This window comes from Corylus avellana, chromosome ca4, assembly GCF_901000735.1.
Source record: "Corylus avellana chromosome ca4, CavTom2PMs-1.0".
NCBI lineage: Eukaryota > Viridiplantae > Streptophyta > Magnoliopsida > Fagales > Betulaceae > Corylus > Corylus avellana.
In genome coordinates, this window is record NC_081544.1 from 17078442 (window position 1) to 17150217 (window position 71776).

Here is a 71776-nt window from a genome sequence, read left to right on the forward strand (position 1 = left end):
ATAAAATTAATAAATTTATTGAGTAGCTCGTGAACAAGCTCAAGCTCGTTCAAAAAGTAAATGAATAAAGCTTGAACTTATTATCTAGTTTGGTAATAAGCTCGAGCTTTGCTCGAGTGCAAAAAAATAATTAAATGAATCGAGATTGAAAATTCAATACTCGGCTTGACTCAGCTTGATTATAGCCCTACCAGCATGGCAACTTTAACTGCTAGAAATACCAGAGTACAAGTAGGATTAGATCGAGATGGACTTTGTTTTGTTCTTGCCAAGAGCACCAAGCGAAAAAGATCCTACATAGGTGATAGTCGACAAACTTACTAAAACTTCTCATTTTGTTCATTAAAGATTACAAAATCAATTGAAAAATGGGCAAAGTTATATGTTCAAGAGATAGTCGGGTTACATGAAGTACATGTCTCTATAGTTTTTGACCAAGATGCTCGGTGTACGTCAAAGTTTTGGAAGAGGCAACATGAAGCAATGGGGACCAAGCTAAATATTATCACAGCATCCGCAAATTGATGGCCAATCCGAAAAGACCATCAAAATCCTTAAGGATATGATAAGGTTATGCTTACTCGGATTTAAAGGCAATTAGATTCGATTATTACCTTTAGTTGAGTTTGCTTATAACAATAATAGTTTTTAGTCAACTATCTCTATATGGATACAAGTGTAGATCGTCGTTGTATTGGGATGAATTCTGCAAGAGACAGCTGTTAGGACTAAAATGGTGCATGACGTAGAAGAGAAAGTTGCACTTATTCAAAAGAGGAGCCCAATTGCTCAGAGTTGACCAAAGAGATATGCAAATAAGCTTCACCGCAAGCAAGAGTTTGAGATTGGCAAACAGGTATTTCTAAAAGCATCGCTGATGAAAAGTGTGATACGATTTGACAAGAAGGGGAATTATATATCATAATTATCTAACCATCCATCATCATTTGTTTGTTAAAAAATAAATGCACTCTTATTAGTATACATTAGTTTTGCTAAAAAAGTCTCATGTTAAATTAAATATTATCTCGAAAAAATTTGATCTACCCAAAAGTCACTTGACTATTGAAAGGTTATACTTCTAAAAATTAGAACTATTAAACAATTTTTTTTTTTTTAATAAGATCACTTTTAAGAATAAGTCTATTCGGAAGTGTTAAACATTTTGCTCTAACTAAAAGTTGCTTCACTCATATATAAATGTAAGCTTTTAAACCTGAAGTGTTATTTTCAATTAAAATTCACAATAAGAAAGTTTCTAAAGTGTGAGAAAAAGGATGGATACGAAACGTGTTACAAAACTTACGTTGGTGATGATGGAATTGCTTATCCTTATTCTTCATGATGTGCAAGCCAATGCCCTTGCCCCTGCCTCATTTTGTTCGTCTTCACCTCCAATCCCAATTCTTTATTCCTCTAAAGTTGATGAAGTGGGAAAAACAACGCATACTTGTCTTACAAGTATAGTTGAAAGTTGTAAAAATATCAGAACAACCATCTCTCGACCATAAATATGAAGTGTGTATTATTGAAGGTTTTTCTGACTGCTTTACTAAATTCCTTTTTGTTCATGAGCTATTTATGGCTCCTTTCTGGAAATGCCTCGAAATCAAGTGCTTCGCAAAAGTGCGTGAACAAAACTATTACGTGCAATGTATTTTGGATTGTCACGAAAGGCATGTTCTAAAGCACTCTCCTACAGAGACACCTTGAGTTCCAGATTTTTATCAGGTAAAGAGTTATTGATTACTCTCTTTCTCTTTGTATCTCTCTTAATTGAAGCAATGCACATTAAACATTATTTAGAATTATCATGTTATTCTACCAAACATATTTTCTCAAATGTCAACAATTATTTTCAAATTAAATGATTGAAATTTATCATATTGGTATTTTATTCTTTTAAAATATAATAAATACATAAACAATAAATGCTAATATGACAAATCTCAAACCCTTTAATTTGAACATAATTGTTGAAATTTGAAGAAAAGTTTATTTTATATTTTTTTGACATGTCCCCACAAGGAAAGGGAAAGGGGGAGAGGAAGGGGGATTCGAACTAGTGACCTCCTCTTCATGAGGCTTGGTCTCCAACCGATTGAGCTATTCCTGCAAGACTTTGAAGAAAGTTACATGATAGATTATCATAGGAATTATAGAAAGCAATAGAAGGTTCATTATGAATTATACAGTCTCATTCACACAAAACATTAAATATTGATTATTTTACTTTTGTAACATCCCCAATTCTAGTCCAGGTTATTTTCTTACATCACTATCTGTAAAAGTGGTGAAAATTCAAGGGGGTTAAGTAAAGTTTCCCAAAAAATTTAAAAACACATCGTTCAGAATATATCATCTATATATGGTCTCATAATTTTATATACTTCCAAACATTTCATGTGAGATATATTTTTCAAAATTGAAATTCGTCATACCATATAGGAGCATGTATAATTCAGCCATGTACAAATATGCATGAAAAATGCTAGGTGTTCTCCTTGTGTTTTCCTGATGTTCTTATATTCCTAGGTGTATATTATTTTTAAAAAACCAAGTAAGAAAAATAAGGGACAGTTTGTTTTTTCCTATTTTAAGAAAATAAAATCCACCTAGAACCAGGAGAACATTAGAAGAACAAAAGGAAAATACTTAGCATTCCCCAGTATGCATAGAAAATTATTTTTCTTATCATAAGAGAAAAAAGACGCATGCATAAAATCAAGAGAAAAAAGGATGCAATGATTTAAACACCAAAAAATGGGTGGGCTCCCCAATAACAAACCTAAAATGAAAATAATTGTGCAAAACATACAACTAACTAGCAAAAGATCCTCTCTGAAAGGGCCGTATAAATTAGTAACTGAAACATAAGGGGTACAGAAAAGGGCATGAACCTCAAAAGGACCACAAAGTAGGTCTATTTTCACAAACCCTACATTCTAGCTACTACATGCTACCTACATTGTCTATAAGCTCATAATTTTCATTCTTTCAAAAAATTTCTACATTGGCCACATTCTATAGAAACCCTAATATCTCATTTTATCAAGAGAACACCAAAAAACCTAGTCTTCAAGCCCTTAGTCGTACTCTTTCTCTTTCTCTCTCCATTTTTTTTTCATCAAATTTCACAAACACACCAACCTAAAAGTTGTAGAAAATCCGGCCACCCCTATACCTCAAGAACTTTCATTTTTCTTTTGAGAAATCACATCACCAAGTTGCAAAGAAAAAGATCCAAATAAGTTATTCTCAAGAAAAAATTGAGTAGCTCATTTAAGTAAGTTATTCTTTGCAAAATCTTTCATAAACACTCAACTATGTTCCTGATTCTTGATTACCACATGTTTTTGCATTAAAAAATATCATATAGTTTCAAGATTTAATCGTGTTGAGCATGATACCATATGAAATCTAATTATTCTTTCATAATATAAAATTATCCTTTATATATGAAATACAGATATTGCCCGAAAGCATAGTAAGTTATTTTGAATTGCATGAAATCACATGCATCATCTCTTCAACAAAACTTAAAACGCGTGTGATGCATAGTCAAACTACATCACCAAGAAGTTAACCACCAACATCGGTTTATTTTCAAGCTTATCAACAAGGGTCGGTGAGATGCTTCCAGACATCAACAATCCTTTGAGAATTCATTACAATAAAGAAGTCTCAAGCCTTTAGGAATGTTATGCCATTTTAATTTCCAATGTAATCGTGTTGTTTTTCTTATCCTATTTCTATCTGTAGTAGTCATCTTCCTTTTCTACGTAGTAGAATCCTTTGTGTAGTATGTTTCTATTATTCAATAAGTTGGCTTTGTAAGGTGATGTAAGTGTAGTTATTTTGGTGGATAAATGAAGAGTTATAATTTTAAAATTATGTGCTTCACTGAGATACTTTTGTTTGAGATGCAACTTCTCTTTGTGAGGTGCAACTATTAGGGTGCATTTTGTTGGGAATTGTGTCCAAAACTCCAATTGATTGGATAAAGTTTTTTTAATAGAAAAAAAAGACATATACATTTATTCTTACATGCCATGTATACATGTGACTGTGTATTGTCCAATTATATGCATGTGAGATCCCTAAGATGCATTGTATTTGAGTGATGATGTGTGTATCAAAGAAGATTATACGCAAAGATCCTTGCAACTTATAAAACTTGTTGTTCGTAGTCGTAAATGGAACTAGAAATTCCATCTAGACTATAACACATCTAACATTATAAACTCAAGTGACTTATCTAGGTCATGAGAAGTAGGGAGGCTTGAGGTTAGTATGCTGGGATATTGGCAAGTTTGAGCCATACACTGAAGAGGACCATGTGAGTCATCAATTGTATATGTTGTTACAACAATTGATGTACATGTGCGATGTCTTAACATTTACTCTAAATTCTGAGAAGTTAATGAACTCAAATATGAAAGTGTTGATTACTTTGATTACTTACTATCATCAATCGATAGTACTCAGTACATTGGGTAATCACATCTAACATTGTGGGAACATCAACTTTAAGATGGAATCCAAATCCTTTGTCGGAGAACAAAGAGATAAATGAATATTCCCCTTATTTTAGATTTAATGGAAAAGATTATCTTGAAAGCTCAAGTCCGAGTGTTTTCAATCGTTACATTGAAAACTTATATATGTACAAGGTGAGATGTAATCTCACAAGGTACATAAGGATAATCATGAATTTAAATTAGTGACTCAAGGAAAAGAGGTAGTGAACACAGTGACAGTTCAAAAAGACTTTGGTAAAACTATGGAATAATTTCATGGAGGGGTAATATATATAATAAGTACATCACAAGGATTGATTGATTAAATAAAAAATAATCATTAGAGTGTAGTCACAATCGTTTAGTGGAATTAATTGAGATTAATTAGTGTCGTGTGATATGATCTTGAAAGATATGTTCACGGGCCTATTAAGCTAATGATATTTTATCTTAGGTCCCTCTTTAAACTGATATAAATTGACTGGAAAATTATATTATTCCTTAGGTATTTATTTATTTACTGAGATGTTTTATTTTAATAAAACATGGGCCAAAAGATTTATTTAATCTTGTCGTTTAGTTGGAGAATAGGAATTAAATAGAGCACTAAGCTCATAATTTAATTCATGCAGACTAACAAATTAAAATAAGTCTTGGGCTTGTAATTTTAATTCATTGGGCTTGTTAAATAACTTTAGGCTATATGAAATTAATTCCAAATGGCTAAAGTTAATTAAAGGAGCACTGGGCTTGAGGATAAAACCCAGCCCCAAGTGATAAACCAAGTGGAAGTGGGCTAGGGCTAAAAGCCCTAGCATTGGCACTTGGGAATTCTCCCCATGGCCGTGTGGTTCAAGGGGCAAGGGAGGTCATTTGGACCCCTCCTTGGCCGTGCACTACATGGACTAGGATTTCTAATCCCAGTCCCACATGGTTTAGAATTGCTTCTTCTTCTGGGTTCCTAGTATTATAAATAGATGAGCAATTGAGAGCAAAACTACACCTTTGGATTAGAGCTTGTGATTTTTTTTGAAACACAAGAACACAACTCCACTCTCCCTTTAGAGTGTATACACGGCCAAGAAGGGTAGAAATTCTCTCCAAAGTTTTGCTTCTAGTTTTTCTCTTGTTCTTGAGAAAACTTTGTGAGCCCACACTCACATTCATCTTCAGTCATCAAAGACAAGATCCTATGGAGAAATCTTCACCCTAATAGATAGAAGATCTTGATGTTCTCGATCTACAATCGAGTATTAAAGAAATCCTTCATGATTATGATGAAGAACATAAAGATGTTCTTAAAGTTCACAAAGAACACAAAGAAGACGAGATGAGTATGAACGAATACATGAAGTTTGCAAGTATGTTGGAACTTAAATTACTTAGTCCAAACCCGACAAAAGAATTAATGAATACTTCTATAACCTCATGCTTAGGAGAGGTCGAATCTACATGTAAGTAATTATAACTTATATGCTTGCGTTAGATCTAAACATGTTCATCTTGATGGAAATAAGTATTCGAGGATCGTGTTTATTCCGTTGCGTCAAAATAAAATTTTTGAAGTTTACATTCACAAACATACGCAACGATCCCAACAGCTTTGGCATTACGACTTCATAGACAAAAAGTGCATTTTAAAACCAAATAGCACAAAAATGGATTGTTTGGGATTGTGTTTTTAAAAAATTGCGATTTAAGAACACTGAAAATTTGCAGTTTCAAATCGTAGGTAAGGCGGTATTTTTTTGAAAACGTAGAATTTTAAAGGTTAAATTGTGATTTTAAAGGCCAACCCGCGATTTAGCCAAACGATTAATTGTGTTTTTAAAAATCACATTTTTAAATCACATATTTTAAAATCATTATTTTTGAATTGAACTTTTTGAAATCGCAAACCCAAGCGAACCCTTATTCCCTTTGGTGGTGAGACTATGCCAAAAAAACCCATTGTTAGCTGGTAAGGCCTTGCTCAACATGGGACCTATCATTATTTTTTTGCTAGCCTTTATTTATTATATGTTGTTCATCGTTCATCCTGCGTCAATAAGTATCATAGCTAATTGTTTTTATCTTAATTGTTGGCAAATTCCTTCCATCCTACCTCAACATGCCTAATCTAGTTTATAAATCAGGATTTGCATGAAGATAGATGATATCATGTTTGTCATACATCAACTGTTTATGCCAAAATTTCTTGTTTCTACTTTTATGTAGTTACATATAAAACATGAACTTATAACACTTATCAGAACACATAGCAAATCATAAGATGTTCATACAATAGTAGTTTTCAAATTATCATTTAAACCCGATTAGGAACACTAAATTTTTTTTAGGTCATAAACTTATAAGCCCTGGTTTTTTATGATCAAAAAATTGATGTTATGTTAAGTAGACGTAATCCTAATAAAATAGTTTAGAAATTTCATAGTTTTTGCATAAATTTCAAAAGATTTGATGAAATTTTTAGATTTTATAATTTTTATAAGAACATGCTTAGAACATACATTTGATCCATTTAATTTAAGTATTGAGCTTAAAAAGTGGTATAGGTAATTACACCCAATTTTAGCTATAACGTGTTTATGAGTTTTGGCTCATTAGAATGCTTTTGGGCCATGTATTTAGATTACTAGTTAGAAAAGGCTCAATTGGATTTTTTTTTTTTTTTTTTTTTTTGGACTATCCCCAAAGAAATAAAAATTTTAGAAGTAAAATTTGTTTTTTTAGAATTGAGTCTTTCTAATTAGTCTTCCCCAGATATCTTAATTCTTAATAAAATAAAATAAAATAAAATAAAAATTAAAAAAAAAAAAAAAAAAAAAAAAAAAAAAAAAAAAAAAAAAAAAAAGAGGACTTTAGGGAGAGTCCTTTGTATCAAAATGACCTATAAAACACACTTTTACACCTTCCAAGAAAAGATTCACAAGTCATCTAAAAACACAATGATTTTATGAACAAAGGCACTTTTCCTCTTTCAAGAGACCCCAATGGATTTATAAACCCACCGCCTCAGAGAATATTAATTAATTAATTAATCAACCATTTTGTATCATATTAAATTTAATATTTTTTGGATAACTTGTGATTTAACATTTACCATGCTTTTTTTAGAGTTAATACTTCAAAACATTTTGAATTCGTACGTTGATATAATATATCATAATTTTTTTATATCCATCTTCATTTGTTTATTAAAAATAATTGCACTCATATGAGTATATGTTAGTTTTGCTAAAAGTCACGTGTCTTGAAAAATTTTACTCTGACCAAAAGTCAATTTACTATAGAAAGGTTATACTTCTAAAAATTAGAATGGTTAAACAACAATTTTTTTTTTTTTTTTAAGAATAAGTCTATTTAGAACTGTTAAATCTTTTGCTCTAACCAGAATTTGTTCAATCACATATAAATGTAAGTTTTTAAGCCTTAAGTGTTATTATGAATTAAAATTCATAATAAGAAAGTTTATAAAGTGCGAGAAAAACAATGAATACGAAACATGTTACAAAACTTATGTTGGTGATGATGCAATTGCTCATCTTTATTCTCCTTAATGTGCAAGCTAATGAACATGTTCTTACCTCATTTTGTTTTGTCTTCATCTCCAATCCCGCTTGCTTATCCCTCTAAAGTTGATGAAGCGAGAGAAACACTACATACTTGCCTTACAAGTATTGTTGAAAGTCGTAAAACTATCATAACAACATTTCCATTTCCCGACCATAAATATGAATGGTGTATTTTTTAAGGTTTTTCTCACTGCATTATGAATTCTTAGGTTATTCAAACTAAATTGTTCCTTTTTTGGAATGCGTCGCATTTAGATGAAGGCCAAAATTGCATGACCAAACCAATTATGTGCAATGTACTTTGGACTGTTATGAAGAGCATATTACGAAGCACTCTCCCACATAGATACCTTGAGTTCCACCTTTTGATTAGGTAAAGAGTTATTAATTACTCTCTTTCTCTTTGTATCTCTCTTAATTGAAATAATGCAAATCAAACATTATCTAGAATTCTTAGGTTATTCTACCGAGTAGAGTTATACGGCAGACTTTGGTAGTCCTAGCGTTCGCCTAGTCTGACGTGGCCTTGTGCCACGTTTGGACTTAAAAAGTTAAAAAAAAAAAATTAAAAATTAAAAAAATTTTAGGTTATATAACGCACGCACACCTCTCTCTCTCTCTCTCTCTCTCTCTCTATGTATATATATATATATATATATATTTCATAAAATCTTTCGCCCCCTTTCTCTCTTTCCTCTTGTGTACAGCAAAGCATGTCACCTTCCGATGGAATTAGAGCACAGAGCATATTGCGCCATCAAGCAGCTTGAAAAACTCTAAACAGATAAATATCACAATTTTATGCTGAATTAATGGATATTTATCAAAGCAAACAATCACCAAAATATGAACAATCACACACAAAGATTTTGGTGACGAAGAGGAAACCTTTTAGAAAACGTTCTAAAAGTAAAACCTCTCCGGGGCAGCCAAACCCAGGAAATCACTATCAAAAGATTATCCAGAGATTACAGACACTAGGAACACTTATAACCCTTTGCAAGACCTTGACTCTGTAAGATCGACAAGCCTCTAACTTGTCTCCTCGCTCACAATCTTCTTCAACATGATTCTCCTTTATCGGACCATTTCGATAGACTTCAATTAAGCACACAATCAAAACTAACAAAAATCCTCTAAGAGGAATCAATTTGGCTCACAACAAAATAATCACTCAAGCACAGCCTCACACGAACTCTCTGGGGGTGAAAATTTGTGCCTCTCTCTTCTATAATGATGTATATATACCCCCGACAAAACCCTAGACCTAACCCACTTAAAATCACGTTTTTGGGCCTAAAACTTACGGGGTGTCCGGACAGGTTAATGGAGTTTCTGGAAATGCGGTCTGGACCCGGGGAAGGCCTGTCCGGACCGGGCATGCAATCAGCATTCTGGAAATGCTGTCCAGTCTTGATCAACAGCTCCGATCAATGGGCGTTTATGGTCCGATTGAGCTGAAATTTTGTAGGGATGTTCATAACACATGAATCTACATTATGAACGGTGGAGATTGGATTCTGAGCATTCTATATCAGTTTTTGAGCCTGTAAACAGTAGCCTCTGCATTTTAGAACTGAATTAAGCCAACACAAGAACTAACACAGCTGAATTTCAATCTTACCAAAGCTAGCTCACAATGGAAGCTCCAACTCAATGAATTAGAGGAGCTAAGAAATAATGCATATGATTATGTAAGGTTGTACAAGGCAAAAAAGGCTCATGGCCAAAGCATTTTGAGACGATCTTTTGAACTTGGTCAGAAAGTCCTTCTTTACAATTCAAATCTGCATCTCTTCCCAAGCAAGCTCAAATCTCGATGGACAGGCCCATTTATTATTCGGTCAGTTTTTTCTCATGGAGCCATTGAGATTGAGGATCCAAAGAATGGCAACTCTTTCAAGGTAAATGGACAAAGGTTGAAACCATTCTTGGAATTGAAGAGTCCGAAAATTGAGACGACACTATTGAAGGATCCCAATTAATTGGAGTGATTGTCATCTACTGTGGAGAGTTTGGCTGAAGACTGTAAGCTTAGCCTTTGTAAGAGGCAACCCTCATTCTTTTTTTTTCCTTGTCATTTGATTTTGTTTGCTTGTTTTGTTTTTGTTTTTGTTGTGTTTTTCAGGACAAGTGTCTTACATTCAAGTTTGGGGGGACGTTCTCTTATGTGACGCCCGACTTATGCCACCCATTCGGTATTGTATTTCTAGCCACATTGGGGACAATGTGTCATTTTAGTTTGAGGTGGGAAAGACATTTCTGTCCATTTGCATTGCTTTTTTTTTTGTGTTAAAGAAAAAAAAAATTGTGCTATGTTGTCGATTGAGTATGAGTTGCACTGTAACTATAGTTTGCATGTCATTGGTTTGTTTAACATCTTGAACACAGCATGTCATTAGAAATCTGAGTCTTTCGACTCATTTGTTGGATTAGAGAGACTTTACATATTTGAGTTGATCATCACAAGCACATTAGCAAAGAGTATATGAGGTATGAGATTTGAATTGATTAGGGTGTATCTAGAGATTTGTAGGATGAATTTTGATGAAACTTTGGCTTGAAAATTATATATATATATATATATATATATATATATATATATATATATATATATATATATATATATATATATATCAGTTTGAGTTTCTCATTGAGTAACTGGACCTCTTGCCTTACCTAAGCATTGAGTGTTCGCATAAAAAAATGTGAAATTCAATTTATTTGATTATATGGCTAGTTTGGCTTCGTAGCATTTTGACTTAAGTAATTAAGCCCTTAGGAATGTTTCTACATCTAGTGCCCTAAAACCATCTAATTTAGAAGTCACTAGCCCAACACTCGTTACATAGGTTGATTAGAAAGCTTAAGGGAGCCGAGCATTGCACAGCCTACAAAAAAAAAAATGAAGCATGTGTTGAAGCCTCATGATTGTATGTTAGTCTCACTTTGCACTTATTGGAGCATGTGTTGTCTCAAATTTCCCATCTATGAGTGAAGTGATTTTGGATGTCCTGATGATATGATTGTGGTGTTCAGTTTGTTAAACCTCCTTATGATGTAAAAACCATATGTTTGTGTGGAAGTTCATGTTTGTCAATAACATAGTGCTAAAAATGTTTGTGAGTATCATTGCTGTTAAACCCTCACGAGACTTCACTCGTCCTCTAGGGATGCCTAGGGGTTTAAAAGATTTGTTGCATATGCTAAATGCAATCGTCTCTCCCACGACAGCGGACTTATGTTTCATGCTTTGATTTTGTTTTTTATTTTGTTTTGCTAAGGGACTAGCAAAATGTAAGTTTGTGGGTATTTGATGAGTGCCAAATATTGCATATTTGGGCCCTTTAATTTACATTTGTTAAGCCTTTAGTTTTGTTATTTTCTGATGTTTCTGTTAGTTTTGGTGTCTTAGCGTTTTGCAGGTTATTAAGAGAAAACGGCGGCTTTAAGGTGAAAATTGCAAGGAAGTAGGAAACAAGTGAAATTCTAGAAGTGGGATCGAGCACACAGTACCACGCTCGAGCACATCTACGCTCTAGCCCAGCAAGGCTCGCTCGAGTGCACTCCGGCATTTACCCAAGCAAGCAACGCCCATGCACTATGCCGCATAAGCCTTAAAAAATTCCCAAGTACGCTCGAGCGCACCTAGTATGCAATCGAGCACACTCAAGTTGACCTGGCAGTGCCGAAACCCTAGGTTTTTAGTATTTATAGCATTTTTTCTTTTGTAAAACATACGTTGGAGGTGTCGTTCAGGGAATATTTTCGACTTTTTGTCGTTATTGAGCTCTGAGTACGTTTCTTTTTGTATGTTTATTCAATTTTATGTTTTGAATTGAATTTATCATGTTGTTTTTAGTTATGAGAGGCTAAAACTTTCAATTAAAGTTGAAGATGAAACCTCATCATTGAGTGGCAATTTCATTCTTGTTGTGGTGAAATACACTCAAGAACATTCGCGAGATTCTTGGCTTCAGTCAACTATGGATACTGACCACAGATAATGACTCTTCAATCTAAACGCATGGCATTTTTGTAAATAATTGCTCATCCTTCTTAATGTCTTACACATGTCAACGGACTTTTAAGAATATTTTACAATTTTTCATAAGGGCATTGTAGGAAGATCAAGTCAAAAAAACTCACGCGGATGGCATGTGATCGGTTTTCCATCAAATTGACGGGGTTGACTAATGGAGTGGCCATTTCGCCGCATATTGGAACTTTATTGTGCTAATTTAGTACATTTTGAACATTGTGGAGCCATATCGCAAACAGTTATCAGTTTGGGGAAGCTTTTTTATACTTTTCTCAAAAATAATAATTTTTATTTTTTTTTAAAAAAAAAAAAGGAATTTTTTTATTTTATTTGTTAAAACGATTTTTAAAAAACAAAAATTATTTAAGAAAAATGATTTTTTTTTAATTTTGTTTTAAAAAACGAAATTTATTTATTTTTTTAAAATGGAAATTTTTATTTAAAAATAATAATAAAAAAAAAAATTTAAAAAAAAAAAAAACCGAAAATTTTCAATTTTTATTAAATAAAAAATAGAAATTTTTAAATTTTTTTCTTATAAAAAGGATTTTTTTTTTTTTTGGAAGTTTTAAATTTTGCCACCCCTTGGATTATATATATTAGTTTTAAGCTTTTTCTATAAGTTTTTGTATTTTTTTGTTCTTATTTTATTAAGGGTTGTTTTGTCATTGAGGGAAACATTGATACCTACCGTCAAAATTTTCTAACGGCCGTTAGGTCTAATCAAAACGCACCATTTTGCCACGTCGGCATATTATTATTATTTTTATTAATTTAATTTAAAAATTAATTCTAAAAATACAAACATAAAAGAAAATAAAAGAAAAAAAGTTTGAAGAAGCATCTCTGTTCACATTGTCCCCTCTGTAACTAGGCAACTTCACACCGTTAGTCTCCTCGAACGGATCCGATCTTGGCTTCGCAAACTGGCCCGCCATTCTCGTCATCTACAAAACAAACCAAATCACACAAATTCACTAATCCAATCGTATACCCCAAAAATTCTAACAATCTGGAAAGAACCAAACACAAAAGCTTAGACCTTGATAACCGGCATTTGACCTACGAACATTAAGACGGCACCCATTTGGAGGATGATTATGAAGGTATCACGGATGTGGGTCAATAAATGCCAATAAAAAATAAAATAAAAAATTGGTTTAGATTTTTGTTTCTGTGGGGAAAATTTTGAAGCCCACTCAAACTCTGAAGAAAGCATCATCAATCACAACAAATTCATATTTTAAAGGCAGTGATATAAAAATTAATTTTCACAGTGAAGGACTCCGATTTGATTACAGAACAACCAAATCCACCAAAGACTCATCACCGACCCCCGTTTGGTTGCAGAGAAAATACAGACAACCAAACAAACAAAAACCGCAATTTCCAAGTCACTAAATTCCCATCATTTGGCGCCAGAGAAAAGCGAAACCTCAATTAGCCATTACGCTCAAATCATTTGATGAGCCATTCATTTTCCAATCGTTTATCAGCTTTCTTGGGAACCAAACAGGAACGAGCAGGAAAACACAATTCTAATGCGAACAAATCAAGTAAATAGAAAAACAAAGAGAGTACAAGATCCAGAGATGGGAATGGTTTTTTTTTTTTTTTTTTTTTTAGAATTAATTTTTAAATTAAATTAATAAAAAATTAATATGCTAACGTGGCAAAACGGTATGTTTTGATTGGGACTAACGGCAGTCAGAAAATTTTGATGGTATCGATTTTATTGGCATTTCGATTGACCCATGAAGTAAATTTTTGAAAAAAAAAAAAAAAAAAATCTTAGAGAGTTTTTAATTTTGGCGGATTGACTCAGAGACTTATTATACATTTACCTTTTTTTAAAAAAAAAATCATTTTTAATTTTTTTTTAATTTTTTTTTCAAATTTATAGGAGTGTTTTTGTATTATTGAAAAATTTATATGAGTATTTTTATCTTTTGTTAGCTTTTAAGAAACATTAACAATATTTTAATAGTTTAGAGAAAACATTATCAATTGGCGTAGTTATTTGGACTAAGTAATTTAAATGAATGAATCCTTGAATGTGAAAGCATAAGAAAAATGGTACGCTATCCAATGAATCAAATTGTAAGCAGAAAATGCGGGAAATTGGAAACCACGTATCAATCCAAACGACAAATGTGAGTGTTGCAATTTCTAGACTTGTTCAACGACAAGTAACATTTCATTTTCTTCTCGTATCATCAAAGCAAGATTTGTTCATAAATCCAAAAATTTCGGAAAGCAAATATAGAAAGAAAGGCATTCTATAATTTTAAAGTCAATGTCATTTTTGCTGTAAAGTGTGACAAAAGTATATTTTTTTTGTCTTTCCTTTTTAAAAAGAGCTCACCTAATAAAGAAAACTGAGGCCCATATCCTTGTACATCATCACATTCTATAATTAACTTCTTAATGTATACCAAGAAGAATAATTAAAAAAAAAAAGGCCAAACAAATCGTTACAACTAGAATTTAGGAATAAAGAAAAGAAGAACATAACGTTGGAAAGCGTGCGAGAGTGACCAAATTCACCCTCCAAATCTCTAAACAATAAAGACTTCCTATGTGTATATATAAATGCTCATATTCCAATCCCTCTTTGCATTAGTTCAACTCTAATTTATCATAATTAATAATATTTAGTAGATTAATAGTGAGATTACACAATGATTGTCCTCAAAAGATAGCTCATTTAAGTGAGACCACGCATAATGAAGTGGATGTCACTAATTTGAATCCCCCTCCTCTCTCTTGTGTTGACATATAAAAAAAAAAAAAAAAACCAAAGAGATAACGTAATAATTAAAAGTTAGTCTTAGTTTAGTTTTATTTATTTATTTATTTATTTTTTGTGAGTGCTTATCCAAAGAATGATATTCACTAACCCATCATCAAGTTGAATGACAATCATATAATAATTTACTAAATAATATTATTTCCATTAAAAGGGGAGACACATAACTTATGGTTTATTTGGATTTGTGAATTTTAAAAAAATGTGATTTAAAAATAGTGATTTAAAATTATGCGATTTGAAAACATTATTTTTAAAACGTAGTTATGCGTTTGGCAAAATTGTAGTTTAGCTTTTAAAATCGCAATTTAGCATTTAAATTGTGCGTTAAAAAAAAAAAAAAACTTCTTACCTATGATTTTAAAATACAGATTTTTATTTTTTGCATTTTCCAATCGAATTTTTTTTTTAAAAAAAAAATTCAATCCCAAACAATTTATTTTTTACCATTTAATTTAAAAATCGCACTTTTTTCCATAAAATCGCAATGCCAAACACACTTGTATTAAAAAGATCGAGATCATGATGAATATAATGTTACTTCTCAAAGAAAAAGAAAAGTTATTTCCATCTAATTGATGATCCCATCCATGGCAATATTGCAATTATTGCAATTGTCGGTATAAAGGCAAATAGAATTATTAGAATCTATACAAAAAAAAATGTTAATCATTGACCAAGCTGTTGTTGTTTGCATATTATTATACATCATCTTTTTCATTATATTGTATTTAATGTATTGAGAAATGATTTGTGTTAACACTTTGGCCATATTTTCTTTATATTATTTTACAAATTAACCATTAAATTTATAGAGAGAACTCACAAATCTAATAGTTACTCTATTAAATTTGTAAGAAAATATAAAAAAAAAAATGGACAAATTATTGACACTAATCATTTCTTATATTTAACAGTATATATAATACCACGTTATTTAAAATATAATTTTAATCTTCAAATAATTTCTCTTTATTTTTTTACTTCAAATGAAAAGGATGAGAAGGCATATATTACAAATTGTACTCCCTAAAAGGATTACACTTTTTTAGTTGGTATTCAAATATGAGCATCATAAATATGCATGATGTGTTAATGAACTTATAATTAATTATTTTGACCCTCATTACCTTATTTATATAAACAATACCAAATAAGATCCTTCAAAGTGAAATTTATATAAATTAGTCCTTGCATTATTACCACTAAAATAAAAATAATAAAATAAAATAAAAAAAACCTAAAGAAAACAAAACGCCGCCACCAAAAAGAACAGTATACCGAAAATTTCGGACGAGGGAAAGTGGCTATTAAATCATGACAACGCAAGTTTTCAACGATTCATCGGCAAATTCTTTAGGGTTTTTTTTTTTAATTATTTTTTTTTTTTTTTTTTGGGGGGGTTTTGAATTAGGGGCCCACGAGAAAATCAAACGGCCCACACTGTCACTGTCATTGAAAACACTCTCTAAAACTTTGACTAGTGTTCGACGAATTTCAATCCAACGGCTGCGATGTATCAACTTCCCGCCGATAGTATGCCAGCTCTTCTCTATAAGTGAAGTATTCACAGCACCCCAAAAGATTTTTGTTTCCATTTCTACTTCTATTTTCTTGTTTTTTTGTTTGGATGGATACATTGCTGTATTATCTTTTAGGTTTCTAGTCTCTACATGACATCTCGCTGTTCCGCTGCTTCACAACCCATTGTATTGTGAGAAATCTGTGTTTTTGTCATTGCACAGCAATCCCTGCAACCGTAGCAAATTCAATTCAGTCTGAAATTCAAGTAAGAACATAACTGTTTGTGTCAAAAGTTTTCATTTTTATTGTGTTATTTGATTAAAGTTTTGTTCTTTTATTTGATTAAAGTGTTGTTGATCAAAACAAAGTTACTTTTTTGTAAATTTGTTATTTTCTTTTACCAATTTTTCGGTTTGTTGCTCTTTGACTGTGATTGAATTTCTTTGCCTATTATTAATCTGTTTGATTGCCGAGAAAACTATTTCTTTGGAAATTAATATCAATTTGGAAATTAGAACTGAGAAAAGAAGGGCGGCTTAAATTTTACATTCTCATGTTCTATGTAGTTTAGGTCACTATAGATTTGACTGTGTTTTCACAAATTTGACCACTATGGCTTGAATATTAAATGTTGAAGCTAGATGACTTATATTAGCTTTAGATTTGTTTAAAGGGTTTGTAAATTTGATTGAACTTCTGTGAATTTGATACTTAAGACATATACTTTATTATTGATTGTGAAATCTTAAATGATGGAAGTCGTTATGATTTGTGGTGGTTTTAGGTTTCTCAAAAGGGTTTTGCAAATTTAATTTAATTTTCTTGAATTTGATGACAAAGCAATACAATTTATTTGCAAATGTTGATTATTGAATACTGCTGTTTCTAATGATTATATAGTTATTTTAAATTTTTCTCAAGTGTTGTGTGGATTTTATGCAGCAGATGGATTGGTTTTTCCAGGCAGAGTGTGAGTTTTATATGAAGAAAAAGAAAACAGACTGGCTTAGTACTCTTTTACATAGGAAATTCTTTGGTTCTTGCATTCATCATCAAGAGCTTCGGAAAAATGAAGAAAATGTGTTTTGCATCGACTGTAGTCTTGGATTTTGTAGGCATTGTATGACAGCTCATTGCTTCCACCGGCGGCTTCAGATCTGCAAATATGTCTACCATGATGTTGTCCGCCTTCAAGAAATGCAGAAGCATCTTGACTGCTCTAAAATTCAGGTTTTTGTCTTAATTGTCAATCTGATGAGATTTTTTTCTACCTTAGTGACTTTAAAATATGTAATCAATTTGGTCCATCTTGTATTATTGGTCTAATTACCACTCATGCAATTATATATTATTTATGACTTGTGTTGTTAATAATCATGAGTATGCATTTTTAGGTTTCTGATTGTTTGTAGTTGACAGCAGGGTTATTGATAAACTTCTATTGTTAATGTAGTGCATTGAATCTCAGTTTGCTCACTCTCCATTAACTTTTAAGTTAGCATAATATTATGGACATTATCACTGAATCTTCATCACCATATGGTACCTCTTCAATGTTGTTGCTTACATTACTAGTTATTCTAGTTGATAGGTTACTAGTAAAGCTTTGACCATACTTATTTCATCAGTCAATGATTATTTGATGCGTTAGTTTGTGGAATAAACTTTAATTTTTTTTAATTTCAGTGCAGCTTTAGTTATATTTAGAGTTGAGTTTTTGAATTGTATTGCTGATTTGGTGTACTTCACATCTCATATTCCTAATTACAATTCTCTTATCGATAGGAAGCTTTTCCTCATGGGAGCTTCAATCAGTGGTTCCTCACTGTTTTTCAATTTTTTTTTTAGTTTAGAAATGTATATCAATGTCGACTTCGACTAATGATGACCTGATTTCGCAGACATATAAAATCAATGGTGAAAAAGCCGTGCATCTCAATCCTCGACCGCAATCCAAAGATGCGAAACCATCAACTAAATCAAAGTTTGGTGGTACTTGCGAAGCTTGTGGGAGATACCTACAAGACCTTCCTAATCGCTTCTGTTCGATTGCATGCAAGGTAGAGAGACCAAATCCTGATTTCCTCAACTCCACTTGGAACACTCAACAAAGTCAATGATATGCATTTTGCTTGAACCCCTCAAAAGTATTAGTGATTCTCATGGTGTACATATTTTCAGGTCTCGGTAATTTCTGTGAAGCCTAAGGATCAAAACCATAACATGATTGCTGTCCCCATTCCTGAAATTGATATGCCTTCGAAGCAAAATTGCTATCAAGAAACAGACATGAATGAAATGGAATCGTCAATCTCCATAGCTGATTCATCTGAGGAGATAAGAGCTTGGTTGAATTCAGCTTTGAAGCCGAGGAGGCTATTGCACAAGAGGAAAGGGGTCCCTAGGAGGGCTCCTCTTTGTTGAGGCTTAAACAAAATTAATGTTCCATCCTTTCTTTTTTTTTTTTCTTTTTTTTGGGTTGTCAATTCCTTATATTTCTTATACAGTTCCTGTCAATTTTATTTGATCAAATTTACAATTTTGGTCTATTAAGGCAGTAAAGCAGATACATGACAGCTATTTTTGTTCTATAAAGGATATAATCTATCGAAGTAAATTCTCTCCAAACTAGACACCCCTCTTGGATTTTGCTGGGTTAGTTGGGAGGTGGAGCCCCGCATCATGTGAGAAGAATGTTCATTGATAATGTACAGCCCGCGAGAGCAAGAAAATTTTTTTTTCTTTTTCTTTTGGCTTTGTATTTGACCAGCAAAGAAGGATTTTCTTCTTAGTAACCATGCGGTTGATGAGAATGTAATGTTTTACAGTGTGTTGGCAGGGGTAGTTGGCCTTCTTTTTGGTCGGGGCCGTTATTATCTGGTCTTTGATAGGTGTCTAATCGGGCCATCAATTATGGCGAAAAATGTTTGGTTTTTCTGTTTTCGTGTGAATGTGGCAGACAAAATGGGTACCCAAAAGGTATTTTTGAGTCGATGGGATGGCAGGGATTCAGTGGCTGAATTATGTGCATGCTGCTGCACATGGATGACCAAACTTTTTTATTTTATATTCCTGCTTGCGATGGATAAAAAAAAAAACACTACATATATTTACCTTCAGCCTGTTCATGGGAAAAAAAAAAAGAAAAAAAAAAAGTACTATTATGGGCCACTGAGGTTGTTGTTAGCTTTTGTCCTTTCAAATCTTGAGTGGGTCTTTTTATTCCCTAATATTAATGATTAAACAATAAAAAGTAAACACCCCAATCCGATCAACGAAAAAAGGTAAAAAGAAGAAAGTTGTTGGTGTCTTGTGAGCTTTTATAATATATCACAGTGGATCAAGTAATTCGACATTAGATTATGAAGAGCTTAATGTGATCATGGAAAATTTTGCCAAAAATATCAGCGGAAGCAATTTGACTCTAAACACCAAAGTAGTCCAAAAGTTAGGGTTGACAAGGGTTGGGAGCACTTTTGGGTACTGCCCAGATGTTGAGCAGACAAAAGATTTTGGTCCTTATTCATTGTAAATGGAGAATAAAGCCCAACCAACCTAGTAAATTAAAGGCTACCAGTGTATTAGTGGCTTGCAATCAAATCGGTTTAGGTAGAAAATCTCATAAAATTGACTAGAGGGCCCACAGTCTAATTATTATATTGATAACAACTCACCGACGTCATTAGCATTATAGGCCACTTAAGGTCGGATTTAGTCGGACTATTACTAGTGTCGGATGGTGTTGGTGTACAAAACCAGCAATGGCCTCAAGCTGTCTTCTAGGGAGGAGATCTGCATGTAAAAGAGGTAAAATGCGTTAGAAGTCCGCCGGCCTTAGAGGGATGGAGGGACTTCGACGCCCAAGTTAGTATGGGGTGCTATGGAGAGGGGGGAAAAGTGACCGGCCAGGAAGGGGAGAAAGTGACTAGTCAGGAGGGGGAGAATATGACCTAGGGGGGAGGCCTTGGGCCGGTCAACCTGGTCCCTCTAGATGGTATGCGGCAACATTTGGGGCACTGATGTTTTACTACATGTCCCTCAAGACAACGCCTATCTTACATGTGTTATAATTTTATACATAATAATTTTTATTGTGTGAATTTTAATAAGTAATAATGTCAAGTAAGAAATTAGATATTTCCCACTTGTTGCTTGTGTGATAAAAGTGGGGGGCGGGGGATACCAGAGATAACATTGAAAAACAAAAGAACACAACTTTCTTTTACGATTGACTAAACTTGATGGTGATAACGTGTTGGGAAATAAAACAAAAAAGAAATTGCAAGACAAGATAGAGATATTGTAGCATCTTATTCATCTCCTTTGTTATATGTTTCTTACTCTCCTCAAGACTCCTTTTGTAGGCATAGTGTCACAGCCCTAATGTGGCTGTGGGGTGGCAGTAGGGGCATGAGTGCTTTGCACCCCTGCTGGCCACTAAGCCAAGGCATGAAGGAGCATGCCTAGGTTGAGGATGCTGCTTGGAGAAAGCTAAAACTTGCTACAAAGGATCAAAGGAGGTAGCCCATGCACTGTCAAGGTGCTTGGGCATGTTGCTGTTGGCCCAAGAGCTACTGTGGGGCGCATGGATTGCTGGGATGGCTTGTGTGAGTGGGCTGGGCGTGGCCCAGGCCCTTGTATGCTTGTCTGTCTGGACCATGGTGCAGTATGCTGCTGAGAGGGGCCACATGGCGGCCAAGATGCCTTTGAGTTATGCTGGAGGAATGCCTGCAGGCAGTGGCCACGTGGTGGCACTGCCCTGCCCAAGTGATGGTGCTGTTGAGCATGGTGTGGCTTGCTGGATCAGCCACATGGTGCCCTTGCCTTGTTCAAGAAGACCTGTTGTGCCAGGGTGCTATGATTGCCTTGCAGTGGAGTTGGAAGGTTGAATGACCTTGAGTGTAGCAGTGGGATGGTGTGGGGCGCTGGCCAAGCCCCATGGCTGAAGATTGCCTGCTACAGTGGGCAGAGGGGTACTCTGCCTTGCCTGCAGGACTTGGACAAGTGGCAGGAAGCTTGTTGAACCTCAATGGTGCAGTTGGAGCTTGCAGTGGAGCTGCAAGGGCTGCCTTGTGGCAGCAAGCTAAGCAAGGGTGTTGGCTAGATTCAAATGGACCAGGGAGCATGATCCAGGTGGCAGGCTGCTTGCTGGAGGAGACCATGTTGCACCATGCTGTGGGCTGCAACCAGGTGGCAGCCCACTGCAGCATAGCTTGCTACAAATGAGTTGCCTTGTAGCAGTATCAGCTGAAGGTGTTGGCTGAATTCGAATGGACCAGGGAGCATGGTCCAGGTGGCTGGTTGCTAAATGGTGAAGCTGCAACAGGCAGTGGGTTGGAGCCAGGTGGCAGCCCACTGCAGCAAAGCCCTTCCTCCTGATGGCTACAAGTTGGCTGCCTTGTGGCAGTGCACAAGCTGAAGGGGTTGGACGAATTCAAATGGGCTAAGGGGGCCTGCAACACGTGGTTGGCTGGTGCAGGGCATGCTGAAGAGAGGCAGCATGCCTGTTGGTAGCTACATTGGGTGCAGTGGACTGGAGCCACGTGGCAGCCCACTGCCATGAGTTGAGATCCATGCTGGGGCTTATTTAAGCAAGGCATGGCTGCTTGATGGAGCAGCTCGAGAGTACAGAAAAGCTGAGAGAGAAAGCTTGGCTGTAGGTTGAGAGCTCAAAGTGAGCTGAAGGGGTGCTTAGGGCAGAGAAGGCTTGTGTGTGCTGGAGACTGTCGAAGTGCTGCTGGAGGCCGAAGTTGCTTGCTGCTAGAAGGGAGACTCTGGTTGCTTGTAACAGACAAGCGTTGTGGAAGAGGGCCACACACTTGGGGGAGTGCTGATTGACTTTGTAGTGAGAAACAGTGGGCTGTGTGAGAGTTTCATTGTTGTCTTGTAAAGCCTTGGTGGCTGGGTCATTCATGTATCTCTTGTAAGCCTTAGGGCTGAGTTGGTGTTGAGACTAAGGGCTCCAAAGTATTGTGGACCCTAATCCGTCTTTGTACAGATTCGTTGAGTGAATTGTAAAGGTTGGGAGGTGTTGCTCCCGTAAAAAGTAAGTGTGTTGTGCTTGTGCTGTGCTTGGCTTTCCACTAACCTCAGTTTGGTGAGGGTGCGTTGGCTGCCTAAGGCGCTGTGTGGTGCGTTGCTTAGGGCCATCACGTGGCTGGTTGAAGGTGAAAAATTAGCCCCGTGACACATAGAATCATAATATTAATGGGATGATAAGGAATATATGAATATATGAATCAAGAGGTTACATAAATACAATAGGAATTTCAAGTGACTACACCAAGAGATAGAAATTAAATGGTCATCTACCTGATGCACAAATGCATATATAACATTTTTCACCTTTTCTACCTTTTTTTTATTTATTTTTTATTTTTTTATTATGTTTTTGGTCTTGAATAGTTGATTTTTCCACATGAAGTAAAAACATACTGGCGTTGTTGATAATGTGATAAAGGAATCTTACTATACTTTTACGTTGACAATAAGCAATTGAAAGCAAACAAGATGCAATATCAGATAACATTTATCTCGCAATATTGATGTGACAATTCTAATTAATTATTTGATTTTTCTTTAACAATAATTAATTCAAGAATTAACTAAGACGGTCAAGAGAGGAACTAGAGATTTGTGTTTGGAGGGGCAAAATTCTAAAAATAATAATTTGCGCAAGTCAAAAATTAAATTTTATAAGAATTTTATAATTTATTATATTTTTTTTGGGACCACCTTGGGCCTTGAGGTTCCAGCCAAGGCCCAACGTGATTCCGCCCTGAAATAAAAAAAATATATATATATATATATATATATATATATAATTTCTAGGGTTACTCATAATTAGAATAGTTAACTATCTCACCTATGTTTAGTATTTTATTTTATTACATCTATTTGAAAATAAGGATAATTCATAAAAGGTTTATAATAGAAACCTGGCTTAGCTGTGGATAGAACGTGGGGGATGCTACTCCAGTGGTATATGTGAGATTGTAGCCATTGAGCAATCTGCTCTTTTTTTGACTGATTTGTTATTAGAGGAAGTATCGACAAGATTTTTCAAAAAAAAAAAAAAAATAACTACACGAGATTTTCTGTAATTTCTGTTACACCCCTCAAGTCAAATCCTATAATTATGTAAATCAACGCCAATTATTAATCTCATTTGGTAAAATAGTAAAAGAATCATACTCAAGCGTCAACTCTCATCCTAAAAAAAATAAAAAAAATTTCAAAGACCCTCAAAATTTTAAAAACGCTTAATTTAATCCCCTAAACTTTCAATTTAATTTTTTGAGTTTTTTTTTTTTTTTAAGATGTTCACACAAGGGAATGGGGAGAGAAATTCGAACTAGTAACCTCTGTTTCATGAGACGTGGTCCACAGCCGATTGAGTTACACTTGAAGACAATTTTTCAAAGTTAACTAACTAACTTTAACAAAAATGGACAAAAATACCAAAATACCATTTATTATCGTTTTTTAATAAAAGAAAAACATTTGGGTCACAGGGTAAATTTGAAATTCTATATAAAAAAAAATCATGAGTATAAAAGGTTATTTAATCATGTTTAACGTTCGTTTAGAGCTGAAAATTGATGGAATAGTTTATTGCATTAAATTGAAAGTTTTTTAAATTTGAAAGGTTTTTTCAAAACGCGTATTAGTTCAGGGTTTACTTGAAATTTCTCAAAAAAAAAATAATAATAATAATAATAATCATAATAATAATAATAATAATAATAATTGAAGTCGAGTCTCATCTCGTGAGGGGGCGCGCGAACTTCCCGCTGAGAAGAGAGAATAAAACAAAATGAAAAAGAAAACCCAATCCCCTCCCTCTCCATCCTCTGCTTGCTGTTCTCCAGTTTCAATCGTCAAACCAACTCTTCCACTATCTTCAGATGTCGGTGAGTATGTAATGTGTTTAACCTCGCGGTTGGTAGATCCTTAGATTTCATTGACGCCCATGTCTGATTGTTCAAGATCTGATATAAAACGCATGTTGGAAACGCAAATGTTGCTTTGTCTTATGCTCTGTTTGGCAGCCCACTAAGATCTCTACGGTTTGGGAATTAATGCGAATGATTAAAAGCGCTTGATATCGATCTACATTCAAATATATTTGTTCTTTTTGTGTTGCTCTTTCGCTTGTGCCTAGGAACCGGAGCTGTTGTTTTTGTTTTTGTTCTGCTTTTCTAGGATTTCCATGAGACTCTAAATTAGGAAAAACACACACACACACACACACACACAAATATTTGATTCATTTCCTGCTTGTTGATGCATTTAAGCATACACTGGAATAGCATACCTTCATATCCTGGACCTTATGAATCTTCCATTATTAAGTATGCTTTTACTTCAAATTTTCCTTGTCTCCCTTTTCTTTCACCTTGGCTTCATCACTATATGCTATGTTCATTTCTATTGTGCTTCTTCTGTCTTTCTATTTTGCCTCTAACCCTGAAAAAGCACCTTATGTAGCATTTTCCATGCAGGTCCCCGCTGACCATACTGATCAGGGGATTGGAACAGTTCACCAGTCAGCTATGACACCAAACTGGATAATCAATGTTTCAGATGTGAGGAAACAAAATTTTTAGGGTAGCTATTAATAGTGGAGTTTTGTTTATTATCTGGATACTAGTAGTGAAGAATGTGCTTTTGTTTTTAGGCTGTGGAATGAAAAATATTTGCTTTTGGAAATTTTCAATAACATCAATCACTATACTACTTGTACTAGCAGTAGCAGCAATAGTAATAATCATAGTAACATATGAATTTGTTAAAAGGGAAAACTGATTTTCTTTCAATCACTTAGCTACCTGTTTCTCAGTTTCAGCAACAACTTATATAGTTATCTGTCAAGAACTTGGGCTGAGGCTTGTGGTCTTACGGAGTATCACCCCATAGATCCCAAGTTCGAGACTTACTAGGTGCAAACTCCCCTTTGGGGCCACACCCCTGGTGTAAAAGCCAGCGATTTACCCTGATCCGTGTAGGAAAACTTCCAAGGGTGTGGTGCACGGGTCCGAGGTTTACTCTACAGGAATGGGTCCGAAGAGCCTTGCCTTGTCGAGGTTCCTCGTCATATAAAAATGAAAAAAGAAAAAAAGAACTTGGGCTGAAAGTTGTTTTTGTCCTAAACCCAATTCTTAAATGTGGTCAGTGTTCAATTTGATTGAGTAGTCCCTTGGAAAAAAAGTAACCAAATTTATATATGTTTTTGCTCCTCACAGATAAGAACTGTTAAGATCAGCAACATTTCACTAGCTGCGTCTGAAAGGGATATCAGAGAATTCTTTTCATTTTCTGGGGATATTCAATACATTGAAATGCAAAGGTCAGTACACTTGAATTATATTTACATTATGGGTCATAGGTAGTAAAGTCATTCTCAGAAGATTTGGTTGTACTTTTGATAGGGAGACCGATACTACCCAACTTTCCTATGTTACCTTCAAGGATTCACAGGGAGCAGATACAGCAGTGCTCCTATCGGTATGTTCATCTAGGATGATGGCAGTTCAACTGTTAATCTTAGAGTTACACACAAATTTTCATCAGGCTGAGATCCTATATATATACATGAGCCTTAAGAATCTCTTATGGTAAAAATTCAAAATTTTTGAAATTAAATTATACTATAAATGCTATATCTCTGGAAGATTACAACATCAGCTGGTTTAAGTGTTACTCTTGTATGTATCTGCCCTACATTAGTAAGTTTGCTCAAGACAATTGGTCAAGCCAATGCAGTAAGCACTTCTTGTTCTACAGGGATTAAACCTTGAGATCTTGCATGAAGGCATTGGCCATATCTCAAGGCAATCTCGGATATCTCATCCTTGCATGCCTTCCTTAACACTTGTGTCATCAACCAGCTCATTTGGGTAAAAGAATAAAGACAGTTCATTTTGGCAAGAATAAAGATTTTTCTTTTCAAATAATGTAATATCTAATTAGGAAAAGATAAGGAGTATCTTTCTTCTCCAAGTAATGTAATTTTATTTATTAGGTAGTAACTTTTCTTCTACATGTAGAAAAGCAGGGATATTTTCCCTAATTATCCCTAGAACTTGTAAGGGGTCTTCTATAAGAACCCTAGAGTAATTGAATAAGACAATCGTACAATTTCTTTATCATATTTCTTGTGTGAAATTTAGGAGGCCTTGGCTCCCTTGAAGTATCCACCATCCTTTCTATTTAATTTTCTCATCACCATAGGTCCTAAACCTTCTAATACCTCTAGGACCATTCCAACCTGTGTGTAGGATAACATTTTGGCTTTCATTTTTAAAATCTCTGTTCTAATTTGTCTTACTTGTCAACTCAGGGAGCTACAATAGCTGATCTTTCTGTCTCTATTACACTTGTTGAGAATTACCAGCTGCCTCCTGGGTTTATCCCACCAAACCTGGTAAATCCTGTAGCTTGTATGAAATATATCTTTGTATCTATATTTTTTGGTGATATGAAGGATGATTATTCCCTCTAGTGCTACTTATGATGTGTAAATGCAGTGGAATAGCGCTAATAGCAAGTATGTCAATAATTATTTGTCCATTTTTCTGGCGTTCGGGCACATGTCTTTAGGATGAACATTTTTTTTATTTTATTTTAATTTTCTTCAGATTTATGAAATATTGGAGACCTTACACTTCCAAATGGAAGTAGACTGGCATGCTTCTTTTGTTCATATGTGGAAATTGCGATATATAGTCTTCGCCTTCTTTCTTTCTTTCTTTTTTGGTAAATAGCTATTAAATTAACTGTGTATATGTGCATATAAATATAGCGAATTCTTCTTTTATTTTTTTTCCCTCCGCTCAATCCAGAAATCAAGTTAAGAAACAAAAAAAGTTTCTAAAAAGCAATTCCTTCTTTCTGAACTTTCTATATTTTCTTCTTTAAAGGAGAGAGAGGCAGCGGCTACTAGTTCTGCTGTTAAGAAGGCTGAAGCTGTAGTGAGCACAATGCTTGCTAAGGGTTTGGTCTTGGGAAAGGATGCCATTAACAAGACAAAAGCCTTTGATGAACAGCATCACTTTACATCAAATGCCTCTGCCACAGTTGCTTCCATTGATCGTAAAATGGGACTGAGTGAGAAGCTAAGCATTGGAACAACTATAGTCAACGAAAAGGTGAGAGACATGGATGAGCGTTTCCAGGTATCCGAGAAAACGAAATTTGCGTTTGCGGCTGCTGAACAGAAGGCAGCCACTGCAGGAACTGCTATTATGAGCAATCATTATGTATTAACCGGAACTTCATGGATTTCAAGTGCATTTAGTGCGGTTGCAAAGGCAGCTGAGGATGTTACCATGATGACCAAGGAGAAGGTTGAAAAGGCTGACGAGGACAAGAAGGAGATTCTTTACAGGGAAAGGACAGGGATAATCAACAACTTTGCACAAATCCATCTTGATGAGTCTTCTTCAACAGAGCCTCCAACAGTTCCAGTCAATTCAGCTGATGACAATAATGCGCTTGGTATCATATGACTGCTGTGGATTTTCCTTTACCCAGTACAGTTGGATTCCTTTTCAGTTTGTTGTATGATATGCTTCGACACCAAGATTCTATAAACCACATTGATTGCTGCAGTGAATTTAGAATTGTTTGGCTTGTCCATAGGCTTCCACCGGACTCAAAAATATAGGTAGAAAATGCATTACTACCTATGAAAGGAGTTGTCCTGTGGTCCTTCCATCATACATATTTCAAACTTCAAAGTAGATGTTTTTGTTCTTTCGGCTTATACGAAGTGTATTCTGTTTGCCACTATTTTCAGTGCGATTTATTCTCCCCTCCCTCTTGAATGATTGGAATGTTGTTTTCTTCCATCTAGCTGTAGAGGTGTGTTTTTGTGCCTGGAAATGGTTTTATCATTTTCTTCTACAGGTAGAATGCTGATTTTAGTGTTTTTTTTTTTTTTTGGTATATGCCACAATGGTGAAAAAGAAGAAGAAGAAGAAGAAGAAGAAGAAGAAGAAAACAACATTTTGATGCAATGGCATGTGTCCCAATTTTGCTAATGCAGAGTTTTTGTTGTGTGATCCTCGTGCATTGTTTAATGGATGCAGAGTTGGGTGATTAATATTTTGAGTCATTATGAGTCTAGGGTTAAAAAAAAAACCCAAATTGTCCATAGAAGAAGTCAAATCAAAAAGAAGATAATCACTAATGAGATAAGATGAAGTTCTATTTTATATTTCCTTTTATCTTGTAACTATCATAGAATTCAAATGTTATAGTCTCTATCAATGCAAACAATGAGTTTCCACTATCAATCAAGTGAGGAACATTTCAACAACACAGTAAATCTTTGATTCTTTACACAATATTGTGCAAATTGAAGGCTGAAAAAGTCATTGGTGTAGTGTAGAGATTATGGTTCTTTCACTCAGCCGAAAGAGAAATAGTAAAAGGTGAAGAGATCGGTGGTTCATCATAAGCATACAACTAAAAGCAATCATAGAAAAATAAATAAATAAAATAAAAACTAAAAACAATCAAACGAAAGATTTGGCCTCAAGAGTAAAATGGTGAAACGTGATCATGTAGCTGATCCTAAATGGATTTTTGAGTTGCATTTGTTCCGGACATTCTGAGAAGTTTTTGTGACTCATATAGAACGAGGCTTAACAGATGGATTACTATTCATGTCCAAATAAAAATTTTGTTCTAATCGGTCATGTTTAGGACTCAATGATGACTGAAATAAATTCTTGATCCTTTTAGGTATTTTCTGTTTGCCATTTTTGTTTCTGTGTACAAGTGTCAGGCAATACATGAACTTGCTGTTTTTTATGCCCCTGACAACCAAGTTCTATTATCTATTCCAAAAGGACAAGGCCCCCACAGAAATTGGCGCCAGATTGATATCTTATTTATTTGGTTTGCCATAAATTATTTAGTTATTATTCCATAGACACTCGAGCTAACTGGTATTTGGTAAGTCTTTCTTATCAGATGATGGAATGAAGCAACGGTGTCGTCTCCTCGGTGGATAGAACTGTGCCCATAAAAGAGACCTATAATCTCTTGTAAATTAGAATGAAAACATTGGAAACAACTTCAGAACTTTTGATGTATATACCTGTTATTGCGTCCATAGGAACAAATTAGCAACAAATGAGTTCAAAGGTCCTAGGGCTTACTGAAAGAAAGTAAAGATCCAGTTTGTACCTTTATGGACAGTTTACAAGAAATGGTCACTATATGTATTCATTGGAAAAAGAATTATTTTTTTAGGTGCTTATCGAGCTACCTTTCATCCATGCTTTGATGATCAGTGAAAATATTGTAAACAATTAATGTTTGATGTTCCCGCTCCTTCTCTGCTAGCTAGCGTGCAATCATATGTACCTTAACAGCCACTCGAGGCTCTGTTGCAGTAAACACAATGTCAGGAACCTCTGTAGCTAACTTCTGATTAAAATGGTAATAGTCAAATTGAACCCCCCCCAAAAAAAACATAACAAATCTGGTGTTTAACAATGCTTTAGCGGTCTCCCTGTGGTTCACTTGTTGCAAGTTCAAATATGAGAAACTTCACAGAAGAAAGGTATAAAGATATTATTATATTTCCTTACCTCTATGCATTGGTATAAATCATGATCTTCTGTTCTGATGTGAGTCTGCAAAATCATATGATTACTGCGTGAGAATTTTGATGCATGCTCTGTGGAGACCAAAATCTCAATGTGAGGCCAGTTAGTGCAATCCAAGGGGGATTTCTGATATTTTCTTAGGACTAAAACGAGAATCGAGTGAAAAAAAGAAAAAAAGAAAGGTGGAACACTAGCACCCAAGAAAGAGGACACAGGCAACAATAGAACTTGTAGACTGTATAATTTTGAGTAAATATGAAAATTGTAATGAATTTATAAGACAAATAAGAAAGGCGATTAGGATTTCAGGGTGGGGGACTGCATTGTGTACCTCTCTAGTTCTGCTCTATGGCATCTGTAAACACTACCTGAGGCTTCGGCAGTGCCTCAAAACCAGCTCTATTTCATGAGACAATTCGAAGCCACTGACCACAAAATTTGATACAGTTAATAATGATGAGTTCTAAGTATGCATATACCTTGATCACTCTTTGGTGGAATGCATCTTTACGGCTTTCTAGAGAAGCCAAGATGACAACAACAGCTGCAACTGTTGAGGGCCAGTAGCATAGTTGCTCATGGGCCGAAAGGACTAGCACCGCCAGGTACTTGGCCCTCTTCTCTACGTCTGCGTCAGCTTGGGAAGCTTTCAGGTAGAACCTATGATGTATTCCAAAAAAGCGTTAAGAGAAAGCAGGACAAGCTGTGGTTAAAACTCTTCGACTGAAACAGTTACTGGAAAGAAAGATGGATTGTTGAATGCAAGACCCAGACCGCACTTAGCCTAAGAAATAAAATGAGGGGTAAAAGGGTTACCACAAGAAGTTGTAAATGGTGGGCAAGAAACACTGGAAGTTGAGGACCTCCTGTACCAGCCATTCCATGGCGACCACTTCCCATCTGGTGTACACATTGCAGCCTATGCAGAAATCATTTTGCTGCACGCTACAATGCCAATCAGAAATTTTGCATTTAGTAAAATTCTCATCCATCTGGACAAACTGAGAATTCTACTGATCATATTAGCTTCTGAAGAATTTGAATGACAGAATGAGGAAGTCATTGAAGGGGATAGAACATTTAGAACAAGTGTGTATGCGAGCTATTTAGGACAAAACACAGCATAGAGCTCTCACAATTTTAGCAGTAATTCTTCTTTTCATTTATTTACTGAAAGTCTCAATTTAGGAACCATCTACAAGAAATGAAACTGTATACATATTGCATAACACTAATGATATTATTCTTATGTTTTTCAAGACCAATGCCTAAAGCACCCCAATGCTGTCATGTGACAATAATATACTGTGCAAAAATCGTTTGCATTTCATAGTGAACCTGCTGGTGTGACACACTCAAGGTTATTAAGAGTTCTTCTATTTAAGCGTTAGTAGAACTTTGCATGTGTGATGCGAGAGAAAGATCACTGACCACACCCCTAAGATTTCTCGTTTCCATCTTTTTCCCGATTGAGAGAAAAAAAAAAAAAAATACAAATTAAATATTTATTGAGGCAAGGGGGTGTTAGGAAAGATGAGAGAAATATGATTTACCTATTGTAAGGCTGATTCTCTTCCAACCTGGTGGCTAACGTAAGACAGGCTATTCCAACAATTTGAAGGTTCCCCTTGTCTCTGAAGAATCCTTTGCTTAAGAATCGATCAAAGAGGCTAACTCCTAGGAACATCGTCTCCTGCTGAAGCTTCCTTTCAGTAGATTGCTGCGTTTTCTTAGCAAATTGCACAAATTAGCAATACAAACAAGCAATCCAATCATCCCCCAACAAAAAAAATAAAAAAGTAGAAATTTGTGCACAAATTAGCAAATTATCACCCCATAATAATTTGTTTTTTTTTTTAAATGGCAAGTGTGCACTTGCCCGATACAAGTAATTCAGTAACGAGTTTCTTTGAATTCTAGATGCCGAAGCTAATCAGTAATTAGTCCTTTCCCAGAGGAATCAGCAGATTCAAGTCGGTTATCTCTTGATTTACAGATAATAAAAAAGAAAGAAAATTGTACACGATAACTACAGTCCGTTAACATAGTAAATGACCAAACCACCCTCAAAATTTGTATCGAGAGCGAGCTTAAGAACTGTACCACAGGGTACCAGAAGAAAAGCAAAACTAGTGAGTTATAAACTTCTAAAACAAACACTTCAATGGTTTCCCGATGGAATACACGAAAAAAGTGCATCCAATGATGCATCAGTTCCGTACACAGTGACGTGTCACAAAACGACTTGAAGGACCAATGGTTACCAGAAAATGGTCAGTGTAGAGAATATTTGCCCTTCTCTAACTGCACCTGCTTCATAGAACGTGTTCACTGTTCCCACTTTCCCAAGAACTGTGTCAAAGCACGTTCTCATAAAAAACGGTGTCGTTTTTTAATTTCTAAATTAAGGCGATTAATTCATACAAGGCAAGACGAGGTTCTGAGGAGGACTGACCTCAACGATCCAGTTGACCATCTGCGACCGTTGCTGGAGGATGAGATCGCCATACTCCGTCGTGGAGCGGTAATCCTCGGCGTAATTATGAAGAAACACTTGCCTCCTCTCTCTGTCTCTCAACGCCTTGTAGCTCTCTTCATGTTCCTCGTCTTCAAACCTCAAAAACTAAATAAAACAGATTGAAAATTAAATTAAATTAAATTGAGATAATTCGATACGTGACACATAATATTAATCTAAAAAAATAAAGACACGTACGTAATTTATTTCTCTGTTTGGTTGCTAAGAAAATGAACGGAAAAGCAAACGGAAACCAAACGAATTGCGATAGAAAACATACTGTATCTTGATTGTGATACTTGTTTTCAAAGCGTGAAGCAATTGTGCTGTCTAGAGCAGTAATTGACCTCGAGAATTCCTCTCTGTACTGATGGAGTAGAGAGAAAGTATGTGACGGAGTTGAATCTTCCCAAGAGCACTCGGAAAATTCGCTTCCAGAATTGAAGAAAATAGACGGAGTGTAATCCGAGAATTCTACGTCCGAATTTTCCAGGAAAAGACCGGACGAGTACTCGGAGACGTCCTCGTATGAGAATTGCTCTGTACAAGCGAGATCGGACTCAAAGTCCAAGCTCTTTTGATTCTGTTCTATTGTCGACTCCGAGTTCGGAACTGTGAAACTCGCGTCGAAGAGATTTCCTGAAATCTCAGAATACTCAAATTCCAATGCTCTGTTCTCAGTTTCTTCGCTTCCTTCGTCAGTGTACTTCGCCACAGAACATGAATCGACACCAGACGTAACAGAAAGGACATCGTTCTCCTTAAACGCGGACGGAAGTCTGACATTTTCTGCCTTAAAATTCAAAACTCCACCGGAAATTTGCTCGACACGAGAAATCTCCGATTTGGAAACAGCTTCAGAGCCTTCAATTTCTTCAATCACTTTCACAATCTCACTTACTTTTTCACATTTTCTATTTGAATTGGATATCCTTCCTAACAAAATTTCAGCATCAGCTCCACAATTCGACTCTACGCACGACGACTCGGACACCTCTACTTCACCTTTTCCTCCAATTTCCTTCTTTCTGTGATATGATCTACGAAACGGTGCGTCTCCAACAATCTTATTGGCCTTAACCAAACCTCTAGATCCTTTAATCTCATCGATTTGTCTCTTTCTCAAGCTCGACCTCCCCTTGCTCTCCGATCCAACGCAAGCTCTACTCGAACCGCATGACACTTCGCTATCGAAGTACGAGCACGAGCTGGACTCCACCGAAAAAGCAGAGAATCCAGAATTATTGCATGGAGCAGTTAAATTTAGAGACGAGTACAGAATTGGAGAGATCTGAGATCGTCTCCGGCGAGGTATCTCCGAGCGGAGCTTCTTCTTGACGAAAGGCACTGGCTCCGCTTCGAGCTTTCGCTTTGCTCGGCTCAATCCGATTCTCATTGTGAAGATGTGAATATTCTTTGAATTTTGAATTTCAATTGAAGTTTGCAGAAATTGATTCCGTTTTGGAGAAAGTGAGAAATGTAAAAGCGCGAGAGAACGGTTATGGAAGTTGGGAGGTGGGGAGGGAGGGTTATGATAGTGTGGTCCACGTCAGCACGATTTCTAGCCCACGTCCATATACACCCACTATTTTTTTTTTCTTTTTTTTTTTTTGAAATATACACACACTAAGGCTTCGTTTACTTCGACCTAAAATGGTTTATAGAAAAGGATTTCTACATTTTACGATGTAAAACAGTAGTCAATGGAAAAAAAATTTTTTTGATCGAAAATTTTTGTTTAATTTTCGGAAAACTTTCTCGACTTTGAGCATCTAATTCTCAAATCGACGAACCTTGCCAAGACCCATCCAGAACCTCGCCGAGACTTACTCGGGACCCACTCGAGACTTGACCGGGACTCGCCCAAGACCCGCTCGCCCCCGCGAGGACCTGCCTGAGACCCGAGAGGACTTGAACGGGACCTGCCCAAACTTGCCCAAGACCCGCCTGGGACTTTCCCGGGACCCCGCCAAGACTTGAACAGGACCCACCCGGGACCTGACCGAGATCGAACCGGACCTCCCCGAGACTTGACCGTATTAGCAAGTGATTGGAAGATATAAATTTTTTTTTTTTTTCTTTTACTAATGTGTCTCCATTTTTTGTTTTTTTAATCAATGTGGGAGATGGGAAAAAAGAGTCTGGGCTCGTTTGGCGTGGAATGACTATTCCATCAAGAAAAGGAATAACTACTCTTGGGAATAGAAGAGTGTGGAATGAAATAGTTATTCCTATTCCTTAGTTTGGTTGAAGCTTAATGACCCAAATAAATTAACTAAGCTTAGGTAGCTTAGTTAGAGGGTTAATTTGGGTTTTAGGTCACTAAGGACCGCTAGAGTGGCATTTTGAAAATTTGGACTTTTGGACCAAGCGTACACTAGGGTTGACAGACGTACGCTCTTGTCTGTAGTGGAGGACATACACTAGGGTTGACAGACATACGCTCTTGTCTGTAGTAGAGGACATAGCAGGGGGACCACTGTACGTACACCTGCAAAAAGTACAAGGATGTACGATGGGGTACCACCGGACGTACGCTGTTTTTTGAAAAACCACTAGATAATACCTGGACGTACGCTACAACCTTTAGACCGCTGTGTAAATAGTACCGAACGTACGCTCTAATAGTACTGGATGTCCGCTACTTTTTAGAGAAGTTGGTAGCGCCCTCTATTATAAATAACCCCTACCCCCCTTACTCTCACATGCTCATTTACGCCCCCAGGCTCCCAGAACTCTGTGAGAGTGTGTTTTGTATGGAGAAGAGAGGAGGGTCTTGAAGTTTCGCTTCAAGGAGGTAATATCCTTAAGCTTAACTCGTTTCTTAGTTGTTATGCTGTTTAATTGATAGCTCAGTTATTGGTTTTGAGTTTCTAGCTAGGTTATGCTTTAATCTTGGCAGTTTAGTAGTTTATCTTGATTTAGCGTGTTTTGTTTTGCATGAAGACATTTTTTGAGATAGGTAGTCTTAGAAAGCCTTTTGGTAGCCTTAGAAATCCATTTGGGAGGATAGGAGGACGAATGGACAAAATAAGGTTCTACCTGAAATCCTTCGGAGCGGACGTACGGTATCGAGCCCAGACATATGGTCTGAAGCATTCCAGGGAACGCTATTTTGGTCGGCCATCCGATAGCCCCATTTTTCTTGTTATAGAGTTGTTTCAGTGGAATTAGGATTAATAGAAGGTTTTCCACATATTTGGGGAACCCGGACCTTTCGGAGGAGTATTCGGAGAATTTATACGACTCATGTGATTTTTAACTCACAAAATGCTCGCTGTTATTTTTCATGACTACACGACTATTTTGTGTACCAAAACATGCATATTTGTAACTCTTATGATTTACACTTGCTACACATGAACTCTGGCATTTTTGAGAAAAACGTTGTGCTGAATATGTTAACAAAGTGAGACTTGTAAAAAGTATGCATGTAACATATAGACAAAATAAATTGCATTGTATGATATGGTACACCGATACATGCGGTATAATGGCCATGGGCTTACTATACATGTTAACTTTATGGTCAAATGTGTGTGTTGTATGGGCCTTGGATCCATTGGTTGTTTCATAACTGGCATAGCCTTAACGGGCAGTCACCCGAGGTCGGACTCGATCGTGCCATTAATAGGATGGACGGTAGCGTACAATATCCGGGGCACCAGTGTTGTATTACAGGTCACTTGGGACAGTGTCAACCTTGCTGAGAAGGGGTAATATCTCGGGTAGATTATACTGTTAAACTATGACTGTTGCTCCATATCATATGCATCTATCATATATCTATATCACACCTATGCAAATTTGTCATATTAGAACTGTTGCATACTTTATAAAAATCAGAGTTCATTACAAAAACTTGCATGGGCATTATATGCGTTAACATTCACTAAGTCTTTAGACTTACCCCTTTATTTTATGTTTTACCCCCTCCATTACGAATAATTGTGCGGTTTAACTAGCTTAGACGAAGATGCCTTCGGAGCAGACGTGGGTGATTGCGCAGGATCTGATTCGAGTAATTTTTGAGGACATGGATCTGATTGCGTAGGACCTGAAAAGCATTTTTGGCTCATTGTGAACAGTACAAGAGCGCTTGATCGGGGACCACACGAGTGCTCGTTCCTTTTTGATAGAATGCCCATTTTGCCCTCAGCTTCCTTCCCCTATAAACACCCCACCTCCATTTGACCTCAGCCTTCATTTTGCCTCCTAAGCCTTAGAGAAACCATGTTGCCTTGATTCTTGAGTGTGTGTGAGGTTGTGAGTAACCATGGAGAAGAGAGAAACATCATTCTCTTTAAAGTTTCAAGTTTTTGCTATAACAAGTCTTTGTGCCTTTCTTCATAAAACAAGAATGATTTCGAAAAGGTTTTTCAAATCACCTTTGTTTCCTTTAAAGTTGTATGTTTTGCACTTGGATGTGCCTATTTCTTAAAAAGAGGAAGAAGTGTTTTCAAAAGGCTTTTAAACACCTCTTTGATTCTTTGTGTTGTGTTTTTTTGTGGTACTTGTGTTTATTTTGAGCCTAGGAAGAGATGTACCAACCTATAGCTTTCTTAAAATAGAAACCTAGCACACATTTTAGGATTTTTGGGTTGGGCTTTACTCCTTGGCCGAACGTTCGCCTTGGGGAACAAGTGCTCATCCAGAGAGCAAGCCACTCGCCCCTTAATCCCTGTTACGTGGCTCAAGGTTTTAGCAGCCCTTTTTAGTTAGATGGAACCTCGTAGAGTTCTCTAGTACTGCTTATAATGATAGGTCGTGCAAACACTTACGAACACTTTCCTTAAAAATGTGGGATATGTCAGTTGACTGACCACGCGTATGATATGAGCATGTTTACGTTTTGTAATAACTTGGTAATTGCTTTAATATCTAGTTGATAAAATATATCGTATGACATGGTACACCGGTATGTGTGGAATAATGTCCATGGGCTTACTATATAGACTTCATTCTATGGTCAAGTGTGTGTGGGCCTTGGATCTAGTGATTTTTGTGAGCGGTGCACCCATTGCCAAATGGTTGGTCACTATAGCAAGGAAATCATTAGTGGTGTGGGCCACTAGAGGCCGGACTTGGTCGCGCCACTAGTAGTGGATGGTAGCGTACAATAGCCGGGGCACCGGTATTGTATTACAGGTCCTTCGGGATAGCGCAAACCCTGCTGAGAAGGGGTAATATCTCAGGTGGACCATACATGAGAGTTAAGACCTATAAAGCATTAGTTTTTATGCATTAAAATACTTAGGCACTTGCCATCGGGAGTACACTACCTTTTACCATACCAAACAATATTTCCAAGGTGTATTAATGGAAACAAGAACTCTTTTAAATGTTTACCAAAACTGCACGTTTATTTTTGCTTAATAATGAGCTCATGTTATATCCAATTGTGAGGTTTACTTATTAAGTCATTAGACTTACATTGTTATTACCCTTTCAGGAAGCTTGTTACTAGGACTCAGGAGTGGCGTGATAGCCACCACAGCTTTTATATTAAGATCCCTCATGAAGTTATTAGGTTTGCCTTTTATTATTGATTAGTTGCTCCATGTTTTTATTTGAGGAATATACTTGTACTGTAATGATTATAGTTTTTCTCAGATTTATTTCACATTTCTATGCATTAACTCTGATAATACTTAGAGAGGCGATTCCTAATTTAGCCACCAGTTGGTTTAAGTGGGGTAATTGCCAATAACCCTGCTAGGCTGGTCAAGGTCAGTTTTGAGGGCGTTACACTTAATGTGTCTCCATTCATATGTAATACATGTCTTTAAAGTTTTTCTAAAAAAAAAGTTGTAAAATTTTTATATATGTAACATTACTCATTAGTAAATGACTTATATTACAATAAAGAAACTCTTATGTCACTCGTAACCAATGCAATCAACAATGGATTTTTTTCTATGCTTTTAAAATAGTAACGAACAACAAATTGAGATAAAATTTGTGTAGGTTGGCTTTCGACGATAAGTGGAGTACGTCAGAAGTGGTTTAAGCTTTTCAACATAAGTTAAAGGTGGTGACAAAAATGTTTTTATATTTATGAAAATTTCTAACCAAGCCCTCCTCTTTTTAATATTAAAAATAATTGCAAAACAATGACATTTAGGGTTTTTAATATGAAGGTAAAACAGTGCCATTTTGAAGTGTAGTGCTCCGGGTAATTACTAGGCCGTGATTAGCTTAGTCAAAGGATTAACAAGGGTTCTCGGTTCATTAGGAGCTGTTATACATATTTATATGACTAAAGCCAATTGGCTCGGACCATCAACAGATGTTAGAATGGGCCTGGGGCCTCTGCTTATTCAATGTCGGCCCAAAGGATCAACTATTCATATGACCAAGAATTGTTCCACATATCTATACTATCCTCGGGAAGGCTATATTCGGGGTTACATATATGGTCAGAGCAAAGCTATTCAATGTCTATAAAGGCGAATTGTCGGTTACAAATTAATGAGCATTAATCGACATTATGTGGAGGTAGAGATGTTTGAGTGTTATACTCGGCTACTGTAAACAAAAGATCGTGTCATCAAGTTCTTCATCGGTTACATATGGAACTCATCAATTCTCCATCAATTATGCCCGAGCATCCTTCACTCTTTAAACGGTTATCATTCATGCACCAGCGATTACACTCAATCTCGGATTCTCCGCCTAGTTATCATTCATTCACTAGTGGCTGCGCTCAATCCTGGATCCTCCGCTTGGTAATCATTCTCTCTTTACTAGCTACACTATAAATAAGGAAGGGATCGAACAGTATCAAGGAGCATCAACAACGAGACAATCTTGCATTGGAGAAACAAACTTCTTCCCCTTGAATTCACCAAACCAGAAATTGTTTTAACAATTTGGCGTCGTCTATGGGAAAGCTTCTCGTTCTTGCAAAATTAAAATCCGCGATGGTGAACACAAGGTCCAAAAGTCAAGCTTACCGTGAAGAATTAGCAATTCAAGCCAATCAGCGGCCACCACCAATTCCCCAAAATGGAGGAGACAGGGAACATATTGCAGCCTTGGAGGCTCAAGTAACCCTCTTGATTCAAAAGAATGAGGAGTTGCACCCCCGTTTTCTGACACAATCTCATTCCGAGGTTAACCAAAACAAACATTTAGAAGAGCAAGGGGATCACAACTATCATTATGATGGTCATAGTCATCAGGTGGATAGTCATCATCACAATCGCGAAGGTAGTCGTTGGGAGGATGACAACAAGGAAGATAACCGAAGAGAAAAAAGCAACCTAGAGCGTAGCAATCGAGAAAACACTAAGAAAGAAGGCGGTTCTTAGAAAATAGCGGATCCTAAGAAAGACTAACCATTGGCTGACCAGTAGAATCAACCGGTCACTGCCCAACAAGACGAAGTAAACAAGGCCTTGGCAAAATTGGCAATGCGGTGTGCGGCAAAGGAGCGAAAGGAAAGGCATAAAGCCGATGTGGTTAGCAAATTTTTTGCAGGAACATAGATGCCATTCACCAAACAGGTGACCGACCATCAACTAGGGGTGTCAAGGCAGTTACGGTTAGCGGTTATTGGCAATAACCGCTAACCGTAACCGCCTTAGCGGTTAGTAGATTTCACTAACCGCAACTGCTAACCGCCTAGCGGTTAATAGTTATCGGTTAACCACCGGTTAGTGGTTAGTGAAATAGGTAACCGCCCGCTAACCGCTTTTTCAAAATTGGGCTTTTTTTTTTTTTGCCTTTTTTGGGCTTTATTTAGGGCTTTTTGGGACTTTTTGGGCCTCTTTTTTTGGGCTTTTTGGGCGTTTTTCAGCTTTTTTTTTACCCTCATTTTTTTTTTTTAAGTGTCTTCTTGGGCCCAATTGCTATAAAAGAGCCCATATTGAAAAATAAAAAATATTTGACCCAAAATTTACATTTACTTGTACTTTAAAAAAATTTCCTTAAATATTAAATCATAACCGGTTAACTTTTTTTTAAAAAAAAAAAATTCAGCACAACATATAAAAAGAAGTTCAAAATTCAGACAACTCTCACAACATATAATGATAATACATTAATACTTAAATTGTGTTTATAAGTAACACATTGATCATTGTTTAATCCAATGTCAATTACTTAATTTAATATTATACGAATCATATCATTATTGTACATTAATAATATGATTCGCTTGAAGTCTTGAATAAAGTATTTGAATTGTCATTGAATCATATGATTAAGTATTGATATTATACATTTATATTATTCATATGCATATGTAGACTTATATAGACTTATAAGTTTATAACATACATTGGAAATAAGTCTCTAGATATTTAATTGTTGTATTAGTATGAATTGGTATACTTATGAGTTATGTCATATTATATATGTATAATTTGTTATTATATAATCAAATGATTTAATGATCAATTGATCATGTGATATAATCATATAAATTATAGTTATAATATATTAATACTCAAATTGTGATTTAATTATTTTTCTAAAAAATTGTGATTTAATGATCAAGTGATTATGTTATATGTATAAATATTTTTATAATTATAATTATAGAAATATATTATTTAAAAAGCGGTTAGCGGTTACGGTTAGTAAACCCAATAACCGTTAGGCGGTTATAGCGGTTAGGCGGTTAGCGGTTAATACAGTTAAGCGGTTAAACGGTTAGCGGGTGGCGATTATAACGGTTAATGGTTAAAAACCGCCCGCATTGACACCCCTACCATCAACTTCCCAACAAGTTCAAAGTTCCTCAAATCCCAAGTTACAGTGGTGATGGGGACCCGACTAAACACTTGGAAAATTACAGAATGCATTTGGCCCTCCATGCAACGCCCGATGAGGTAGCTTGCAGAGCTTTTCCCATGACCCTACGGGAATGGTTCCGAGGCTTAGCACCTAATTCCATTAGCACCTTTGAAGAACTCGCTCGGATATTTTTGAGCCAATTTTTGGGATCCCAGGAAAGGAAGAAGCCTTCTGGATATCTTTTGACACTTCACCAACGTGAAGGAGAGAGCTTGAAAGAATTCATGATTCAATTTTTATTTGGAGAAGCTTAAAGTAGAAGACCCTACCGACGGAGTCATATTCTCCGCAATTTACCAAGGCATCTCACTCGAGGAACCGATTATGCAAAAACTTGCTCGAAGGCAACCAGATAACCTCCAAACACTGCTAGACAAGGTGAAGGAGCTTATTAATGAAAAGGAAACTATAAAGGAAATGAAGGCGGCCAGGATATCATACCAAAAGCCTGAAGAAAAGAAGAGAAAAGAATTCAGGAGAGTAGAGGATGAGCTTATAGCAAACAAAAAGAGGTTTAATGATTTCGATTTTACTCCTTTCAATGCAAATATTTCCAAGGTCTTAATGGAAATAAAGAAGGATCCAGAATTCAGAAGGCCACCCAGAATCTTGGGGGTTCCACCACCACAAAAATCGAACAGATACTGCAAGTTCCATGAGGCAAATGGACATTACATAGAAGTATGCATAGCACTGCGCCTTATGATAGAAAAATTCATAAAGAATGGCAAGCTAGTGCATTTTCTAGACAAGCATAAAGATGTAAACAAAAACAATAATGGCAGGGAGGGAAACCTGCAAGAAGTCCAAAATCGAAGAGTAAGGGAGGATAGACACCCGACACATCCTAGCCCTAGAAGAGAAGATTGGGGTCGAGGTAGAAGCGAAAATCGTCGAAAGAGTAGAGAAAGGAGAGATGACCATCAAAGAAGACGTAGTCAAAATTGTTGGGAACCACAACAGCAGACAGAAGCTCCCGAGATTCACACTATCATAGGATGATTTGCCGGCGGTGGAGAATCAAAGTCCGTAAGGAAAGCCTACGCTCGACAAGCATGTTCTCATGGAGTATATGCGATCGAAAGACCAATGAAGCAGTCACGAAGGGATTCGTTGGTCATAGGCTTCTCCAATGCGGATTACGAAGGAATGATTTTCTCACACTCTAATGCCTTGGTGGTTACATTAACGGTAGCAAATCACAGCATCCATCGCATCTTGGTGGATAATGGAAGTTCAATTGACATACTGTACTCGTTGATATTTGAAAAAATGAACCTCGGGCGAGAAAAGATCATGCCTTGCCAATACCCACTAATGGGGTTCATAGGGGAGCAAGTTCAACCGGTCGGATCGATCGAATTACCTGTCACCGCTGGGTCATACCCAAGACAGGCAATCGTGATGGTAAAATTCCTGTTGGTCGATTGACCATTCTGGTACAATGCAATTATCGGCCGGACAGCTCTCAATGAATTTAGGGCCATAACTTCAACCCCACATTTGAATATGAAGTTTCCAACGGAGAATGGAGTTGGAGAAGTAAGAGGAGACCAGCGAGTAGCTCGCCAATGCTACAATGTAGCTATGAAGGAATGCCCTGAAGCAAGCAGCTCAAGACCACGAAACTGAGAGGATCAATAGCAATTACAGGGAGGGGAGCCGATTGAAGAATTGGAAAAATTCCCAATCGGCAAACCAGATAGAAAAGTCAGGGTTGGTTAACAGCTTGACTCGATCATAAAGAAGGATCTGGTATCTTTTCTTTAGAAAAATGGTGATGTGTTTGCATGGCGTCATGAAGATATGCCAGGAATAGCACCCTCGGTTATGGTTCACAAACTAAATGCAGACCCAAGCTATAAATTGGTAAAACAGAAAAGAATGGGGGTACTCCGCAGAAAAACGTAAAGCAGCTGCCGAAGAAGTGAATAAATTATATGATGCTGGATTCATCAAAGAAGTATAGTATACAACCTGGCTAGTGAATGTCGTTCTAGTAAAGAAATCAAATGGTAAGTGGCAAATGTGTGTTGATTTCACTGATCTGAATAAAGACAGGTCGAAGGATCATTATCCATTACCTCTGATAGATCTACTAGTCGATTCAACATCCGGGAATGAGTTGCTCATGTAACACCCTACCCTAATGACACAAAATATTGTCCACTTTTGGCTCCTCCACTCTAGACTTCCAAGAGGTCACCCATCCTGGTACTACTCTTGCAGAAGCATGCTTAACTGCGAAGTTCTGATGGGATCATGAGCATCACGGCTTTAAAACACGTTGTTGTCATTAAGGGTGTACATATATATTTAATTACATCCCCATCTCCATACCCAGGCAATGTGGGACGCCACAATCACCCCCTCTTAGGATCTAGCATCCCCGCTGGCGACCTTCATGGGATTAGCCCATTCTTGGTGTCCCCGCGACTGCCCACTAGCTACCTTCATGAGCTTGTGCACACTCCCCCCATCTCAGGCTAGGCAATGGCTCTGATACCATTTGTAATTATTAAGAAAAATCAGAAAGCACATAAAATACATTATCATCAATAAAATGGTTGATAGTCTTTATCTCATACTAGGGCCCATGTATACTGTTACCCCTATATACTAGGGTTGTGCGGCCCTTGCAACTTGGGATGAGATACTATGGCCACAGCCCCATCCCCTTGGCCAGCCGATTAACTCTAGGTACACTTAGCATGGCAAAAATGATGGAACCACCTTCTGGCAGAGCCTCTTTCAGCGGTTACGCCTCCATCCTTAGCATCGGTACCGAGCTTCTCTCTTGTTTCTCTTGGGGCCAAAAATACACTCCTCCCTACATGTGCTCTCATTTTATAACACTCTTTTCTCATTTCTTGTACTTTCTTTATACTTCTCTAGGTACATCTTAGGGCAACATGTAAGAGGGTTTACCATCATTTTCTCAAAATTTCTTTATGATCATTTGCAGTTTGAAACAAAATTTTATAAAGAGCATGACATGATAATTTTTGGAAGTGATAGTAAATTCACTTACCTCTTGACTACAATTAAAAATTTCCTTTGACTGCTAACTAATCTCTTGAAGGAAATACAGACACGTTACTACCCTTATACATGTCACAGTAAAGCATTCTATTACTATTATGAGTTGGCTTGCTAATCAATTGAGAATGAACATATTGAGGTATTTAGGTATGCTTCCCAATAAAATTCCAGAATTTATTTTATTTCGTAGTACTCCCATATATATATATATGAACGCTCTGAATCTTTATGTGTATTTATATATTTTAAAGCACTTCATATGTATATGTTTATAAATACCTCAAATCAGCATTTTTATATCTTCATACCTTAAGGTATTACATAGGTATATATTTATAAATACTTTACATCATTATATATATATGGGGAAACTTCACTAAGGACCCCCCAAACTTTCACCCGTTTTGAAATACCCCTCATGAACTTCAAAATCTCTCAATTTAGTCCCCTGAACTTTCAATTGCTTTCAATTTGGACCTCTTCATCAAATTTTAAACGTCACATGATGTTTATACCCTTGACTTTTGTATAAAATTTTAACTTCTAAAACGTTTTTTTATTTTTAAAAAAAAAACAAAAATCAGGGATATTTTGGTCTTTTTTTTGAATTTTTAACGGCTAAAATTAACGGAAGGGTCCAAATTGAGAGCAATTGAAAGTTCAGGAGACTAAATTGAGAGATTTTGAAGTTCAGGGGGGGTATTTCAAAACGGGTGGAAGTTTGGGGGCCCTTAGTGAAGTTTCCCCTATATATATATATATATAGATGGCATTGATTATTTACAGGTCTATGGCTTGAGTGTAGGCAGAAACTATAGTAAGATTTTACTATAGTTTAAACATTAACAAAGAGGGTTAGGTTCAACATATAAGCATAGCACGTGGTAATAACTTATTCCCACAAAAGACAAAGTAGGTGTGAGATATGGCAGCATGTGAAGGGGTTAACAAAAATCTTTCTTTTCCACTACAAGACAACACGGCAACCAAGGCAACAATAATAACAAAAGAAACTTGACCCACTTGTGTTCTGAATGTATATATGGAAGAAGAGGAAAAAGAAAGTTGTGAGTCCAAGGAGTCATACCTGACATGCACGTTGAGGAGGGGAGAGCACTTAGACTTTGTGTGAATGAAGTACAGAGAGAGAGAGAGAGACCTAAAGGAGTATGAGAGCAGCTGTCTCCTCTAGGGTTTGTCTTATTCAGTTAAATAGGTTTGACAAAAGAGAGACACGAAAGGGTTTTAAGGATAGGCAACAGCTTAGGGTTTCTTTGATAGGCGGCGCTTAGGGTTTTTATTCTTATATCTTTACTTTATTATTATTATTATTATTATTATTGTTTAATTTTTGATAAGTGCTAAAATATTCATATTTCCAACCCTTAACTTGCATGTTTTAATCCTTTGGTTTTAATTAATTAGGCCATTTTAATTCATTTGTGTGTTTTTCATACTTTTACAGGCTTTTGGAAGAAAATGAAGTAAAACTAGGTAATTTGAGCTCAAAAGAGAAGATGGAGAAAATTGGAGCTCCCTGGTACTGCGATCAATCGCAGGGAACCTACGATCGAGCGCAGTACCCGAGAGGACACAGCATAAAGCAGGCTGGGAGTGATCGAGCGCATGCTAAAAGAAGAATCGATCGCATGCTAAAAGAAGGATCGATCGCAGACTTGCGATCGAGCGCACTCGTGCGCAGGAGACATATCAAGTGGCGGCTAGATTATCATTCTTTCCATATTAGGATTGTCCAACTCCCAATTGTAATAGGTCTCAAAACCCTACGAATTCCCTAGGTTTACTACTTTGTCCAGGACTTCTAAAACCTATAAATAGACCCTTAAGCCTCTAGAATTGATATACTTGAGAAGGAGAAGAAGATGAGCTCTTGAAGTTCAAGTCTCGGGTTTATTCTTTTCTTTTCTTTATTTTATTTTATGAAGATGTTTAACATCAACTCTATGTGTAGCTAATTTATTAGTAGGCTAGATTGAAGCCCTAGTTATGATTAATTAATATTTCAATATTGGCGCCTTTATGATGATCTTGTTGTGCTATTTAACTTGATTAATACCTGCTTGCATGAATTCCTCATATGTGTGTGCCTGATCAACATGTGCATGTGGTATGGACTAGTTAGTTAGATCAATTTGAATGATCGAGTCCTGGGTTTAACTTAAGTAACAAAAGAATCCACACCGCGATTCTTGGGTTAATCAACATGGGGAACCGGGAGTATACACCCATGCCCTAGGCCCCGTGTGTTTGTCGATTTCATAGAACATATGCTTTACTAAAGAACAACTTAGTATATATCATGCTAAATGCTTTAGGAAAGAAAAGAATTAGAGTATACACTCATGCCTAACTCGTTGCTTAAGGAAATCTATAGCTTATGGAGATACACCTATGCCCTTAGGTTGGCAAACATTAGATATGCATAACATGATGAAAGCATTGGCATATTGTTATATTAATTGAATATAATTAGTGGTGGATATCAAAGCCCTACCCTTTTTATTATTATCAACTCAATCTTTATTTTACTTAAGGAAATTATTTTTAAACGGAAATCCAGAAATCCTAGTGGGAATGATCTTATACTTGCACCATATACTACTATGTTGACCTTGTGCACTTACAGGTAAAACGTACAATTATTTACCTATTAATTTAGGTAAATTTTTGCACAACAATTTTATTGTTTAATTTTTTAATTTTTAATTTTTATTCGATGGTCTATTCTCATTGTTAACTTAAGCCAACCATTTTTAAAACCTATAAGTCAACAAAAATATCCTAAAGGGACTTAGGATTGTCACAATCCTCCCCCCTTATAAAAATTCCATCCCTGGAATTTGGTGAACAAACTAACCAACCGATCATGGAAAGTACCTGAGGAGCCAGAGTCGCTTTGAGGCCCGTCCACCTTGCTATACTTGTTAGCTTTCATTTAAACAAATACGGGTACTTCTCCCGCATGCTCTCCTCCAATTCCCATGAAGCTTCTTCCACAGAGTGGTTACTCTATGAGACTTTCACTAATGAGATAGTCTTGTTCCTGAGGACTTGCTTCTTTCTATTTAGTATTCTTGTTGGTGTCTCCTCATAAGTCATGTTGGATTGAATCTGCAGGGGCTCACTTTCTAATACGTACATGGGGTCCGGGACATACTTCCTTAGCATGGATATATGAAATACGTTGTGAATCCCTATTAAGTTTGGTGGTAGTGCCAAATGATACGCCATCGTGCCAATCTTCTCGAGGATCTCAAAGGGACCCACAAATCTGGGGCTTAGCTTCCCTCTTCCTCCGAACCTCGTTACTCCCTTTATATGGGTGACCTTGAGAAAGACCTTTGTGCCGACCTCAAACTCCAGTTCTCGTCATCTGACGTCAGCATAGCTCTTTTGTTGACTTTGAGCTGTTGATAATCTCTACTTAATCACTGTTATCTTCTCACATGTGTATTGAACAATCTCTGGTCCTAGTAGTTTTCGATCTCCTACTTCGTCCTAGTATAATGGCGACCTACATCGCCTCCCCATATAAGCCTTCATAGGGTGCCATCTCGATGCTAGTGTAATAGTTGTTGTAAGCGAACTCTATCAACGGAAGGTACTGAATCCAACTTCCTTTGAAGTCCAAAACACATAGTTGCAACATGTCCTCCAAGGTTTGACTCTTCCGTTCAATCTGTCCATATGTTTGAGGGTGAAACACTATGCTGAAGGTTAGCTTGGTTCCTTGTGCTTCTTATAAGCTCCGCCAAAATCTAAAGGCAAATCATGGATCACGATCCGACATAATCGACACAGGAATACCATGTAATTGTACGATCTCCTTAATGTAAAGCTCGGCAAGTCGGTCCATATTGTCGGTCATCTTGATGGGTAGGAAGTGTGCAGTCTTAGTCAACCGATCAACAATGACCCATATTGCATCTTGGTCACTAGGAGCTCGAGGAAAGCCTGACATGAAATCCATCAAAATACGTTCCCATTTCCACTCAGGACTAGGTAGGGGTTGCAAGGGTCCTGCACGTCTCTGGTGCTCCGCCTTGACTTGCTGACACGTGAGGCACTGTTCTACATACCGTGCGATATCCTTCTTCATTCCTTTCCACCAATAATTTTTACGTAAATCCCGATACATCTTGGTGTTACCTGGATGGACTGCATATAAGGACTGATGGGCTTCTGACAAGATGACTCTCTTCAGTTCTGCATCCTTGGGAATGCACACTTAGTTGCGAAACTTTAATATCCCATCTCCAGCTATGTGAAAATCCGATTGTACCCCTTTTTTCCACTTCTTCGTGGCTTCTAATAAATTCGTTGTCCAATAGCTGGGCGGTTCTAATTTGCTCCATTAAGGTTGGCTCCAAGGTTAGGCTACTCATGTAAGACTGGATTTCCCCCACCATCATCTCTACTCTGGTCCTCTCAAGGTGAAGGAGTAGCTCCTTTTGCATAATGAACATGGCAGATACGCTTCCCGCTATGGTTTTTCTACTAAGAGCATCAGCAACTACATCCGCCTTCCTTGGGTGGTAGTTGATCATACAGTCGTAGTCTTTAGGAGCTCCAGCCAATGTCTTTGGCGCATATTAAACTCTTTCTAGGTGAAAAAGTATTTCAGGCTTTTATGATCTGTGTAGATTTCACAACGCTCCCCATGTAAGTAGTGTCGCCATATCGTATGAGCAAAGACTACCATAGCGAGTTCAAGGTCGTAAGTTAGGTAGTTGTGCTCATAAGTTTTCAACTATCTCGAGGCATAAGCAATTACCTTCCCTTGATGCATTAGTACACAACACAACCCTTTGTGTGAGACGTCACTATAAATCACGAATCCATCCGATCCCGATGGGAGAGTGAGGACCTGTACGGTGACTAAACGTTGCTTCAATTCTTCGAAACTTTCTTCACACTCCTTCGACATCTGGAATTTCTTGTTCTTCCTTGTGAGTCTGGTCAATGATGCCGCCAACCGAGAAAATGCTTCAACGAATCTCCTATAGTAGCCAACAAGACCCAGGAAACTTCACACCTCATGGGCATTCGACGGCCTCTCCCAATTATCTATCGCCTCCACTTTACCTGGGTCCACTACAATTCCATCCTTGGTGACAACGTGCCCTAAGAACGTCACATTGTCTAACCAGAATTTGCATTTCTTAAATTTCGCGTAAATTTGGTGTTTCCTCAAGACACCCAACACCGTCCACAAATGCTCCTCGTGCTCCTCTCGGATCCTTGAGTAGATTAAGATGTAATCGATAAATACCACCATACATCGATTGACAAGCTCTCGAAAAATTTGGTTCATCATATCCATGAAAGTCGCAGGAGCGTTGGTTAACTCAAAAGGCATTACTAAGAATTCATAATGCCCATACCTTGTTCGGAATGCTGTCTTCTGTACATCCTTCCCCTGAATCTTGAGTTGGTGATAGCCGGAACGAAGGTCAATCTTAGAGAATACCTGTGACCCTTAGAGCTGGTCAAAAAGGTCATCAATCCTCGACAGTGGGTATCTATTCTTGATTGTCACCTTAATCAGTTCCCGATAGTCGATATATAGTCTTATCGACCCATCCTTTTTCTTTACGAATAGGACCGCTGCTCCCCAAGGAGAAACACTGGGGCGAATAAAACCCTTGTCCAGAGTTCTCGTAACTTTTCCTTCAGTTCCAGCTACACCATTTTGTATTGAGCCTTGGATATGGGTGTAGTGTCTGGTAATAAGTTAATGGTGAATCCGGTCTCCCTATCCGGAGGTATCCTTGGCAGCTCTTTTGGGAAAACGTCCATAAATTCCCATACTATAGGTATTTCCTCAATCTTGCATCCCAATTTTTCTTCTATCACGCAAGCCAAGTATCCTGAACACTCACTTCTTAGTAGTTTGGTTGCTTGTACTGCAGATATCAATTTGAGCGTGCCGGTATTTCGATCTCTCCAAATCTTGAACTCTGCTGCTCTCTGTGGTTGGGGCATGATCTCCTTGTGGAAATAGGCCATACAAGTATGATACATGAATAGCCAATCCATGCCTAAAATGATATCAAACCCACTCATCGCAAAGATAATGAGATTCACTGGCATGACATGGTCTTCATCTAGAATAGGACAACCCTTAACTACTAAGTTGCATAAAATTGTACTCCCTATCGGTATAGCAACTACTAAATTTACATCTAAGGCTTCAGACTCCAGACAGCAGGCCTTAGCAAAGGAATACGACACAAATGAGTGTGTTGCCCATGAATAGAAAAGAACAAGAGCTCTACCAGATGAAATAGGGAGAATACCTAGTACTTCGTCATTTGACGCCGCTGCGTCACTTGACGTCAAAGCATACACCCGAGTAGGTGTTGTGGTTCTTTGTCCCTCTGGGTGGTTCTATTTGGCTTGGTTGTTGGCAGGAGCCCTACAATCCCTCGCAATATGTCCAGGCTTCCCGCACTTAAAGCAACCTGATTGCCCGTAGAGGCAATTCCTAGTATGCATCGTACCGTACTTCTGGCACAATGGGTGTTGCTCCCTCTCTCCTTGGTTATAGGATTGATTAGACCTGTTAGTTTGCAAATCTTGAATCCCACAATCTGGTTCATGATGCGCAGTTGTAACCCTCTTTCAAACTTTCTTGCTTTGAGCTCTTCTGTGGACACCAAGTAAGGTGTGAATCGAGAGAGTCCAATGAACTTGGCAACATACTGCTCCACCATCATTGATCCTTGAACCAAATTTGTAAATTCCTAGGCCTGTCTGATTGTTTGAGGAAAGAATCACTCTAGGAATGTATCCTTGAAGTCTTTCTAGGGAATTGTTACTCCTACACCTAGTCGTTGTTGAATGTGTTCCTTATGAGCCGTCCACCATTGTTTAGCTCCTACAGTGAGGTAGAAGGTAGCATACTTGACCCTTTGTTCTTCGGTGCAGTTCATCACATCCATCAGCTTCCCCATCTGTAAGACCTGGTTTCAGTAGCTATTGTGTCGGGTTGTCCCTAAAAAACCAGAGGGTGTTACCGATTAAACTTTTTGAATGTACACCCTTGCTGTTGTTCGCTGGTCATTCCTCTCTTATGCCGGGTATTGGTCCCTATTGCTAGTAATTTCACTAGTTACACCGCCAACGTAGTCAAAGCTTCTGGGTGTTGGTTGGCAGTGGTGTTTCCTTCGTTTCTGGCCTCGTTGCCCTCGGTGTGACCATTCTCGGTGTTGTTAGTATGGCTGCGAGTCAGTGGTGCCATTGTTCTACGACCCAGAGAAAAACACTAGCCACATTTGCACTATTACTCCAAAAGAATTAGTCAATTTGGAGCTTCCCTAGAATTCATTATAAAGCCTAGTTTCACCTAGTAACTAGGCAATGTGGGAGTTAGCACCCAAGACTATCTTTATAAACCACCCACTTTATGTGGGTTTCTTCTCATCTGCCCAATATGGGACCGGGGTGTGACAACTCAGCTTCATGGATGCATTCTCGGGATACAACCAGATATCCATGCACGAGTTGGACTAGGAAAAGACAGCCTTCATGACAGATAGTGATATATATTCCTATAGGGTGATGCCCTTCGGTTTAAAGAACCCTAGAGAAACTTACTAGAGGCTAGTCAACAAAATGTTCTGAGATCAAATCAGGAGAAATATGGAACTTTATGTGGATGACATGCTGGTGACAAGCATACAGGCCAAAAGCCACATCGTCGACCTTACTGAGGCTTTCCACACTCTGCGAAGGAACAGAATGAAGCTTAACCAGGCCAAGTGTACTTTTGGCATCTCCTCGGGAAAATTCTTAGGATTTATAGTATCGAGTAGAGGAATCGAGGCTAACCCTGAGAAGATCAAGGCGGTATTGGAAATGCAAGCTCCACGAAGTATTAAACAATTATAGCAACTCACTGGGAGAATAGCTACCTGGAATCGTTTTATATCTCGATCGACAGATAAATGCTTGCCATTTTTCAAAATCTGGAGAAATGCCTTCGCCTAGAGCCTAGAATGTGAAGCAACTTTTTCACAACTAAAGGAGTATCTTGGTAGCCTGCCATTGCTAAGCCGACCAATCAACGGGGAAGCCCTTTATTTGTATTTAGCAGTATTGCCTACAGTGGTTAGCTCTGCTTTGATACGAGAAGATGAAGGTACACAAAGACCGATTTATTTCACTAGCAAAGCTTTACACGGAGCAAAAGAAAGGTATCCTTGAATCAAAAAGCTTGCCTTTGCGCTAGTCAATTCAGCCAGAAGATTGCGACCATATTTTCAAGCTTATACAATCAAAGTCTTCATTGAGCATCCACTACAGAAACCTGACATCTCAGGTCGGTTGGTCAACTAGGCAATAGAATTGGGAGAATTTGACATCGAATTCCTTCCTTGAAATGCAATTAAGGGGCAAGCCTTGGTTGATTCCCTAGTAGAATTTTGTAATTTCCAGGAAGAAGAAGAACTACCCAAAGAGGTTGCATGGATTGCATATGTAGACGGCTCTTCAACCCGAAAGAGAAGTGGAGCCAGAATAGTATTAACCGAGCCCGAGGAAACGAAGGTCAAAGTAGCAATCTAGTTGAAATTCACTGTTACCAACAACGAGGCTGTTATAAGAGGACTAAGCATAGCTCAAGAAGTAGGGGCAAAAAATTTAGAAATCCGAAGCGATTCTCATGTGGGGCACATCAAAGGAGAATACGAAGCTAAAGGTGAAAAAATGAAGAAATACCTAACCAAGGTGAAAAGTATGGTGGAATACTTCGACAAGGTTTTGTTTACGAAGGTATATCGGGAAGATAATACGCTGGTGGATGCTCTAGCTCGTATTGGCTTGATAGCCGAATGCCCGATACAAAAACAGTCAGAGCCTTCGATCACTCCCACCATCCAAGTAGCTCAAGTTGATGAAGACTCGGAAGACCTGGAGTGGGCAAAAGACATCACAAAAATGGTGAGCTACCCGACAATAAAAAATATGCTCAAAAAGTACGCATCAAAGCAGCACGATACACTTTGGTCGGGAATACAATTTATCGAAGGGGATATACCCTACCACTTCTAAAATGCCTCTCGGACCTCAAGGCAAAATACGTGCTAAAAGAAATACATGAAGGAGTCTGTGGAAGTCATTTAGGAGGAAGGATGCTGGCTCACAAGGCAGTCCGGACCGAATATTGTTGGCCTAGAATGAATAAGGATTCAAGCGATATGGTAAAGCATTGTGGCCAGTGTCAACATTTCGACAAGGTTATGACAGTCCCCCAAAAGAATTGAGTCTGATATCCACACCATGGCCTTTTGCATAGTGGGGGGTAGACATTGTAGGGCCACTTCCAACCGGAAAAGGAGGTTGCAAGTTTGTGGTAGTAGCTATGGATTATTTCACAAAATGGGCAAAAGCCAAGTCATTAGCCACTATAACCGCAAGAAATACTAAAAATTTCCTATGGAAATAAGTGGTATGCAGATATGGAATCCCTCACGCCTTTGTGACTGATAACGGCTGACAATTCGACTGTGAACCATTCAGAGTATGGTGTGCAGAACTCCATATAAGGAACTATTTCTCCTCTCCTGGACACCCTCAAGCAAACGGTCAAGTAGAAGCAACCAACAAGACCTTGATGAAGATATTAAAGAAGAAATTGGAGGAGAAGAAATGAGCATGGGTAGATATATTGCCAGAAGTGCTTTGGTCTTATCGGACCACAACTCGAACTCCCACCGGGGAAACACCATTTTCCTTAGCCTTTAGTGATAAAGTGGTAATATCAGTGGAAGTCAGATCAATCAGTTTTCTAATGAAGCATTGCAACCCGAGACTCAATGAAGAGGGCATGAAGCTTAATCTAGATCTACTAGAAGAAAGAAGGGACCGAGCCCAAGTAACAATGGCCGCATATCAACAAAAAATGGCGAAATACTTCAACAAAAGAGTTAAACGGAGAGAGTTTAAAAGATGAGACTAGGTACTAAGAAAAGCCACAATAACTACCCGAGATTCGAAGGAAGGCAAGATGGGGCCAGCATGGGAAGGTCCATACAAAGTGCTGAGGAGTCAAAGGCAAGGAGCATACTATCTACAATAGGCAAATGTTGTAAAAATTTTAATACTCGCAAGTGCATGAATCGATTGCAGTAAAAGGGTTGCAAGTGTGAGGTCGATCCCACAGGGAATTGTGTTTTTGAAGAACAAATTATATCTAAACTAATTTAATCCTAACTTAGTTCCAAAAGAGGTTGAATTTTGGTTTTTGAAAATAAAAAGAAAACATAAACTAAATAAGATAAAAATAATCAAAAGATAAATTACTAAGGTTGTGGAATCCACACTCACCAAATCATAGCAACACGTCTCATGTTCATCAATATTATCCAAAGTTCTCACAATAAAATCTTAGGTATGTTTTACTTTCGCTTCATGTATCCATTCTTTTACAAAAATCACAAAAGAAATCCAATTTAAATCAAATCATCAAGTATATCCATAAATCACAACAAGATATCCAATTTAAATCAAAACATCAATTCTATCCGTAGAACAAATCACAAGGGATATCCAATTTCTTTATGAATTAAAAACCAAGCAATCAATTATATGAAATTATTTCAAATCATCAAATGTATCATTAAATCACAAAAGATATCCAAGGATCATCTCACAAATTGATTAGAAGTAAGACATTTGAAATATAAAAGCTCAATAAAATTGAATAACATTGACTTACATAAACATAATGTTGCTCTTCATTGATGAGGCTTTATCCTCAACCTTAGTTGAGAATTTAGCTCCACATGACAGAAAATAAAACCTAAACCTAAAGAAAAACTAAACTAAAGAGAGAAAAGTTGTGGATCAAAATTGTTTATTTTTATTGAAGACTTAGAGGTCTATTTATAGGGTTTAGGAGAGTCCTAGAAGCCCAAGTAATCCTAGGAAATTTGGAGGTCTTTCTCCCAGTCCAAATAAAAGACTGAAAACCCAATCTGGCTTGAAAAAGGAGTCTGGCAGCAAGTGGTCAGCCGAGTGCGCTCGATCGCACTCGTGCATGCATTCCTTCTTCTGTGGCACATCACTCGCACACTGATGCTTTGCTGGTGGGCAAGGTTACGCTTGAGCGTAACCTTGCTGGGATCAAGCACATATGCACTCGAGCGCAGGATGGTGTGCTCGATCCTACTTCCTTAGATGGCAGATTTTCAACTTTCTTCCAAACTTTACATTTTTCCCTTTTAAGGTGCAGTTTTCCCTTAACAACCTACAAAACACTAAAAACAAAGAACTAACACAAAACATTAGATTATAACAGAGCCAAAGGATTGACAAATGTAAATTAAGGGGCTCAAATATGCAATATTTGGCACTCATCAACAGACAAAAGACCACTACTGAGACCATGGAATGCGGACCACCTCAAAAGATATTATCAGTAACTTTTAAATTCGTTCTTTCAATTTTTTGTGCTTTTTCTCTACTTAATTTACAGTTATATGAATAAAAGAATTTGAACTCATTTGAGCGTCGGAGTGCCCTCGGTCGAACGACCGTTGGGCTCGGTGATCAGTTTCTTGTTTAACAAGAAGCCAACAACGGATCAAACACAAGGATGCGAGTACATTCAAGATAGGGAGAAAACCCTAAATAAAAATCAGGATTCAACTACCAAGGGAGGTGAAACTGTAACACCCCAGCCCGTTAGGGTTAGGTTTGTTAATCCTTTTTCTTACTTGCAAAGATCCATAAGGTTTTGCCAATTTTAAAAGACTAGTATAAAATGAATGCATGAAACTCTAGAATATCATGTCCTTAAAATAAACTAAAATATTTATGCTTAACAAAAATATGTCTTACAAACGATAATAACATTCCTTATAAATTCATCAATCTTTGAAAGAAAACTGTGCCAATGCACTTATTAACTTGACTAATATGAAATCACATGAAATCCTAAATACCCCTGCCCCCATTCCGGCCTCCTAATGCAACCTGATCACCACCTGAAACAAGAAATAAAACTGATGAGCCCGAAAGGGGGCCCCGTAAGTGAAATCGACAACCATAAGTAGTTTTACTCCTTGTCCTGTTTTAAAAATTGGAACTCATAACTACATATGGTCCCAGTATATTTGTAAGAAAACATAAAGCACATAAAATATATTATCATCAATAAAATTGTTGATAGTCTTTATCTCATACTAGGGCCTATGTATAATGTTACCCCTGTATACTAGGTTTGCGCGGTCCTTGCGACTTGGGATGAGATACTGTGGTAGCAGCCCCATCCCCTAGCTAGCCGATTAACTCGGGGTGCACTCAGCATGGCAAAAAAAAACTACGATGGAACTACCTTCTGGCAGAGCCTCTTTCAGCGGTTGCGCCTCCATCCTTAGCATCGGTACCGAGCTTCTCTCTTGTTTCTCTTGGGGCCAAAAATACACCCCTCCCTACATGTGCCTTCATTTTATAACACACTTTTCTCACTTCTTGTACTTCTCTAGGTACATCTTAGGGTAACATGTAGGATGGTTTACTATCATTTTCTCAAAATTCTCTTTAGAAACATTAATATTTTCACAATGTTTCTTTTTCTCAAACTTGTCATGCATGCAACATAATTCCATAATATAAACAAAATAATCATTTGCAGTTTGAAACAAAATTGCATAAATAGCATGACATGATAATTTTTCTGGAAGGGATAGTAAATTCACTTACCTCTTGGTTGCAGTAAAAATTTCCTCTAATTGCTAACTAGTCTCCTGAAGGAAATACAGACACATTACTACCCCCATACATGTCACAGTAAAGCATTCTATTACTACTATGAGTTGGCTTGCTAATAAATTGAGAATGAACTTACTTAGGTATTTAGGTATGCTTTCCCATAAAATTCCAGAATTTATCTTGTTACTTCGAATTCATATACATATATTTATATAATATGACTTACTGTACTTTAAATTATTTTGTTTTATAAAAATTACTCTCATTTATTCTATATCATCTATATAGATAGACAAGTATACTTTAACCCTACTGTACACATATATACACTCCGAGATACCACCTATATATATATATATATATATATATATATATATATATATATATTGATAGCAATTCAAATGTACATATATGAACATGGAGTAGTTCCCTTTGCATAGTGAACATGGCAGATATGCTTCCAGCTATGGTTTTTCTACTGAGAGCATTAGCAACTATATTTGCCTTCCCTTGGTGGAAGTTGATCGTATAGTCGTAGTCCTTTAGGAGTTCCAGCCAACGTCTTTGGTGCATATTGAGCTCTTTCTAGGTGAAGAAGTATTTCAGGCTTTTATGATTTGTGTAGATTTCACAACACTCCCCGTATAAGCAGTGTCGCCATATCTTAAGAGTAAAGACTACCGTAGCAAGCTCAAGGTCGTGAGTCGGATAATTGAGCTCGTAAGTCTTCAACTGTCGTGAGGCATAGGCGATTACTTTCCCTTGCTACATTAGTACGCAACCCAACCCTTTGTGTGAGCCGTCACTATAAATTACAAATCCATCCAATCCAGATGGGAGAGTGAGGACCGGTGCGGTGACTAAACGTTGCTTCAATTCTTGGAAACTTTGTTCACACTCCACCGACCATTGGAATTTCTCGTTCTTCCTTGTAAGTTGGTCAATGGTGCTGCCAACCGAGAAAATCCTTTTACGAACCTCCTATAATAGCTAGCAAGACCAAGAAAACTTCGCACCTCATGGGCATTCGACGGCCTCACCCAATTGACTACCGCTTCCACTTTCCCTGGGTCTACTGCAAATCCATCCTTGGTAACAATGTGCCCTAAGAACGCCACATTGTCTAACCAGAATTTACTTTTCTTGAATTTCGAGTAAAGTTCGTGTTTCCTCAAAACGCTCAACACCGTCTGCAAATGCTCCTCATGCTCTTCCTGACTCTTTGAGTAGATTAAGATGTTGTCGATAAATACCACCACACACCGATCGACAAGCTCTCAAAAATTCTGGTTCATCATATCCATGAAAGCTGCCGGAGCATTAGTTAACCCAAAAGGCATTACTAAGAATTCATAATGCCAATACCTTGTTCGGAACGCTGTCTTCTGTACATCTTTCTCTTGAATCATGAGTTGGTGATAGCCGAAACGAAGGTCAATCTTAAATAATACCTGACCCTTGGAGCTGGTCAAAGAGGTCATCAATCCTCGGCAGTGGTATCTATTCTTGATTGTCACCTTATTCAGTTATTGATAGTCGATACATAGTCTCATCGACCCATCCTTTTTCTTCACGAATAGGATCGGTGCTCCCCATGAAGAAACACTAGGGCGGATAAAAGCCTTGTCTAGAAGTTTTTGTAACTGATCCTTGAGTTCCAGTGGTGACATTCTATACGGAGCCTTGGATATGGGTGCGGTCTTTGGTAATAAGTTAATGGTAAATTCGGTCTCCCTGTCCGACGGAATCCCTGGCAGCTCTTTTGGAAAAACATCCACAAATTCTCGTACTATAGGTATTTCCTCAATCTTGCATCTCGATTTTTCTTTTGTCATGCAAGCCAAGTATCTTGAACACCCACTTCTCAGTAATTTGGTCGCCTGTAGTGCAGATATCAATTTGAATGTATTGGTATTCTGATTCCCCCGAATCTTGAACTCTGCTGCTCCCGGTGGTCTAAACACGATCTCCTTGTGGAAACAGTCCACGGAAGCATGATACATGGATAGCCAATCCATGCCTAAAATAATATCAAACCAGCTCATTTCAAAGATAATGAGATTCCCTGGCATGACATGGCCTTCAACTAGAATAGGACAACCCTTAACTACTGAGGTGCATAAAATTGTACTCACTACTGGTGTAGCAACTGCTAAATTTACATCTAAGGCTTTAGACTCCAGACAACAGGCTTTAGCAAAGGAATACGACATAAACGAGTGTGTTGCCCTTGAATCAAAAAGAACATAAGCTCTACTAGATGAAATAGGAAGAGTACCTGTTACTACGTCGTTTGACGCCGCTGCATCACTTGGCGTCAAAGCATACACCCGAGCAGGTGCCGTGGTTCTTTGTCTCTTTGGGCAGTTCTGATTGGCTTGGTTGTTGGCAAGAGTCCTACAATCCCTTGCGATATGTCCAGGTTTCCCGAACTTAAAGCAGCCTGATTGCCTATAAAAGCAATTCCCAGTATGCATCCTACCGCACTTCTGGCATGATGGGAGTTGCTTGCCCCCTCCTTGGTTATGGAATTGCTGAGGAGTGTAACTCCTCTCTGCTGGTTGGTTAAATCTCCTCTTATTGGCATGGTATGATTGTCCCTCTGAGCGGTTTCCTTGTGGTGCAATTCTCTTCTTCTGATTGAAGTATTCCGAGTTGATTTTCTGTGTCCACTAAATTATTGCCGCCTTGCTGATCAAGTCTGTCAGTTTGCCAATCTTGAATCCCACAATCTGGTTCATGATGCATGACTATAACCCTCGTTCAAACTTTCTCACTTTGAGCTCTTCTGTGGACACCAAGTAAGGCATGAATCAAGAAAGTTCAATGAACTTGGCAGCATATTGCTCCACCGTCATTGATCCTTGAATAAAATCTGTAAATTCCTGGGCCTTGGTCTGTCTAGTTGTTTGAGGAAAGAATCGCTCCAAGAATGCCTCCTTGAAGTCCTTCTAGAGAATGGTTACTCTTACACCTAGTCGTTCTTGTAGGTGTTCCGTCTAAGCTGTCCACCATCGTTCAGCTCCCTCAGTGAGGTAGAAGGTAGCATACTTGACCCTCTGTTCTTCTATTCAATTCATCACATCCATCAACTTCTCCATTTGTAAGACCCAGTGGATTTGGTTAAACTTAACCACATCATCTAGGTCTTCTCAAAGTATTCTTTCTTCCAAACTTTGCATTTTTCCCTTTAAAGCTATAGTTTTTCTTCAATGACCTACAAAACACTAAAAACATGAAACTAACACAAAATATTAAATAATGACACAGCTAAAGGATTAACTAATGTAAATAAAGGGGTCTAAATATGCAATATTTGGCACTTATCACCCATTTTTTAGCAGCCATTGTGTCGGGTTGTCCCTGAAAAACAAGAGGGCGTTGCCGATTAAACTTTTTGAAAGTACATCCTCGTTGTCCATCGCTGGTTGTTCCTCCCTTGGTATTGGTACCCATTGCTAGTAAGCTCACAAGTTGCGCCGCCAATGCAGTCAAAGCTTCCGGTTGTAGGTTGGCAGTGGTGTTTCCTCCGTTCCCATCCTTCGTTGCCCTCGGTATGACCCTCCTTGGTGTTGTTAGTAGGGCTGCGAGTTGGGGGTGCCATTGTTCTACAATCGAGGAAAAAAAGAAGAAAATAATAAGCAGTTAGAATGTATTCATGTACTATCTATAAGTGACTACAAAGACAGACTCTACTTGGTCGGAATGTCACTTCCCATTACCCCGCTACTTCTATCAATAGTTCTAATTCTTAAAGTCTACAGAACCTTATAACCTTTGCTCTGATACCAAAATTGTAACACCCCAGCCCGTTAGGGTTAGTTTGTTAATCCTTTTTCTTACTCGCAAAGATCCATATGGTTTGCCAATTTTAAAAGACTAGTGTAAAATGAATGCATGAAACTCTAGAATATCATGTCCTTAAAATAAACTGAAATATTTATGATTAACAAAAATATGTCTCACAAACAATAATAAACGTTCCTTATAAATTCATCAATCTCTGAAAGAAAACTGTGCCAATGCACTTATTAACTTGACTAATATGAAATCACATGAAATCCTAAATACACTTGCCCCCATTCCGGCCTCCTAATGCAACCTGATCACCACCTGAAATAAGAAATAAAACTGATGAGCCTAAAAGGGGGCCTAGTAAGTGAAATCAACAACCATAAGTAGTTTTACTCCTTGTCCCGTTTTAAAAATTGAAACTCATAACTACATATGTTCACAATATATTTGTAAGAAAACAAAAAGCACATAAAATATATTATCGTCAATAAAATTGTTGATAGTCTTTATCTCATACTAGGGCCCATGTATACTATTACCCCTGTATACTAGGGTTGCGCGGTCCTTGCGACCTAGGATGAGATACTGTGGCCGCAGCCTCGTCCCCTGGCTAGCCGATTAACTCTAGGTGCACTCAGCATGGCAAAAAAAAAAAAAAAAAAACTATGATGGAACCACCTTCTGGTAGAGCCTATTTCAGCGGTTGCGCCTCCATCCTTAGCATTGATATCGAGCTTCAATCTTGTTTCTCTTAGGGCCAAAAATAGACTCCTCCCTACATGTGCCCTCATTTTATAATACACTTTTCTCATTTCTTGTACTTCTCTAGGTACATCTTAGGGCAACATGTAGGAGAGTTTATTATCATTTTCTCTAAATTCTCTTTATAAACATCAATATTTTCACAATGTTTCTTTTTCTCAAACTTGTCATGCGTGCAGCATAATTCCATAATATAAACAAAATAATCATTTGCAGTTTGAAACAAAATTGCATAAATAGCATGACATGATAATTTTTCTGGAAGGGATAGTAAATTCACTTACCTCTTGACTGCAGTAAAAATTTCCTCTGACTGCTAACTAGTCTCCTGAAGGAAATACAGTCATGTTACTACCCTCATACACATCACAGTAAAGCATTCTATTACCCATAAAATTCCAGAATTTATCTTGTTACTTGGGATTCATACACATATATTTATATAATATAACTTAATGTACTTTAAATTATTTTGTTTTATAAAAATTACTCTCATTTATTCTATATCATCTATATAGATAGATAAGTTACTTTAACCCTACTGTACACATATATACACTCCGAGATACCACCTATGTATATATATATATATATATATATATGGATGGCAGTTAGCGTTTGTAGATCTACGACTAGAGCAAAAGAAATACATTATGAGAACCTTGCTTAAGTGCTAACAGATAAGGCTTGGGTGCAATATGTATGCATAGCACTTGATAATAGTTTATTCCCACAAGAGACAAAGTAGGTGTGAGATGTATATGGCTACATGTGAGGAGTAAAAAGAAGCAAATCTCTCTTTCCCACTACAAGACAACAGGGCAACCAAGGTAAAAATACTGAAATTTTGACCCACTTGTGAGGTAAAAGAAACCATACCTGGCGCACACTGAGAATTGAATGAATGTAGTGCAAGGAGAGCGACGTGAGGAGATAAGGTGGAGAGGCAGAAATTTTGTTTTCTGTGTGCGGCAATAGTTTTTCTTATTCGGTTAAATAGGCTTGGCAAGTGGAGAAAAAGAAGAGTTTAAGGAGGTTAGAGTTCTTCTTTGGTAGGCGGCGCTTATGTTTTTTTAAAAAAGAAATGATTTATTCTTTTATTATTATTATTACTATTATTTATATTTTACTCTTTTATTTTATTTACTTATTATTATTATTATTATTATTATTATTATTATTATTATTATTGTTGTTGTTGTTGTTGTTGTTATTATTAATTCGTCCATTCTCATTGTTAACTTAAGCCAACCCCTTTTTAAAAATCTATGAGCCAACTAAAAATACCCTAAAGGGACTTAGGATTGTCACAGAAACTCCACCCCTAAATGGCATTCCGGATTCAAAATAACCTGAAAAGGATTAATATTATCCTCGGTTGCCAAAATAGGATTCGAAACAACTAGACATGATGAAAACTATCCTTGGTCGTTCAACTAGGATTCAAAGCAACCAAAAAGGATTCAAAGTAGTCCTCGGTTCACAAACTCAAAATTCAACATTATCAAAAAAAGGGAGTCGGACATCACCCCCGGTTTATAAGCAACGCCTCAACATACTACATCCAATGGAACCAGAGGAAGTCTCAAAACCATATAGATTCCAAAAAATCAAAAAACAACTGCATTCCATTGCAAATTCAGGACAGTTACAAAATTCCAAAAAAAAAAAAAGGCGACATTTATAGTTATTGCAAAAGATGTATCCAGACGTGATCTGGTACTCAACGATTGCGCCTCCGGAAAATGGCTGCATGAAGCTGACAAAAAAACATAGGAAATCTCGATGAATGAATCAACGATTTCACCCTTGATGATCTCTGTGCCTCTCCAGCGCTTTGGCTTTCCACAACCGATACTTTCTTCGAAGCCTCCTACATATTTCCTCTTCCTTCAAGAAAAAGCGAGTCATGGAATAGTAAGCACTTGCATGCTTCCTTTTAGCCTCCCGAGCTCTAACAAGTTGTGCCTCCAACTCATCCAACTAGTGCTTCTACAGCACCAATTGATGCTCCTTCACCTCCAACTTGGCTACCAACTCAATGATGTGGTTGGATCGCTCTTCCAAACACTTCACAGGTCTCCAAGACATACCTAAGGCCCGCCGTTTCCACTTCTAAAACTCGCGACCCTAGAGGACGCAACTGACCCACTCGAGGCCAAGCTGACGACGTCTCTGTTGGGTACACTGTGGAAGCCACTGATGATTCAGTATTAGCTAAACTACCAGAAGAAGAAGAAGCAGACATAATGAAATCTCTGGAAATCAGAGTATAAAGAAGACATAATTGAAGAGAAGACAACAAAATCGTATATGAATAAAGAATAAACAGGAAGTATTTATAGCATCCATTCTCAAAAGACGGAAGGTCATCCCTGGTAAGTAAGAAGACATGCGCAGGCAAATCTCGGAGAATGAATCAACATCCGCCTGGAACACCTAACTAAACGTGGTACGCATGCCCTTCAACCATCAAACCTACAAGGAATAATAATGACCCTCACAAATTCAACTGTCAAATTGCAGCCCAACGGGAATCTTAAAGGACTCATGTCAAGTTATTATGACCTAGCCTAAAAATAATTTTAGCCTCGGTCATGGGGGGTACAATCAATAATTATTAAATGTTATAGCCGGGTCAATGTTATACTGACTCCTATGAATTGTTAAATACCGAAAATTTTTAAACCCCCAATGGAAACCTCAAGCCCACACTAAATCTCGAAGCCACAGAACAAATGACAATTCTGCAAAATATTGTGCAGCCTTGGCTCTCCAGAAGCGATATCCTTCACAAAACCAGCCACACTTTTCCCGGGACTTTTCCAAGGACTATTCCACCTTTCGGCGATCTTCCTTAAGTTGAGATGCCTAGGTCTCAAGAGTCTCGGAGAGCTTACGATAAGACTCTGCTGAAGTTCGAACCTCATGAAGCTCCTTCAAAGTTGAAGAATGTTCTTGAATGGCGCGCTGGGTAGCAGCACCCACCTCCTTAACTTGGTTCACTAGTTCTACATTCTTCTGATAACTAACTTTCAGAAGATCTTCCAACTGAGCAACAACAGCTTCCAAATCAGTATTCTTCTGCTTTATCTCCAAAAGTTCCCGATCTTTTGCAGCTACTGCAAATTGAAGACTCACCATTTCAGAACCAGAAGTCTCCAATTGCTCAGCCCTTTGAGAACTTGAAGCGTCCTAGCAGTTGGACAATTTCCGAACCAAGTCTCGGAGCTCAACAACCTCGGAGGCATTCTCCTACGAACCAACCGGTGATAACAACCAAGGACTGCAAACAAGGTTATCCGGCGTCAAAAACAAGAAAAAAGAAACAGTTTTCTCTAGAAAAGAGGAGTCATAGAGCTTACCGAAAAATGATGATGAATTAACTTGTCCACGAACATCTCTGGAGTAAGTCTCCCCCCCACCCCTTGAGTATAGTCTTTGGGCATTAGTTTTGTGATAGCAGTTAAGGGATTCCCCTTCAAACCCTTCGCAAAAGATTTAATCAAAGGCGACCTTCTCCCAGAATGAGTTCTAATCGGTTGTCCTTTATACACGGGGGCTTGGTTCTCGGGCTCGGTAAGAGAAGGTGGAGAGTTCGACTCCAGAATAGAAGTGTCGGGCACACCAGCAGCAGGGACTTCTTCCTGAGTTGCCGGAGAGTCAGAGTCTATTGCATCGACTACCCTTGGACATATGCGCAGGGGTGATTTCCAAAGGAGTAGCACTCTCATTATAAGGAGGTTGGGGCGAAATAACGAGAGAATGAGGTTCCCCAAAAGTAGCAGGAGCAAAGCAAATACTAGTAGACTTTTCCAAGCTCAAGAGTTGATGGGATCTCTCCACCCGTGCTTTCTTCAAAGGCTCATTTGCTACAGCCTTACCCTTACCCGCTTTTCCTTTCAAAGCCAGGAGGTTGGTCTCGGCAGTAGAAGCAAATGAAGCATCATCCCGAGCTTCAGTGTGTCGAAGATTAGGATGCGGGAGCCTTTCAAGTAGAAGCCTTGACGACAGCTTATCTGTTTGGATGCAGACTTTATGTGCTTGGGTTTTCTTGCCCTGAGCCTGATTAGGGGATTTTTGAGCCACCTTATCAGATGGCAGAACTGGTTTCTTTGGCTTTCCCTGACGATCCACGAAAACCTTGCCGGAATCTTATATCTCAAGTGTTCACGAATAGCGGAGTCGGTAACAATAGCAGCAAAAGTCATCTGAGCCTCATTCTCGAGAAACAAAGAAAAAGCAAGAATATGATCAACTCAACGCTATGAATCCGAGTTTAGCTTTAGGATACTCTTCCGCATCTAAAAGAAAAATTTTCTTTTAAAAGACATACAAAAGAGAATCAAGTCTAAAGAAGAGGAAAAGGAATGGAAAGCACTCACAAGTCACCCGAGGATCACCCCAATTACGAGGAATGGTGTGCTCTAGCGGCAGAGCTTCAGAGGGAGATGCCTCCCACTCGCCAAAGATATAGAAAAATTGCTCCAACCAATGTTTGTTGTTTGAATAAGTAGAACCAAGTTCAATCAATTAGTTCTTCCCACAAACCATGAACGTCACTGTCTCGATATTAAGATAAAAGTGGGGACCATATATGTTGAAAAATTCCGGAATCGACATCATCTTCCTTGGAAAAACAGTGGGCCACAACAAGAAGGTAGCCAGAAAATATCGCCACCCATTGGACATCAATTGCCCTGGAGCAACTCCCATGTAAGATAGCAATTCCCTAATAATAGGGAAAAAGGCAAGCGAATCCCAGCTCGGAACATACGCTTGTAAACGAACAAGTCCCTAGGACCATCCACCATTCCCATAGAATTATCGGAAAAGTGAAGCTGTATAGAAGAAGGAATCTCATAATTATGCCGGAGCACCTTTTTGTCGGCCGGCATGAAACACGACCCCTGTTGACGAGGGAAATCCAAGCATAAAGACGCCCTAGTTATTGAAGGCAATGCCTCCGTAGAAGGACTACCCCTTGAAAAGGAACCGCCACTTCAACGAACTAACGGAACTTCAAGAGAGTAGCCGGCATAATGCTCCTTGTCAAGGGGATGCGATTGTTTGGAAGAAGACATGTGTGCTAGAAGAAAAAACAATGAAATTTTGGGAGTCTGTAAGGGGGAAAATGCGAGAAAATCAATGGAAAGAAGGAGGAAGACGAAGATCCCTTATAAAGAGAAAGCCTCGGTTGAAGCGAAGGAGCATTAAAGACATGGAATGATAAAACCGCCGCCTTGTCAAAACTGAAATGACCTACGGAGGATACCTCAAAAGACACAACAGGGACAACCACCCGATATTTGACACCTGTCCATAAACTCGTACGCCCGAGCAAAGATCGCGTAGAAGGTGACACGTGGAAAGAGAAGAAGCCCATTTATGTATAACGGACAAAATCTCTAAATATTAAAGATTGGTCCGAACCACTGGATATCATGGATGGACAATTGTTGAATCAGAGATAATCAACGAACCGAGCCAAGATCACGTGGATATATTTTCCTTTAAAAGAACCAAAATCAGGAATTCCATTCTTTTGACTCCTCTCAATAAGGAATTCGGGGGGTAACTATTATACATATTTATATGACTAAAGCCCATGGGCTCGGACCATCAACAGATGTTAGAATGGGTCTGGGGCCTTTACCTATTCAATGTCGGCCCAAAGGATCAATTATTCATATGACCAAGAATAGCTCCACATCTCTATATTATCCTTGCGAAGGCTATATTCGGGATTCCATATACGATTAGAGCAAAGCTATTCAATGTCTATAAAGGCGAATCGTTGGTTACAAATTAATGAGCGTTAACAGACATTATGTGGAGGTAGAGACATTTGAGCGTTATACTCGGCTACTACAAATGGAAGATCTCGTCATTAAGTTCTCCGACGGTTACGTATGGAACTCATCAATTCTCCATCAGTTACACCCAAGCATCCTTAACTCTTTAAACGGTTATCATTCATTCACCAACAGTTCCATTCAATCCCGGATCCTCCGCCCAATTATCATTCATTCACCAGCGGTTACACTCAATCCCGGATCCTCCACCAAGTAATCATTCTCTCTTTACTAGCTATACCATAAATAAGGAAAGGGTCCAACAGAGAAAGGTACACGCAAAATTCATCCTTGAATACACTATCATTCTATCGAAAAGATCATTGAGTTAGTCATCGAAGGAGGATTCGCCGGAAACACCCCGGCGAGCTTTCTTAACCACCTTTTATCTTGCAGATCAAGAAGGAGCAACAACGGTGAGACAATCTTGCATTGGAGAAACAAACTTCTTCCCCTTGAATTCACCAAACTGGAAACTGTTTTAACAGGAGCCATTTGGAGAAGTTTTGGGGGATTTTTCAGCACTAATTGAACATTCGCCAAAAAGAACCACCGAACGTTTGGGCCTAAACCAAAAAACCGCTGGGTAAACAGTACACCGAACGTTTGCTAGGAGACCACACCAAACGTTCATTGATCCAACGGGTAATGACCAAATGTATACTTGCAACCCTGAAATAGTGTACACACAGTACACCGAACATTCGGCCATGGACCACCGAATGTTCATGGCACCGCAGACTGTCACAACAGCACTCTCAGCTTTTCTAAACCTATAAATACCCACTCTCACGACCTTCTAAATCTCATTCTGCCTTCTGAGCCCTAAAAAAACTCTGCTTGAGTGGTTGGTGAATTTTGAGAGAAATAGGAGAGCTTTGTTGGAGGTCTTGCACAAGAGAGGTCACCTTCTTGTTCTAACTCGTGTTTTACTTAGTTTTTACTTTGTTTAGACTTTATTCTATGGCTTGGTTGGAGCTTTTGAGGTTACGTTGTCATTTTAGGATTTAATCTCAATTTTAGCATTATTTAGCATTATGTTATAGATTAGCGTGTTTTGTTTTGCATGGTGATATTATTTTGAGCTAGATTATGTTAGAAATCCTTCTTGTAGCCTTAGACCCTCTTTAGAACTGATTAGAAGCTCATTTGGTTAAGATGAAATTTTTGCCCGGCAAGAGAACGTTCGGCCTTAGGCCCCGAATGTTCACCCAATTTGACCAAACGTTCGCTAGCCAGACAGAACCTCTATTTTTAAAGCTTTAGGGCTATTATTTGTTTTAGCTCAAACGTATAACTGATAATAGGCCTTTTCACATATTTGAGGAGTGTGAACCCATTGGAGGAATTTTTGGAAGGAGAATACAACCCGGGTAAGTACAAACTCACATGGACACTTGCTGTTATTTTTCCCGCATTGCACGATTATTTTGTATACCAAACATGTATTTTTACAACTTTCATTTAACACATTTTGATATACTATGAACTCTGCTTTTGTAAAAATATGTTGCTTAAACAAGATAATGAACATGATGAGATCTGTAAGAGCATACATGTAAACGGCGAATAAGATTAATTGCATCGTATGACATGGTATACTGATATGTGTAGGATAACGACCATGGACTTACTATAAATGTTAACTCTATGGTAAAAAATGTGGGTGTGTTATATGGCCATTGAATCCAATGGTTGTTTCATCGCCGGCGTAGCCATGTTTGATTGGTGGGTTACTACAGGACGTACATCATTAGTGGCATGGGCCACATGAGGTCGAACTCGATCGGGCTTCTAGTGTTATGAACGGTAGTGTACAATATACGAGGCACTCATATTGCATTACAGGTCCCTCGGCATAGCACCAACCCTTCTGAGAAGATGTAATATCTCAGGTAAGCCGTACAGTTTAAACTATCATTTGATTCTCATAATTAGAGCATATATTATATCTATATTACATCTATGAATAACTGTCATGTCACAATGCTGCATAGATTTATCAACAACTGAGTTCATCACTTAAATGACATAAGCCTCATGTGCATTTTTACTCACTGAGTCTTTAGACTTACCTTTGTATTATTTTCCCTTCATTATGTATAATTATGCGGTTTAGCTAGCCTAGCCGAAGATGGATCCATGAAAGCATTTAGTGGTTATGAAGGACTTATTGTAAATAATTTTTGAAGACATGGACCATGTTTGGCTCAAGTCAATGTGGGATGCATATGGTTCGGTTCGTGGGGAGTAGTTGGAGATCGTTTTCATGCTTTACTTAGTTAAATGTAGGGCTTAGTATTTCATAACAATTATCTTGGCATGTATACTTATTTTGGTGACCGGTCTTTGACTGATACATTTGGAAATCCAGTTATATTATGATGTTTTATGTTTACTCTATTTATTGTTATCATGATTTAAACGTATTGTTATATCTGTTTCTTAGTTAAAAGTATTCTGTTGTAGTCTCTCTTCGGAGAAAATAATATCCCTGAGTCTTGTTTCGAGAGAGATAAGGCTGGAAAGTAAATCATCGAATTAATTACCAGTTAATTGATTTTCACGGAGCATTACATGAAACTCTCTCTCTCTCTCTCTCTCTCTATATATATATATATATATATATTAAGAAGCCATTAAAAGGAGACATTTACTTGTAGAGTTGGCCTCTTGCTTGTGGTTGAGCAAAATTAAATTGTTCTCTCCTCTAGAATCACGGTTGTCCCTTGGGATTATTGAGACTTATCTTCAAATGGCCAAATATAACCAAAGAAAGTGGGCTTTTAAGAGAATGATAAATCAATTCTCAATTGTGAGTGTGAGTGTGAGTGTGAGTGTCGTATTAACTCACAGTGCAAGTTATGCCTCTTAATAGCTTCTTATTTATAGGCATCAGATTACTTGGAGAGGTGACCATTAGGAAAGACATGGGCAGCAATGGCTAGGGTTTAGGGATGATTGGATGAAACCTTAGCTCCTTACCTCTATTATGATGGACGGGCTGGGCTAAGGTTTTATCCTTAGCCCATGCACCTATTGCATTTTAGTTGGGCTTGAGTTTTATCCTAAGTCCAGTCTCTTATTCAAACGCCTCATTCACAATCTCATTGAGGTCAACATTTTAAAATGAAATATGGCCCAAATAGATAAATAAAAGCATGTCACCATAGTCAAATTACTTAAGCTTAAAGAGAAATCCAAAGGAAAAAAATAATATAAATAGCTCTAATATACTTGTGACATTTGTCATCTCCTTATTTGCTACAAATTACTATTAATTAAAATTAATTTCAGTAAATAATTGTAAATTAGCGTATGATAATTATATAATATTTTGATATAATTAATTTTGTTTTTTACCGTAGGAGTTCCTGGATAAATGAGTCTGCACTAGAAAGTTGGCTCACAGAAATGCTGTACTTGAAAGTTAACACTAAAAAATAGAAAAGAGTTGGGGAAATTACTTGCGTCGGAACTGGCCGTGACCTTTTGTCCTTCACAGCTCCCTTAATCACCGTCGATTCAATAGAAGCCCAACATCTACGGTCCAACAGTGGATCCCGCATCTGAGCTTCCCACCTACTATTCAAAGTTTCGGAGAATTCCTCACTCGCATCAAATTCCCCTCCAATGGCAACGTAACAGCAGAGAAGAAGAATAGGGCTTGTTCCTGCCAAGTCGCATAAATTTATTCGCGTCTTATTTGCACAAGAAGAAGCTTTGGAATTGGAATCCGGGCCTTCTCTTCCAAAGAGCCCTAACAGTTAGCACTCAGAATACCGGTAAATATTCGTAATCCCACTCAACTTTTGCATCCGTGATTTGAATTTTCTAGGATGAGATGCAGTGTTTTCTGGAAGGAATTGATTTTTTTTTTTTTAAACAAATGTAGGAAATTGTTTGTGCATTATCTCAATCTTTTTACTTCCTTTTTGTGTTCCTGTCAAGGTTTATGAATTGTGTAAGAAACAATGGGACTGTCATCTGCTACTACTGCCACTGAAGCCATCAAATTGTGCATATTTGATTTGAGAAGGGGACAACAAGAAGGGCAGGAGCTGGACAAGATTTTGTTCTTCTTTCCTGCTCATTTGCCCTTTTCAACACAGCTTTCGGTCATAGGGCTGAGTGAAGGACTTATAACGTTTACAAGGTTGGAATTAGTACTC

The 71776-nt window shown here is 37.6% G+C and overlaps 5 protein-coding genes across 8 annotated transcripts in view; 3 read left to right on the plus strand and 2 right to left on the minus strand.

The window, feature by feature from the left end:
- Positions 1–16529: 16529 nt before the first annotated feature.
- On the plus strand, positions 16530–19078 carry LOC132179295 (protein RGF1 INDUCIBLE TRANSCRIPTION FACTOR 1). Of its 2 annotated transcripts, none has more exons than XM_059592000.1 (4): positions 16530–16735; positions 17416–17700; positions 18372–18530; positions 18652–19078. In XM_059592000.1, the coding sequence occupies exons 2-4, from the start codon at positions 17416–17418 to the stop codon at positions 18892–18894; spliced, it is 687 nt and encodes a 228-aa protein (XP_059447983.1). In that variant the 5' UTR covers positions 16530–16735; the 3' UTR covers positions 18895–19078. The 2 variants fall into 2 exon arrangements, with proteins under 2 accessions (XP_059447983.1, XP_059447984.1); XM_059592001.1 differs by having other exon boundaries at positions 16615–16735; positions 17413–17700.
- A 5178-nt stretch (positions 19079–24256) lies between these two features.
- On the plus strand, positions 24257–28263 carry LOC132178701 (binding partner of ACD11 1). 2 transcript variants are annotated; one of them, XM_059591215.1, is made up of 6 exons: positions 24257–24383; positions 24975–25058; positions 25716–25819; positions 25902–25977; positions 26813–26896; positions 27393–28263. In XM_059591215.1, exons 1-6 carry the CDS (start codon positions 24378–24380, stop codon positions 27978–27980), a joined length of 942 nt encoding a protein of 313 aa, XP_059447198.1. In that variant the 5' UTR covers positions 24257–24377; the 3' UTR covers positions 27981–28263. The 2 variants fall into 2 exon arrangements, with proteins under 2 accessions (XP_059447198.1, XP_059447199.1); XM_059591216.1 differs by having other exon boundaries at positions 24999–25058.
- A 1292-nt stretch (positions 28264–29555) lies between these two features.
- Positions 29556–34006, minus strand: LOC132178141 (cyclin-SDS). The gene is made up of 7 exons (XM_059590594.1): positions 32891–34006; positions 32548–32715; positions 31646–31812; positions 30909–31037; positions 30572–30752; positions 30075–30119; positions 29556–29867 (listed from the first exon to the last, which is right to left on the minus strand). Exons 1-7 carry the CDS (start codon positions 34004–34006, stop codon positions 29838–29840), a joined length of 1836 nt encoding a protein of 611 aa, XP_059446577.1. The 3' UTR covers positions 29556–29837.
- A 24712-nt stretch (positions 34007–58718) lies between these two features.
- Positions 58719–60796, minus strand: LOC132178142 (uncharacterized). The gene is made up of 2 exons (XM_059590596.1): positions 60600–60796; positions 58719–59643 (listed from the first exon to the last, which is right to left on the minus strand). Exons 1-2 carry the CDS (start codon positions 60794–60796, stop codon positions 58719–58721), a joined length of 1122 nt encoding a protein of 373 aa, XP_059446579.1.
- Positions 60797–71053: 10257 nt separating this feature from the next.
- Positions 71054–71776, plus strand: part of LOC132178829 (vacuolar fusion protein CCZ1 homolog B-like) — a 10767-nt gene continuing 10044 nt past the window's right edge. Inside the window, exons 1-2 of one of the 2 annotated variants that reach the window (XM_059591388.1) lie at positions 71054–71389; positions 71556–71760. In XM_059591388.1, coding sequence (XP_059447371.1) covers positions 71579–71760 — 182 coding nt within the window. In that variant the 5' untranslated portion in view covers positions 71054–71389; positions 71556–71578. The remainder of the gene's footprint in view (positions 71390–71555; positions 71761–71776) is intronic. The other variant, XM_059591389.1, reaches the window with a different exon arrangement.

Bases quoted from the DNA above. Each gene is read 5' to 3' on its own strand.
- LOC132179295 (XM_059592000.1), top strand. From the start codon at position 17,416: ATGGATTGGTTTTTCCAGGCAGAGTGTGAGTTTTATATGAAGAAAAAG. The intron at 17,701-18,371 runs GTTTTTGTCTTA...CTGATTTCGCAG, and splicing joins TTGACTGCTCTAAAATTCAG to ACATATAAAATCAATGGTGA. The intron at 18,531-18,651 runs GTAGAGAGACCA...ACATATTTTCAG, and splicing joins TCTGTTCGATTGCATGCAAG to GTCTCGGTAATTTCTGTGAA.
- LOC132178701 (XM_059591215.1), top strand. The intron at 25,820-25,901 runs GTCAGTACACTT...TACTTTTGATAG, and splicing joins CAATACATTGAAATGCAAAG to GGAGACCGATACTACCCAAC. The intron at 26,897-27,392 runs GTAAATCCTGTA...TCTTCTTTAAAG, and splicing joins GGTTTATCCCACCAAACCTG to GAGAGAGAGGCAGCGGCTAC.
- LOC132178142 (XM_059590596.1), bottom strand. From the start codon at position 60,796: ATGGCACCCCCAACTCGCAGCCCTACTAACAACACCAAGGAGGGTCAT. The intron at 59,644-60,599 runs GTACTTTCAAAA...TTGCTTTTATAG, and splicing joins CAGCGATGGACAACGAGGAT to GCAATCAGGCTGCTTTAAGT.
- LOC132178141 (XM_059590594.1), bottom strand. From the start codon at position 34,006: ATGAGAATCGGATTGAGCCGAGCAAAGCGAAAGCTCGAAGCGGAGCCA. The intron at 30,753-30,908 runs GTAACCCTTTTA...AATACATCATAG, and splicing joins ACCATTTACAACTTCTTGTG to GTTCTACCTGAAAGCTTCCC. The intron at 29,868-30,074 runs GTAAGGAAATAT...TTACTGCAACAG, and splicing joins ATTTATACCAATGCATAGAG to AGCCTCGAGTGGCTGTTAAG.